This window comes from Phallusia mammillata, chromosome 7, assembly GCF_965637545.1.
Source record: "Phallusia mammillata chromosome 7, kaPhaMamm4.hap1.1, whole genome shotgun sequence".
Lineage (NCBI taxonomy): Eukaryota > Metazoa > Chordata > Ascidiacea > Phlebobranchia > Ascidiidae > Phallusia > Phallusia mammillata.
The window spans coordinates 23262942-23332118 of NC_137258.1; the positions used below are offsets into that span (position 1 = coordinate 23262942).

At 35.3% G+C, this 69177-nt stretch overlaps 7 protein-coding genes, 1 long non-coding RNA gene and 1 pseudogene across 12 annotated transcripts in view; 6 read left to right on the forward strand and 3 right to left on the reverse strand.

Annotated features, from left to right (window-relative positions):
- Positions 1-226: 226 nt before the first annotated feature.
- Positions 227-1089, forward strand: LOC145238042 (uncharacterized). The gene is made up of 3 exons (XR_013862069.1): positions 227-328; positions 386-576; positions 978-1089. It is a non-coding gene; the product is annotated as an uncharacterized LOC145238042 (long non-coding RNA).
- A 78-nt stretch (positions 1090-1167) lies between these two features.
- LOC145238039 (uncharacterized) lies at positions 1168-3425 on the forward strand. Its single transcript, XM_080101077.1, has 9 exons — positions 1168-1352; positions 1512-1732; positions 2004-2171; positions 2273-2450; positions 2546-2660; positions 2734-2911; positions 3042-3126; positions 3185-3222; positions 3354-3425. The coding sequence occupies exons 3-9, from the start codon at positions 2010-2012 to the stop codon at positions 3423-3425; spliced, it is 828 nt and encodes a 275-aa protein (XP_079957203.1). The 5' UTR covers positions 1168-1352; positions 1512-1732; positions 2004-2009.
- LOC145238038 (tyrosine-protein phosphatase 69D-like) lies at positions 3266-6627 on the forward strand. The gene is made up of 11 exons (XM_080101076.1): positions 3266-3491; positions 3747-3890; positions 4029-4189; positions 4462-4597; positions 4683-4786; positions 4885-4991; positions 5075-5142; positions 5248-5367; positions 5424-5762; positions 5828-5963; positions 6201-6627. Exons 1-9 carry the CDS (start codon positions 3429-3431, stop codon positions 5604-5606), a joined length of 1086 nt encoding a protein of 361 aa, XP_079957202.1. The 5' UTR covers positions 3266-3428; the 3' UTR covers positions 5607-5762; positions 5828-5963; positions 6201-6627.
- Positions 6628-7226: 599 nt separating this feature from the next.
- On the forward strand, positions 7227-24819 carry LOC145238036 (uncharacterized). The gene is made up of 41 exons (XM_080101071.1): positions 7227-8789; positions 8856-8927; positions 9006-9176; positions 9800-10072; positions 11078-11183; positions 11250-11440; positions 11817-11928; positions 11991-12184; positions 12248-12359; positions 12417-12595; positions 12661-12772; positions 13125-13315; positions 13530-13641; positions 13723-13916; positions 14057-14171; positions 14562-14746; positions 14881-14992; positions 15088-15284; positions 15507-15794; positions 16388-16579; positions 16716-16841; positions 16900-17120; positions 17251-17415; positions 17580-17784; positions 17850-17943; positions 19460-19533; positions 19697-19809; positions 19967-20063; positions 20127-20200; positions 20395-20529; positions 20927-21070; positions 21281-21429; positions 21698-21833; positions 22056-22159; positions 22224-22330; positions 22539-22582; positions 22664-22783; positions 23080-23205; positions 23410-23549; positions 23854-23989; positions 24384-24819. Exons 1-41 carry the CDS (start codon positions 8528-8530, stop codon positions 24456-24458), a joined length of 5955 nt encoding a protein of 1984 aa, XP_079957197.1. The 5' UTR covers positions 7227-8527; the 3' UTR covers positions 24459-24819.
- An 897-nt stretch (positions 24820-25716) lies between these two features.
- LOC145238040 (leukocyte surface antigen CD53-like) lies at positions 25717-35005 on the reverse strand. Of its 2 annotated transcripts, none has more exons than XM_080101079.1 (5): positions 34699-35005; positions 27964-28105; positions 27705-27866; positions 27152-27295; positions 25717-26786 (listed from the first exon to the last, which is right to left on the reverse strand). In XM_080101079.1, the coding sequence occupies exons 1-5, from the start codon at positions 34869-34871 to the stop codon at positions 26682-26684; spliced, it is 726 nt and encodes a 241-aa protein (XP_079957205.1). In that variant the 5' UTR covers positions 34872-35005; the 3' UTR covers positions 25717-26681. The 2 variants fall into 2 exon arrangements, with proteins under 2 accessions (XP_079957205.1, XP_079957204.1); XM_080101078.1 differs by lacking the exon at positions 34699-35005 and adding an exon at positions 28865-29112 and having other exon boundaries at positions 27964-28170.
- Positions 35006-36414: 1409 nt separating this feature from the next.
- LOC145238043 (uncharacterized) lies at positions 36415-47243 on the reverse strand (annotated as a pseudogene). The gene is made up of 28 exons (XR_013862070.1): positions 47090-47243; positions 46626-46781; positions 45550-46291; positions 45343-45486; positions 45210-45280; positions 45091-45140; positions 44755-44873; positions 44620-44693; positions 44463-44512; positions 43667-44399; positions 43332-43398; positions 43180-43268; positions 42682-42791; positions 42394-42490; positions 41784-41966; positions 41266-41406; positions 41017-41106; positions 40817-40923; positions 40678-40744; positions 40092-40253; positions 39798-39882; positions 39425-39570; positions 39151-39234; positions 38569-38688; positions 38232-38348; positions 37687-37845; positions 37059-37156; positions 36415-36844 (listed from the first exon to the last, which is right to left on the reverse strand). The product of XR_013862070.1 is annotated as an uncharacterized LOC145238043 (transcript).
- Positions 47244-47499: 256 nt separating this feature from the next.
- Positions 47500-62416, forward strand: LOC145238044 (uncharacterized). 2 transcript variants are annotated; one of them, XM_080101080.1, is made up of 19 exons: positions 47500-47768; positions 48139-48291; positions 48478-48564; positions 48960-49169; positions 50044-50082; positions 50156-50280; positions 50665-50764; positions 51106-51390; positions 51946-52021; positions 53130-53305; positions 53993-54149; positions 55125-55290; positions 55466-55601; positions 57426-57533; positions 58019-58107; positions 58592-58759; positions 59376-59525; positions 60217-60534; positions 61030-62416. In XM_080101080.1, exons 1-19 carry the CDS (start codon positions 47705-47707, stop codon positions 61192-61194), a joined length of 2772 nt encoding a protein of 923 aa, XP_079957206.1. In that variant the 5' UTR covers positions 47500-47704; the 3' UTR covers positions 61195-62416. The 2 variants fall into 2 exon arrangements, with proteins under 2 accessions (XP_079957206.1, XP_079957208.1); XM_080101082.1 differs by having other exon boundaries at positions 51112-51390.
- A 76-nt stretch (positions 62417-62492) lies between these two features.
- LOC145238045 (uncharacterized) lies at positions 62493-67937 on the forward strand. Of its 2 annotated transcripts, none has more exons than XM_080101083.1 (6): positions 62493-62924; positions 63335-63442; positions 64519-64607; positions 65859-66026; positions 66398-66859; positions 67512-67937. In XM_080101083.1, exons 1-6 carry the CDS (start codon positions 62768-62770, stop codon positions 67737-67739), a joined length of 1212 nt encoding a protein of 403 aa, XP_079957209.1. In that variant the 5' UTR covers positions 62493-62767; the 3' UTR covers positions 67740-67937. The 2 variants fall into 2 exon arrangements, with proteins under 2 accessions (XP_079957209.1, XP_079957210.1); XM_080101084.1 differs by lacking the exon at positions 62493-62924 and adding an exon at positions 62932-62995.
- An 837-nt stretch (positions 67938-68774) lies between these two features.
- The window catches only part of LOC145238599 (galactose-3-O-sulfotransferase 3-like), a 5791-nt gene continuing 5388 nt past the window's right edge, over positions 68775-69177 (reverse strand). The window contains exon 7 of the mRNA XM_080101816.1: positions 68775-69131. Coding sequence (XP_079957942.1) covers positions 68904-69131 — 228 coding nt within the window. The 3' untranslated portion in view covers positions 68775-68903. The remainder of the gene's footprint in view (positions 69132-69177) is intronic.

Below are 69177 nucleotides of genomic sequence, written 5' to 3' on the forward strand. Positions count from 1 at the left end.
TCTGCTCTAAAAATTGTTTGTTTAAATTCCTACATGTTCTTAAACATTTTAGGACTACTATAAGAAACGTAAAAAATCAGTCTTATTGTTTATTCTAGTTTCCTAATTAACCTAGTTTATGTATTAGCCAATATTGTGCCAAAAACAATATTTTTAAACAAAACTTAAACATGATAGATTAAAAAACGATTTGTGATTTTGATTAGATTTGTTTGTTTACAGTAAAATCAACCCTCTCATCTTTATCTATTACTGCATCTTCTACCCAGCAAAAATCGGTAACTTGTACAATAACTGGATACTCACTTCCTGCAGCAAAGTGGTTTAGGTAACAAACTTGAAAACCTAATAAACTCTTACTTTCTGATCGCTGTGCCTAAAACAGAAACTCAGCCCAAGTTACCATGTCAAGTTCCTGAAATGTGTATCAAAGTTCAACAAATGTTGATAGTTTCACTGGTCTATCCATTCTTTACATCCAACCAGGGACACAGGCTGGTGAAGGTGGACAATATGTTTGCAAACCTACAAACTGGAATGGAGGGACAAATATAGACAAGACACTTACACTTTATGGTGAGAAGAGCATATATTTTTTGAGTTCCTCTAAAGGGGATGTATATTTGATTTTACACTGTGTTTTTTGTTTGTTTTTTTCGTTCCTTGAAGTTTGTGCACTTTTGCCATAAAATCTTTGATGGATTTGGATGAAACTTTCACATATGGTAGAAATGATGATACAGATGTACCATTTGTTTCTTTTGACTACTTATTATATTTACCCCACTAGCCTCCCATAATGGGTGAATTTTAAAACAACGTTGGAAACAAATAAAATAGGGTTAGCTTGTAGAATCAGATCACTCTGAACTTTGGGCTAACCTTGAAATAAGTAGTGGGGCACACCACTGCAGTCATTCTACTGTTGTTAGTAAATAATTGGTTTGAAAACATTGAACAAAAGCTTGTTCATTCAGTTGCAGCAAGTATTGATGTTGCTCCCCCTTCACATGTTTTCAAACCCAACACTCAACAACTATTCACTTTCAGTTGTACTGCATATGGTTATGAGATACCTCAGATTGTATGGAAAAGGTAGTTAAAGTTTATTTAGGGGTTTAGTTTTATTTTAAAGAAAAAATGACAATGTTTGTTCAGAAATGGAACTTTAGTAGCTTCGTCAACTTGCAGAAAAATTTACCAAACATTCCAAGCTGTGACAACTTCTCAAAACAAAGTTGTTAGAAAACTTTATATTTCACTAAAAGAATATAGTGAAGCTGGAAAATATACATGTGAAGTTAGCAAAAGTGCTACTGGTCCTGAGCAACTAATTAAGGTTTATATTATTGGTAAGTCCGAAATGATTCATACCAGCAAAATAATCAAATGTAGCTGTATTGGAAGTCATTTTTTTCTGTTTTTTTGTGAATATTTTATGTTTTCTGTTGGTATTTACAACTCTAAATTACTAAAGTGTTTGTTATTTATTGAATTGCTTTTATTTCAAGGTGTTGAGGTTCTTTATGCAAGCAAGAGTTATGAGAGCAAGATTGTTGTGAAATGGAAAGATCTATCCAAATACCAGGGGACATTTAATTACACAATATATGTCATTAACTTGAACACATTGATCATTATTAGAAACACCGTCACACAAACATCAACTCCAAACTTTGAATATGAAACAACTGTTGACAAACTTCCAACTGATACAAACTTCAACATATCTGTATGTGGTTGAATGTGCTTAATTAATACTAACCTCATTAAATGTATGAATGATTTTTTGGTCCAATAAGCTTATTGTTTTGAAATTGTGTTGAGTCACAATATTTTAGCTCTTCTAAAAACTGTGTTTTACAACACTGACTTATTTGTGTTAAAACATAAGCCAGTCTAATGTTTCTACCTAATCTCAGCTTTCAACAATAAAAACTAGTTTTCATGTATTTTCATTAAACTAATCGATTGAGAACTGCATAAATCATGTATGTTTTCAGATTGAAATGCACTTGCAATATATTAAAAAAGAAACAGAAACACATGCTTTAGCAAAAACATCAAGTCTTTACCAGAATGTAACAAGTAAAATGATTCCATCTTCTTCAACTTGTGAAATTCAAATAAACATTCCACAGTCATTGGTAAAGACAATAACTTCTCTGCAAGTAAGTTGTATACTTTCTAAAAAAGTACTTTTTAAGTGACTATGAATCATGTGTAGCTTTTTTGGTCATAAAATTGTAAGATAAACATCTTTGTTTTTCAGGTTTTAATCTATAACCACCACATGGCAAATATAACTGTTAACCTTAAACCTTCCAATTCAACCAAATATGAAATAGCAGCTGGTGATAATGAGAAAATAGATGCTTCATTTAAACTACAAACTTCTGATAGCTCTGAACTTGTTTTTCAAATTGATGGAAATTGCTCAAATGTTGAAGGTAAACAAACGTTTTGATTTCCAAGTTGAATCTTAAATACTCAATTCACTTTTTTAAATTAAACTATTTCTATAGAATATTTTTTATGTTTGTAGAAAGTTTTAACACTACTAATGAACAAAGTCCTAGTGCTACTGTTGGATGGTATGTAGGCTTGGGATGTTTTGTTGTGGTTTTAACATTGTTGGCAGGACTTGTTTATTATTACAGGTCAGATATTTTTTTTCTTAAAACAAGTATGTATTATAAAAAGTTAGTGTTAATTATTTTCATTTGTTTGCAGAAGCAAAATTATTTTAAGAACAAACTTTCTTCCAAAATCTGATAAACAAGATTTTTCCAAACACAAATCAAAGAAAACAAAACTTGTCGACAAAACAAGAATTCCTGCAAAGAATCTTGAAAAATTCTATGTACAGAGTTCACGGAATGAACACAGGTCCATAAGGGAGGAATTCAAAGTTAGTAAGATGTTAAAAATTAATAAATGCAATTTTAAATCATAAGTTAAATGAAATATCTCATTATTTTTTCTATTTGCTAAAAACTTTTTTTAACACATCTCTTTTGCAAAATGATTTATCGTTGCAGAAACTTTATGAAAATGACACCAATGTCAAGGGATTGCCAACAACTTGCAATGAAACACATGAAAATCCACATGAAGTTGTTTCAAGTATGTATTAGCAAATTGTATTAAACTGATAAAGTCATCTTTTTAATTTCTTGTTCAGCTTCTGCAACTACAAGCAAAAGACCTCGAGTAGTTGAGGTAACCAGTGGTTCTATTAATATCTCACTAACAAAGTTATAAATTGAAACAAGCATCTGTTGGTATTATATAGTTAGTTGTTTAATTCAGCGTTTGGTATAGTGTAGGATATAGGAAAAATTATTTCTCAGGAAAGCATCCAGGTTTTAGATAAATGGATTGCCACTGAAAGTCCAACCAACAAAACTATAGGACAATTCTGAAGAATGGTTTGGTATCAAAATGCCAAAGTTATAGTTATGTTGGACCATTTGGACAATCATAGAAAGGTTTGCATTTTTAAACTTTAATTGGGACTAATATATTGAACTGTTGATATTCTAGATACGGACAAAAGTGGTTACAAGAGTTACTTAATACTCAAAGATCATTAAATACAATGTTTGGACACTTGACTCGATAACCCATGTTTTTTTCGGTGTCCTTGCTGCTTACTTAACTAATCAACAATGGAACTGTGATGATAAAGTGACAATGAAAATAAAATCTTGACTCTTGACTCGACTGCAATTTCTTGATTACAGAATCGGTGTGTAGAATATTGGCCCAATATTGGTTGCGTGAAAGAATATGAAACAATCATTGTAAGACTTGATGATGTCACTAATCATGGTTGTTACATCACAAGGAAGTTTAATGTTGAAGATGCACGTGGACAATATTCATCTGTAAGTGAAAGTTTTGCTTAATCTGCAACTAGCAAACTTTTTAGCATGTAAATCTAAATGAATTCCACAAAGCATATAATGCTGTTCAGATAGTTTGTCATAAAGTTGTCAAATTTCATCATTGTTTTTAATTATTAGGAGTTCCGTTCCATTACGCAATTTCAATACATTGGATGGCCAGTTTGCAGCACTCCAGCGACACCAAGTGGAATCCTGCACTTTGTGTCAGATGTGAATGAAAAACTGAAAGATGTTGAATTGTCTAGTAAAACTAAATGTCCTGCTGTTGTGCACACAAAGTAAGAATTTTCCTTGACACTTTTAATACAACAAGTCTAATTTGCTGAAATCATTTACAATGTAAAAATGAAAGGACCAAACCACATATAACCATAATCCATCATATATTAATGTTGGTTTAATATTTGATTTTAATTCAAGCACATACCAAACTTGGATAGCTTTCCTGGTATTTTAATTGTTTCCTAATTTTATTGCATTTTTATCATTGTACTATAACCCTGTGGCAGGCAAAGTAGTACTCATGATATTGTCTATTTTCATACTACAGACCTGAATCTGGTCAAACTGGAACTTTTCTTGCACTTGATTATTTGATCGATGAAATAAACAAAACTGAAGAAGTTGATGTTTATCAAGTTGTTCTCTACATGAGGCAGCAGAGATTCGGAACAGTACAAACTGAGGTGACAAATATTGAACCTATTTAAGGACATTATGTGTTTATGATTTTTTAGTTTTGTGTATAATTGGTTTATATTTCATTTCTAGGAGCAATACATTTTCTTGTACAAAGCCATGACAAAACTGGCAATGTTTGGTGAAACTGATTTGGATTTGCAACAATTCAAATCTGTGATTGACAGTTTAAGCAGGTTTGTCCCGAACAAACATACAAGTTATTTATCATATATTAGTTTTTGTATTCCCTGTCCCCAGTTTAAAAATGCTTAATGTATTTCAAATTTTATAGACTTCCTACAACCAACTTGTTCACAACTCAATTTAATTTACTGCAACAAACTTTGGATGAACCAACAGTTGCCAGTGTGACAATTGAATCTTCACAAACTGTTGCTTGTAAGCTTGTTGTCATTTTTATAATTCTCTCTGCTGACATCAGGTGTCAGTTCTTATATTCTTGTCTTAATTCTATATTTCAGATGAAGCTTTCAACTGCCACATTTATGACAATTTTACAGAAACAACCACAAAAGCCTACAAAGTACCGGTAAAATAATTTGTTAGGGAATAAATTTTATGATGTTTTGTCATGTGTTTTATACCTAACTCTTGGGATATTTTACCTAACACCTTAAATGTATTATTATTTCAGGGTTATGGAAGTGAGAATGATGTTTTAGTCTGCAGTAAAATTTCTGGACAGTTTCAAGATTTCTGGAATTTAATTTTAAACCAAAATGTTAAATTTATTGTAATGCTAGACAGTTTAAAGGTATTTATGCACAATGTGTGTTTGGAAGTATAGACTAACAATACTTGCCATTACAGAATTCCAGTCTGTTACCTAGCAACCAAAACACTTCAAAACAGTTTGGTAATATTTGTGTAACACTTGTGAGTAAAACTGTATCTCAACCTGGACAATATGGAATGGAAAATTTAAATGTGGAGAGTACAGAGAACAGAAACAAAGTCGTGGAAAATTTATATTTGCATTCATCAATGACTTAAAGTTGTGAAATCTCAGATGTACACAAAACTTATCAGTTATGACTCTTGTAATGATGATCATTCTCCATCTGATGTTTCTGGATTTGTTGAGTTTTTGTCATTTATCAAATCACTAAGAGGTGACGAAACTGAAGGAAATGTCTTGGTTTGTTCAAGGTAAGTTTTTGTTTAAATGAGCTTCGCATAATTCAGTTTTACTTTATTTTCTGTTTGTTTTTCAGCAATGGGTTGAATAGGACTGCAATGTTTTGTTGTTTGTTGAATCTCTTCTCACGGTTTCAAGTCGACAAGAAAATTGATGTATTCAGGACAATGAAAGATGTGAAAGAGTCTCTTCCCTGCTTTGCTCCTAATCTGGTAACGACATGTTATTGATGCATATTTGTTTAAAGAAATAATGTTTAATTTGATTCAAAGCCAACAGACAATGGATTTTAGCAACAAATAGTAAATCAAAAATCTTTTGCCCATACCAGAATGCCTATGTAAAAAACTATGTATTAAATTGCAATTTTACCCTTTGCCTTGTGGAACAGAATAAAATAAGCAAACAAGCCACTGGAAAGGGATTGATTGGGCCCTTTGTATTTTTAGGAGACATACAAGGCATGCTACTTGACAATGAACAAAATGGTTGAATCTTTTTCTGTTTACATGAACTAAACAGTTCCATCATGATGGGTTGTCTCGTAGTATGCAAATGGATGTATTTATTTGATTTTTTTAATATAAAACTTTGTATGACACTTATATTTAAATTTTAAAAAGAATATAAACTAGAATGTGATTTTAAGGTTGTGGTTGAAATACTATTGTAAGCTAGCCTTCAAAAAGAGTTAAAAATGGAATACAGAAGAGTGGTAATGTAACATCCTATTTATACCTCTCGTATGTTACTGGATACACTTTAGCACATGGCATATTTTGTGGTGCAGATATTAGGATATGCATTTAAAATATACATTAATAAAATAGAAATTCATAGCTCAATGATATCTTTGTTTGTCACTAATTATTTATATTTATGCTATTTCTGTTATGTACACTTTTTGATTTTACTTGTTTGTTTGTTTCATTTGTCTTCTCAGTAAGCAGGAAGTCTATAAATTTTGAATCATCTTTAAATATATAAAGAAGTTGATACCTTTAATTTAGATCAGCCCAACAGCTTTTTCTTTGCTGAAGGTATGCAAATCAAGTTCTTTGCTTAGGAAACTACAAGTGGCTGAGACAGAATTAGAACCCACAGCTTTGTTTTAATGTAACTTTTACAGCTGCCAGAAATATGGTGGAGAACACATATAGTCTGCTTTGTTTAACATAAAATTACCAAAAGTTACTCTGCCAAAACAGAATTAGTGGCTATTTTGTAAGTTTTTTTATTCTACCAATCATCACAAACAGAAAGTTTCTTCCTCATGTCAGGTAACTGAATAACGCCGGTTGTTATGTTGAACTTGGTTGTTTTGTTGATCTGCTTCTACTAGATCAGTGGTTCCCAACCTTTTTGTAGTCACAGACCCCTTTTATAAATTTTATCGGTCCGCGGACCCCCAACGTAATAGTCTTTTTTCGTTTCCTGCCTTATGCGTTATTATACTTTCGTTTTTTTTTAGGGGGGGGGGAGAATTTTAATCAACCTTCACAGTCCTTTAATCTCAATAAAGTCCTTTACTGTAGCAGTCAATGCACTAAAAGAGATAAATTTTCTAGTGTACAATACTTAAAACAAAGCACAAAGAATTCTATTGTTAATGTGTGTTGTGATGTCACAATGGTAACAATCACAAATTTTCCTGATACAAGGGTTTGATTAACAGTTTGCACTTGCATATAGGATTGTAAAAACGGTTTGGGAACTTAAAAATATTGTATTGTTGTTAATGCTACTACAAATGTTTGCCTCCACGGACCCCCTGAAACCGTCTCACGGACCCCTTGGGGGTCCGCGAACCCCAGGTTGGGAACCACTGTACTAAATGATACTTATGCAACTAAGAGTTTATTAGGCTATTAACCACCTAAAACTGTTACTGAATTATAAAAAGTTTATTTAGTTTGTGCATGATATACAAGAGATGATGTTTCCGACCACTGTTACTTCTTCAACAGCTTTATACTTGCGTGAGGACTCCTGCGTTTATGCCTGCAGAAATAACACACCCACTGAAAACTTGTGCAAATGTTGGATGTTGGATCCAATACAAAAGCTTTGTTAAGAATTGTAATATGTTTCAAATATGGCATTTCTGGTCATACATATTGCTTGCCACTAAACAGTTCATTGAAGATAGATAACCTTGTAAATAATGTACAGAGGTTTGGTTAATTGCAGGTAATGTAGTTGTGGTTAAACAGTCTGTTGAACTTTACATTTACACAAATTTAATAAAATAAATGGTGTCATAATTGCTTTGTTTTCACTATTATGGTCGGTTTAAAAAGGAGCATAACTTTTTGACTATCTGCAATATTCAAAATTCCTAATATTCTTTTAAATTTTGATTCATGTCGTGCGGGTTTAAGTTTTAGAATACAATTGTGATGTAACAAGCTGAAACATATCCTGCACAATGTTTACAGCTTGTAGGTGTTTCCTTATGTGGGCGTGCAGACTCATAAACAGCAACAAATATGTTGTGTTATTTTAAGTTCAGGAAAGAACTAAATTCAATACACAGTGTGTAAGGAAATTGAACACATGCAGTGGTAAATGTTGCTTAGTGTTTATAGCAGTGGCTGGGTGTAAACTGCTAAAGCCAAATGTATTGGGGTTTTGCAGTTTGTTTATTGTTTATCTGCAATGTGTGTGGTGAGTATGCATGTAAAAAATAAACTTAAGCTATAGCAAACTTTGCTTTGTGTTTTTGAATTTGCAGTCCCTGAAACCATATTTGTTAAAAACATGAGTTTATGCCATAATGGTGAACACAAATTTATTTGTTGTTGAGTATATGAGAAGTAAAAAAAAAATGTTTGCATTACATTTTTGGTCATTTTTAGATGGAGTCACATGTCAGGGTCGATATTTTCGATTGTTTGGAACAATAGAAAGTTTTATCAAAGCTCAAACTGCTTGTCAGAATGATGGTGGAGAACTTGCAAGCATTCCTGATCAACAAACACAAGATCAACTTGTTAAACAAGCTAATGAATATAATGGATGGTTTGGATCAGAAATTCGTGAGAAGAAAAAAATAGTTATTTCTCTTGTATGTCAGTCCCATCAGTAGTATTATTTTGTCACAGTTGCTTACACTGGAGGTCGCAAAGTGGACGATAGATTTCAGTGGCCGAATGGAACAGTTTATTCATACAAGCGTGAGTTGTGCATTTAGTTATATTTGTAGTGTGTTTAGACAATTTTTTTTACTTGTTTGGGGCAAAAATGTCTTATAGTTTCAAGTGGGTCATGGACCAACAATGGGTATAATGCATGGGGATCTAATCAACCAAGTAATAATGGAGATTGTACGATGTTTCATGGAACAAGAAGTGGATCAAATTATGTTTGGACATGGTACAGTGCACAATGTACTTTGGAACGTTACTACATTTGTTCCTATACAGGTAAAAGAAATGTCCATTGGAACATAAACTGCATGGAGTTTGGTTTCTGTTTACAAATTTAATTATTGAAAAAATTGCACCCAGCTTGAAGCTTTCGTTTCTGTTTATAATAAACGGTTTAAGTGAAATCAAATAAACAAGATCTTAAAATGTAGCTGATCAATTTTGAAACATCAATAACATTGGTTTCTTTAAAATTGTATGTTTTTATATTTAAAAATACAAAATACAAGCTGTACTTTGCAACACACAAAAAATGGTAAATTAATATGCCAGATTAACAAGTATTTAGTAATAATAAGCAAGTATCAGCAACACAAACAGTTTTGGCTAAGCAATACTTAAACTAATAGTTTTTTTTATATTAACATAATAATTATCTACTTTTTATTATTAGCACTTCAATGTTGTTTAAAATATGTGACACTATTTTTGCATTAACCAAACAATAATATTTTTGGTTATTTTACTGCAATTGCTCTTCATGTAAAAAGTTCGAATGTACAATGTCATTGGTTTATTAGATTAGGTTATCCACATGTGCATTGTTTTATAGATTAAATATTTATTAAAAGATTGATGAGCAGATTTTTATTTAGTCTTTCACAATGTGTTTGTTTTAGAAACCCGAAAACTCTCACTTGACCAATCGGAATACAGTGTTGTTGCTGGTCAAACATTTAATGTAGTGATTTCAGTAACAAGTCAATCAATACACACAGTTGACATTTCCTACATTTTTAATGGAGTGACAACTTCACTTGGAACATCAATAACAAACTACAGTTCAACTCAAACCCCCACCATGCCTGCAAGGGACACAACAATTACTGTTAATGTCAAAGGTTTCACAGTTCCATCTTGTCCGCTAAGTGTCACAAGCCAAGTTAAACAAGGTAAGGTTTGACATAAATGCCAAAACATGTTGCCTTGTGGTTTAAAAATGGTTTGTTTAAATTCCCACTCAGTTGTGAGGATCATGTTTTATGTGAAAATCAAGAAATCACAGTTTTTACACAAAAATAAAGCTTTAATGTAAATGAAAAGGTCAATTGGTGGTTGTGTTTTTTTGCTAGTCATGTGTGTTTATGAAGCACATGTGTTGCGTTATTGAACTTGGCTCAATGAATCACAGCAGAACTGAGCAGACATGCAGTATAGATCAGGGGTGGGCAACTTCTCCAGTCGGCGGGCCTAAATGGGGGAAAATGAAGTACTTGGCGGGCCAGATTCCTGAATCGATACATTAATCGCGTATTTATCCAGTGATTTAAAACGGATTCTTGACCACCTAAACCTAAACCAAATACAATCAAGAACGTCACAGTTACAATACAGTCCAAACAATCTAACTAATATAACATAAAATTATTCAACACAGGAAATTTAATGCATACACCACAGACTTACATACTGCTGAAACACTAACTAGGCTACACGTGTGGAAACAAAGGAAACCGTGAAAGCAGGCCACACACATGGAGGGCAGTTATGTCGTAACAATGGACGTATGGTGCAATGGTAACAACGGCGGGAAAGTCTTTTGCTATTGGGGAACGGTACTGTCCGTTACAACTATAATTTGACGCAGTAAGCAAGTAGTGGGGGATTGTGGCAGACTGTTGCCTCGGGCCACATTATCATGTAAGACCTGAAACTGTCTGCGGGCCGCTCAAAAAAAAAAAAAAAAAGGCCGTATGTTGCCCACCCCTGGTATAGATCAAGCAAATTATTTTCAAAGGAACATTAATCCCTGGAGCACATAAATAATTTATAGGGCAAAAATTTTGATTCAATGATATATTTAAAACAAACCAGCCATTATTTTCAACTGCTTTTGTAAATACTTTAAATAGCTTCTGTGCCACAACTTTATTGTATTGTTTGTTTACATTTTACAGTCAAATCAACCCTCACCTCCTCATCTATTGTTGCATCTTCTACCCAGAGAAAATCGGTATCTTGTACAATAACTGGGTACTCACTTCCTACAGCCAGGTGGTTCAGGTAAGAACCGTAACTTACCTCTTAAAAATTCTGCGTTCCTAACTAAAATACCTAACTACTTTACAGAAATTCTGCTCAAGTTTCTACATCGAGTTCCAGCAATGTGTATCAAAGTTCAACTAACACAAATGGTTTCACTGTTCGATCCACTCTTTACATCCAACCAGGGATACAGGCTGGTGAAGGTGGACAATATGTTTGCAAACCTACAAACTGGAATGGAGGGGGGAATATAGACAAGACACTTACACTTTATGGTAAGGAAAGGTTTTCTCATTGACAATTTAAAAAAAATCTTGTGAACATTACCTTAACATGTTGTGCAGCTTTTATGGTATTTATTTAAACACTTCTCACACATGTTTTTTTTGAAAAACCTACCCGAGTACTAATTAAATCACTGATTATTTGAAAATAGCATTTTTTGTCACCATATTAAAAAAAAAAAATTTTTTTTGCAAATAAAATTGACGATGCAAATACATTTACAAGAAACAAAATCAGTTAGAAATGCATACATGTTGCAAAATGGCACTTTTATTTTTATCGAAGTCTGTTCATGAAACCACAGTGCAGCACATCAATAAACAACAAAGTGTAGTCTCAACATTAAATAATTGCACCATGTTTTAGTTCCAGCAAACATTGCTGTGACGCCAACTTCACATGTTTTCATATCCAACGCCCAACAAGTATTCACATGCACTTCATATGGTTATCCAATTCCTCAGATTTCATGGAAAAGGTGACAAAACTTGATTCATGTTCAGTATAATTTTCAAGAAGGTTTAATGTCCTTTGCTCTAGGAGTGAAAGTTTAGTGGCCTCATCTACTGGCAGAAACATTTACCAAGTATCCCAAATTGTTACAACTTCTCAAAATAAAGCTGTAAGAAAACTTTATGTTTCACTTGAAGATTATAGTGAAGCTGGAAAATATACATGTGAAGTTGCAAGCAATGCTGTTGGACCAAGCAAACAAACACATATAAAAGTTTTAGGTAAGTTTACATTAAAGACTTCATCTTATTTGAAGATGCAATTAGTTTTCTTTTTACATTTAGCTTCAGTAAATATTACGACATCTCCAACATCCCATGGTTTCAAATTGGAAAAACAACAAGTATTTATTTGTCTATTAGTGGGTTACCCACAACTTGACATAACTTGGAAAAGGTAAAACTAAACTAGTTTTACAGCAATGTAATAAGATAAAAGGTTCATACTTTGCAGAAATGGAAGTGAAGTAAGTTTAAGTTCTACTGACAATATTTATCAGACTTTGCAAGAATTTGTAGAAGTTCAAATTGTGAGAAAACTTTATGTCACACTGAAACATATCAGTGAGGCAGGACAATACAAATGTGAATCTACAAGTGAAACTAACCTGGCTAGTAATGTTCAGGTTCAAGGTATGATTCTTTCGGCAATAACTAAAATGTTTGATTATTACCAAGTCTATAACTATCACTTGCAGTTGCTGCAAATGTGTCAACGGCACCAGCTGAACATGTTGTTGAATTTGGAGTTCAACAAATTTTTACTTGTACTTCATATGGTTTTCCAATACCTCAAATTACCTGGAAAAAGTAAGTTGATACATTAACATGCCTTGGTTTCACTGCTTACTAAAACATTGTACTTCATCAATAAGCAGATTCTTAACTCATTGCTACTTAAAAACAATGTTTCTCAGTTAAACAAAATGTGTGCTTGTGTACAATTTTAAAAGTAACTAGCTCTAAAAGTTTAAAAAAATTATCATTAATACCAAATGATGCACATTGTTTTGACCTGTTTGGCCTTATCAGTGCAGCTGGTGACAAAACCTTTACCATATCTACCAGCAAAAGTTGTAATTGTAGATATAATAATAAGAATAATCACTGTTTATTGTAAATGTAACAGATTGGTTGATTGCTGCATATTCGATCTGTTTAGGGGGACAAAGAATGTTGCATTAACAAACAGCAACATTTATCAAACATCTGAAGAAACAGAAACATTACTAAACAAGGTTGTAAGAAAACTTTATGTTACACTTGATGATTATGGTGAAGCTGGCAAATATACATGTGAAGTGACAAGCATCATTGCTGGATCGGCCAAGTCATCTGATGTTCAAGTTCAAGGTGGGATGTTTAGCATTTTGGAACACTTTGATTTTTTGTGAAATTCTTTTGTTTGACATTTATAAATATGTTAAAACGTGCCAATTATCAACATGTTAATACAAATGTACCTGGAATGATAAAAATACAATAATCTTGTTTATGTGTGTATGTTTTTTTAATTTGCTGAATAACCTTATATTGAAGTACAATCAAACTCTTTCTTATGTCCCAGTTGATTCAAGTCTTACTGCTTTACCCACTACAAAAGTTGTGACATTTGGAGTTCAACATATATTTACTTGCACAACTTATGGTTACCCTAGACCTGCAACATTATGGTCAAGGTAAATGTTTGAAGACTTGTGTGCATTTTTTAGTTTCAAAATCAAAAATTTTTGGATTCATAGCAATCTAAATGTGTTTAGAAATGGAACTCGAGTTGTCGAAATGTCGAGCTACAATATTTACCAGCAACGGACTGATCTTTCATACACTGAAAACAAAATAGTTTGGACTTTATATTTCACCCTCCAACATATAAGTGAAGCAGGGGTTTACAAATGTGAAGTTAAAAAAACAAAAGCTGGTCTAGGCAAACAAGTTGATGTACAAGTCCAAGGTGGGTTTAAGTGCTGCATAAAAAAAATGAAACACATATTTTTTTAACACAACTTTTCTGCAAAACAATGTGAAAAGTTATAACACTTATCCTTATGCTTTACTTATAAAATGCGGATGCAATGTTGTTTTGCATTCTAGTTGCTGCAAACATTTCTATTTCTCATCAAAGCATTTTATTGACAAATTTACATAAAACACTATCAGTTGAATGTGTTTCTTATGGTTTTCCTCCTTCTTCAGTTGCATGGTTCAGGTAAATAAATACTGCTTATTACATAAAAAAAACTTGAAATGTAAGTTTATTGTCATGGTAAGCTAACAAGTCAATACTTTATATTTTCTAACTTGTATTTAAAAGTAAATCATGTAATGCAATAAATCAGGGGGTGCACCGCGTTTTTGCTACAACGGTCCCTTTTACAGATCTTATTTCACTAACAGTCGTCAATTACCTGCTTGTTTTCGGTTTAAAATTAAAAACAGGAGCAGGCTGTGTACCTCTGCTATAAACAAAGCAATACTTAAAAGCAATGCAATTATTGAAAATCAGTGCTGTTTATTTGGCTGCAAATGTTTTTATATTTAGCTAAATTTAAAATATGTATTCATATTTAGCTAAATTGCATAACAATGCATTGTTTAGGAACGGAATCAAAATAGGAAACATGACATTAACAGCTATTTATCAAACCATCATCAAGCAAGGAGTTTACAAAACAACATCTCTACTCACTCTGACATATTCAAGCATTTCCCAAACTGGTCAATATACATGTGTTGCATATAATCTTCCAGAAATGCAAGTCAACAAAACATTAGAAGTTGAAGGTAAACATTTGAATTCCTCAAACAGAACCCCATGTTTTCTTACGACTTGGTTGACTTATTACAACATTTCATTATCAGGACCTCTTAAATGAAATTTACTCCTATTTTCCATCTAATAATAAGACACTTTGCAGTTGCAGTCAATATATCACTTAGCAACAACCAAGTGACAATTGAAGATGGGCAAAGTAATGATATAAGTTGCACTTCATTTGGTTTCCCAACACCACAAGTATACTGGATAAGGTGGTGTATTTTATAGTTGTAAAATGTTAATTTGGTTGTAGATTATTGCTTATCTAATATGGTTCATTACAACACAAGTCTTTTATCCTTCACAGGGAGTTGTCAAATATTTCTCTAAACAACACAGAAAACATGTACCAAACAATCTCCAAGCCTTTTCCATATAAAACTGTGTCTACACTGACTATAGGGTCTGCCAAACTTTCTGATATTGGTGAATATGTTTGCCATGCAAGTAATATTGTGGAAAATGGAACCCTGAAAACAGTTCAAAGTGCTCTGCAGGTTGATGGTAATTACCCAATAACTTTTAGAACTTACACAATATAATTTAGTGAATTCTTATATGCCTTTGGACTTACAAATACTGTATGTGTAACAAGCATTTTACTTCTTATTTTGAAAATTACACAGTTGTTTTTACCATGTAGTTATGTTTGAAAAATTAAAATATGCAATGATATGATTGACCTGTGCTTACAGAATTACCATGTTCTTACTGTATTTTTGGCAGTTGGACCAATTTACAAGAGTTTTACTCAACCTAGAGATTTCAGTCAGTCACAGACATTCACTTGCACATTTGTTGGAAAACCTCGACCCATTGGACACTGGAAAATCAATGGGCAAACTTTAAATGAAACATCCCCAGCACATATATCATCTATTAGTAATGGAGACCAACTTATTTTAAAACTGCTGCTCAAAAACTCGCTTATATTTGGTGGGAATTCTCTAACCGAGTGCTGGGCAACTAATGTTTTTGGTAAAACAAAATCGGCACAGATTCAGTTCAATATGGGTAAGTAACCTATCAGGGATGATGTTTTATGCTCTTTTTGGATACTTCATATGGGTCCCCTTCCCTGAACAGGACATGTTTTGATTTTACTCAATTTGTTTGTGGTTAAAGTGGCCTGTTAGAATAAATTGTATGTTCCTTTTAAGTTATCTTACCTTTAATTGTATGCATCAGTAATTTTATTTTATGCATCAGTGATTTAATTTTATGCGTGATTGATTTTGCCATGTGGCAGTTTGCCACGATGACCTTGTTAGTGTTTAGTAGGTGAGCTGTTAGGCTGATGTCAACTTGTTATTGAATTGTTTGCTATGTGCTGTACTTGTTTATTAACTATGTTCTTTATTCTATTTGCATAAGATTGTGTTGAACTTGAATTGTGATTAAATATAAGGGTTTCTGTTGATCCAAAGAAAAGACTGTTTAACATGACCCTTCTAGTTTAAGTTTCCCAACCATTTACCAATAGTGCTTGTATGACTATAACAACCTTTTTTAAATCAAACATTGTTTGTTATTGTGACTACAATTTTTTTACACAGAGTTTACAGATTAAAAGTTTGAGGTTTACAATTTCATTTTTTTAAACTTAGATCTACAAGAAGAGAATGGCCAGTATTATGTTGCATACAACACAAAAAGAAACTACTCACTATCATTTGAGCAGTGCACAGAAAAAGGAGGATATTTATTGTCAGAATCATTGCTTCACAAATTAACTTCCCAAAACAACTCTTGGTTGTTCTTTCAAAATGGAGTTTGGGTAAAACATACAGAAAACCAAAGTGAGTTAGATTGTTTGTAAAATACAAACAGGTATTGTAAAAAAATAGTGTTTTGATTTGCTTTATGGCTGTGTTTCAACTATTACTGTTTTTACTTGTTTTCTGGTCCTATTTTTCATCATGTTTTTGTTTTCAGCCATGGAGAATTACAATAATCAAGATATGTTCAATGAAACTTTGTTGTGCAGTGTTATTGTTGCTGGAGGTGAAATTAATAAAACAGATTGTGATGAAAGTTATCCATCAATATGTTTATTTTCAGGTATGCTATATTGTGTGTGTTTTCAAGTCTTGTTAGTATCAGTTTCAATGAATTGTAGGTGTTGAAATTCTTGATACAAGCAAGTGTTATGACAACAAGGTTGTTGTAAAATGGAAAGATCAATTGAAGTACAATGGAACATTTAATTACACAATATCTGTTGTTGATTCAAACACATCGGTCAATATTAGCAAGACTGTCAGACAAACATCAACAACAAACTTTGAATATGAAACAACTGTTGACAAACTTCCAACTGATACAAACTACATGGTTTCGGTAAGGTTTGTTATTTCACCAATCCAAATTTTATTTAAATCCTGGCAGATTTTATTGACCAGCAGAAGAGAAATATATATGTGAAGATAGAAATTTACAATGTTTATGTTACAGTACCTTTTGTTTTCAGGTGAGAATGTTTCCAAACTACTCAAGAATTCTACTTGAAAGCCAAACAGCAAAGACTGTCAGTCTATTTTCAAACATAAAGTCTGAGATGAAATTGGTTTCTCGGATTTGCAACATCAACATAACAATGTCTCAAAAAGCTTTAAACAAGATTAATATGGTCAAGGTAAATGAAAATTTCTTTTTAAAACATTTAAACAATGTCAATTGTAAATGCATAAAAAAAATTGAGTCAAGTGTTTTGAAATAATATTTGGCTGTTTAATGCCAAACCTGGAATAAATTGCCAAACATAACTAATAGAAATAATGTTTTGTGCACTTGTTGCAGATAAATATTACAAAATACGGTGAAAACGTAACAACGTCGCAAATCAATTTGGAGCCTCGTACGTCACTGACGTATAACGTCACAATAGAGGAACTGGAATACGCAAACGCGACATTTGAGCCAATCACAGATGAGTGTGACAACGTGGTTTTTAATATCAAGGGACATTGCGATAAACCAAAAACAGAAACTCAGGGAGGAGAACGTAAACTAGATTGTTTATTACATTTATTGTGTGTTGTACCTTATCTTACGTATTGTTTATTGCAGCAATACCACCAAGTTCAACAATTGGAGGAATTGTTGGTGCAATAGTTGTAGTTTTGTTGCTTGCCGGATTGCTGGGTGTAGCGGCTTTCAAAAGGTAAATTTGCTTATTTCTAGAACTGTGTGAGGTTGACTTACGAAATGCAGTCCAATTAGCAACTGCTAACGCTTTTAAAATCCTTTTTTATGCAGATATTGTGAAATAGCTTGAAAGATTTGCTTAAATGTTTTGCAGCAATAAGTATGCAGATATTGTTTTGTTTTCATTTTGTTTTAAAACGCTGAGGCAAAGCCTAGTTTAGTATTTTCCGGGAGGAGGCGTTTTTGTTAGAGCTGCCATTTCCTTTGTGAGCAAACCGGTTTAATATTAACTGTATACAACAACACGTGTGTATATCTACATGTAGGCTATGTGACAAATATAAACAATGTAAATCAGTGGGCTTAGCTGCATTTGACGTAAAGTTTGTCAGACAGGCAACCCATGGCTTCCTTCAAGTATTTATATCTGCGCCTATGTTTGGCGCAACAAATTCAAACCGCAACAATGGCCATTTACAAGTGACAATGGCATTTATTATGTTATGGAATACAGCATTTGTTTTAATTGTCACATAAATTCTAAAAAGGCCATTCCAAAATACGCAAATTGTACCTAACAATGCACCGTTTAGAGCCGTGAAATTTATGGAGTTTTAATAAAATGCGCATATATTTTAAATCGGTTATTTTCCTGGACTAGAATAATGAAAAATAGAGGATCCACTTAAAAATATTGAAATAAATTGCGTATTTTGCGGTATATTAAAATTGATTGAAAGCATTTGTTGCGTTTATATCATGCCTAAGAATTTCATAGTGCATTGCTAGTCGTAGCATATTTTAGAATAGCCTAATCTAAGTGCTGCAAATCCCACAAAGCAGGAAACAAGGTTTCAGTTTACAATCCTCTATTATTTGTCCGGTTGCAAAGCCACGATATATTTGAAAGGCATTATTGAGTAAACTATTTTTTACGGCCACTATTTTTTGATGGTTAACCAGGGAGTCGAACCGCTTGTCATATGGGTTCAGGTTCGGTTCGGGTTCACTTGGTTTTATTTTTAAGGGTTCGGGTTCGGTTCCGGTTTTTAAAAATGTATATTTTCGGGTACGGGTTTTGTTCCGGTTCGGACAAATTATCCGGTCCGAACCGGTTTGCGGTTTTTAAACCGGTTCAAATTTTTTTCGTTTCAATTTAATTCTACCCATCACATACCTGGCCTTATCAAACTCCAAAATAATTTTGCCCGTGCAGTGTTATTTTTGACACGCCCTATAAGTGTTATGTCGCGTATTCTTCAGTGCGCTGTTTTTTTTAAAAAATCGCTAAGTATAAAACAGATTTTTTTAATGGTTCGGTTCCGGTTCGGGTCCAACACCAAACAAAATATGGGGTTCAACTCCGGTTCGGGTTTTTAGAAATTCGTAATTAGCGGTTCGGGTTCGGTTCGCGTTTAAAGAAATTAACCGCTCAAACCGGTTCGCGGGTTCGGGTTCAGTTCCGGTTCGACTCCCTGTGGTTAACCACTAGATTATTTTCACGGTTGTTTTCTTTGAAACTGATTTTGCAGACATCGAATTCATAGCTGGTATGTTGCGAGACAAAATCAAGTCAGGATTATTGATTCTCCTGTTAAAGTTCAAGGTAGGATTTTTTCCAGAAGAAACAAATTTTTTGAAAAACTATCGCAATGTACGGCTTTGTTCGCGCGGCTGTACTTACATCGACCAACAAACATTTTTTACGAGAAGTGGATATTGGCTCTAAGTCGTTAGAATTAAAATAATAACTGAGCACGTGTTTGCAGAAGCCTCTTTTAAAGCACCAATAGAAGAACATCCGATTTTGGAGTATGAATTGGAAGATTTATTCACAAAGAGCTTCGAATCATCGCATGCCACTCTAACTCTACAATTTAACGTAAGAAACGAACCAAGATAGGGTATAAGTACTGATACTCTATTAGCAGTTTGATCGCTCACTCGTTGTTATAATATGGATTACCTGCCAGTAGTGAGGTTTAAATCTAGTTGGTCTCGCATACAACCTTAACATGATCAAGCATTTTTCGTTGTAGAGAATCAAAGAGGTGACAAAGGATTTTGTTTCTGCTACGCGTGAAGGAAAAAACAGCGAAAACGCGAAGAAAAATCGATACAAGAACATCTTGCCATGTAATGCAACCAAATAGTTCATAATTGCCTTTGATACTTAAAACTAACTAAAATCCCGTTCAGATGACCACAACAGAGTGATTTTGCCGAGTTCTAGTCAAAATGCAAACGGTTATATTAATGCATCGGAAATTAAAGTAGGTTTATTTTGTGATGTTCCAGTTTAAATAAAAATTTCTGAGTAGTAACACTTGTCGAGCAACTTTTGTCAAAACCTAATTCTACCAACAAGGCTTAAGTTTTTTTTTCTTCCATCAATTTAACTTCGTGGATAAGATGCATGCAAAATCACAATGTTTTTTTTAAATCTAACTTCCACTGTGTATTCCAGGGTTATGGGAAAAGTGGTAAGTGGATCGCCACTCAGGGACCAACTGCGAACACTGTCAACGATCTGTGGAGGATGGTTTGGGAGAAACAAGTTAAAGTTATTGTTATGTTAGCGAACGTGGTCGAAAACGGCAAGGTGAGAGTTTATGTTTGTCCACCAAGGGCAATGACATCTTTAATTACAAGGTCCTCTCGCAACTTCGAACACGAAACAAGCCTTCTTAGTCGCTTAATCGTTCACTCATAACTGGTGCTTTATTAGACATTGGATTCTATTTCTAGTTCCCTGTGACATTAGATTGCTCGGAGTTGCAGTTTACACAGGAAGTATTAAGCCCATATATAGCTTTGTTATAACTCATGAGCTACTAGCAACACACAAACTTGTGTTTCACTTCAGCTGTTGATTTTCAAATCAAATAGAGAATTTGTTATTTTGTACAAAACCGTTGAATTTTTCGCAAAGATTTGTGCTAACCACTCGACCATCAATTTGTTCAATTTACGAAGAATAAAAACTTTATTTTTTTCAGAACAAATGTGAACGATATTGGCCCAAACCAGGATGCAGTCAGGAATATGGAACAATGAAAGTGTTCTTTAATGACGTCACGGAGTATGGTTCTTACGTCAAAAGGAGTTTGAGCATCGAGGATCTCACAGATGAATATACGTCGGTGAGAAAAAATAAAAACGCTTTCCTTTCGACTGGTTTCGTTTGCAAATTCAAGTTGTTGAAAAGTGAAATAATCTTGTTGGCAAAAGTTTCGCTACATTTTACGAACAATTAGGGGCCATTGTTAAGCTTTGTGTATATTCGGTCTACATCAGTTTGCTGTAATTTTGAATTAAACTGTCTGCATTACCAAAATACTTGATGCTCGTAGGAACGACGTGAAATTATCCAGTTCCATTTCACGGCATGGCCAGATCACGGCGTACCAGCGACATCTAGTGGCTTGTTGCGACTTTGCATGGAAGTTCGAAACATGATCGTTGAGGACAAAATAACGTCGCCGATAGTTGTACACTGCAGGTATATACTGACATAAAGCTGCGACAAACTGTTCGGGGCAAAAACTCAGATTTAAGCAAAACTCGCCTTGGTATCAGTAAAAATTTTTGCTGCACAAAAATTGCTGTTATCCGCAAGTCCGTTAAATGCATGTTCAGTTTAATCGTACCCCAATTCTTACTGGAGCGAAAATGCCTTTAAATAAAGCTTGGCAAATTTAACATGTAAATTTTGATGGTCTTCTGTTTAGCAATGTTAAATAAACCGAGCTTGAGCGTTCGTTGTTTAGTGCTGGAGCTGGTAGAACTGGGACGTTTATCGGACTCGACTACTTGATCGATGAAATGAATAAGACAAATCAAGTTGATGTTTATCACGTGGTCTACCACATGAGGCAGCAGAGAATGGAGATGGTTCAAACTGCTGTAAGTGTGAAATTAAACTGATACTTCTGGTCATATAGTATGAGATGCTTGACCCAAATGCAGACACGGAAAAACTGATTTTGAAGGTTTCTTCTTTTAAATCTTGTGAAAAACCGTTAATCGGTTTGATAGATTAGTTGGGGCTTTTCGGCAAACAGCAAGAACGCGAAGACATGACCAGGTTATACCTTATTACATTTTATTTACTCTTAAATTTTCCAGAAACAATATATTTTTCTGCACAAACTGTTGGCTGAGGTCGCAATATTTGGAAACACTGATCATTCTGTCGAGAAGTTTGATTTAATTTCGGACGAAATTGCGACGTAAGTATTTCACGGGTTAGACTGGGACATTTTTTTCATCGATTGAAAATGAAACGTCATGCAGGACTCCTGTCAACAACGAATCTGTTCAGGAATTCGGAAAACTTCGTCATCTAAACAATGTTTCCAAGTTTTCACCTATTACCATCGCAAGCACCAACACTGTCACATGTAGGTTATCATGAACTACAGTCATAATTAAAAAAATTAACGATGTTTTAACGCTACTGCCAATCCCACGTGGTAAAATCATTCTTCAAGCCTTTTTTCTCATATGTTGTCAGTTATAAAGTAACGAAAATGCTGCCCAAACGAAACTTGAAGTGAAATAAAACGTACAGTGTTAATTTACCAACATACTTTTCTGTTGTTTGTACAGATCACATATCCACTGTTGACATAGATTGGGGCTTCACTGTTGAGGTATGAAGATGGATTTTGTACAAGTTTAAATTAAACAATCTTTAATACTTTCACGTCGAAAAAATGTGTTTTTTTTCGCAGGGTTACAACCAGCAAGACAAGATAATTGTTTGCAAAGAAAAAACTGACCAGGCTGAAAACTTCTGGAAACTTGTTGCCGAGAGAAAACCTGCTGTAATTGTGACTTTGGATGAACCTGAGGTATTTGTGAGTTTTTTTTATCCCTGTGTTGTAGAATGCAACTTTATTAATGCAATTAATGCAAAAAAAACGCTAGAAATGCAATAAATGCAAAAAAACGCAAGCATTAGATACTAGCAATACATTAGCTTGCTTGATTTGCTATGTCGCAATACAACGTTGTATCTTTAGAATATAGTCGAAAAGGCAGAAAGAAAATATTTAAAATACGACTTAGGGAAAACAAAAGCGTTTTTTCCCGAAAAAATTAAACATTTTTTAGTCGTACTTTAATTTGAAAAAAAATCCGTTTACAGGACCCAAGCGCATGGCCGAATGAACCAAACGCTGCAAGTTCCTTTGGAAACATTGCGGTCACCTTGACCTTGGAATCGGCAGAGAGAAAGACTTACTCCATTGAAACTGTGTATAACGATGAAACTGTAAGAGGGTTTTGTGAAGTGCCTTTTTTCTGAATTATTATCCATATTATAGCACTGTCGTACAGTCACAGAGCCTGCAATACCTACGCTTCGCTATGATGTTATCAAGCACAAAATATGTGAAATCAACTATAAACTGCAACATGTAGCAGAGTTGCTAAAAAAATAGCTAAAAAAACGGTTATATGAATTTGTACTTTCCAGATTGATGTTCAACATTTGGCTTTCACACAGTGGAATGATAACCACACACTGATTGATGTAAAACAGCTCGTGGATTTATTTCAGTTGATTAACTCGATAAGGAGTGGGGAAAGAGTTCGAGATATATTGTTGTTCGATAAGTTAGTTTGAACCTAAAGTACCTATTTTCTGTGGCATCTGAACGCTTAATAAACAATTTATCATGTGTACAACAAAATTACACCTGGAAACTCTTACGCCAATGTAAACGTATCGGGTTCGGAATTGTAAAAAATTCTAATTCCACATTGAAACTTAAATTCTAACCAACAAAAATTAGTTACGTTGTGTATTAACTTGATTACCGATTATTATTGACTAGAATGAAGCTATGTGATATTACAGCACAATTCGAGGCACTGTGATTAAAATGAACTTAACTGATAAATGAAATTGATTTTCCAGAAACGAGCTTACCAGGAGCGGAGTATTCTGCTCCGCGTGGAATCTCGTATCTCGGTACAACGTTGAGAAGAAGGTCGATGTGTTCAGAGCTGTAAAGGATGTAAAGGACACTCTTCCTAATCTGCAGATTAACATTGTAAGTGCAACACGCATTTAACAACAGGAAAAAAGTAAATCCCGAATATTTGTGTTTCTTTACCAGTGTTCTTCAATCTTATTTAGTTTTCAGTCAACTTTTTTCCTGAACATAACCATTTCCAGGCTGGTTGAAAAATAGAATAAATTAAATAGTATAGATTTGAAAATATTTTCATAGCACATTTTATAGTAACTCATAAATAACATTCAATTTTAAAGAAATAATTTCAAGGATTTGTGAAATTAGCCATTAATATCAAGGGCAATGTGGCAGTGATGCGTTTTCTGCAGACAAGCGCACTGTTTGCAGCTTACTTTTCACCCATCAGTCGTAATACACTCAAATAAAACGAACGGCGAAGGCTGTTACCTTAACTTTTCTCTTGTTGCAGGAGAATTATCAGGATTGTTATTTGTGTATGAAGGAATACATGGCGTCTTGCTCGATATACGCAAACTTCTCATGAAAACTTTTTACCAACATTTCATTGCCTGGGAAATTGCTAGTTGTTAAACTCTTCTCATTCTCATTTCTATGTATCTTTGTTTACAACATAGATATCCTAAACTGCAAATCAAATTCAGGTTTCCAAAAACAAATAATACTGCATATCAACCTGTTTTGTAAATCTAGTGTATATTTTAGGGATTTAAATTAATTGTGTTACTGTCATGTACGATTTACTGTTATAAAAGTTGTATAACAACGAACTGACACGTAACTTAGTGTTTATAAGCAGATTCATCAAATGATTTCTGTATTATCTTGTTTATTTCTTGCACTTAGGCTACAAGAATTACTGTGTACAATAAAATTCGTCAACATTACTGTGTTGTTGGTTGGTTTTGCAAAAGGCTAACGGTATTACGTAGTTTGTCGCAAGCAGACTTGATATAGGCTAAAAATAGCCTTAACACAACATGGTGCAAATTTCACTTTATTTACCCACCACCTGCTGCTGGTAGGTAGGCTGTAATCGTAAAGCAGTAAGATTGTGATGTGTCCGTCTTTATATTTCTTTCAAATTGTTGCAAAGAGTTACAAAACAATGTCGGCCATACCAAGTTGAGCTCAGCTACAAATAATGTAAACACCAAAATTAAAAAAAAGTGTTGTTTTAACAAAATGTATGTGAAACAGGCCATTTTATTTACACCATCCAACCACCGTTTATTTGAAAATCTAACTCAACACAAACCTTATTCTAATTCTCGCTTATTGTCTGTGACGTCACTGACAAGGAATTCTTGCGTTTTCTAATCTGCAAGGCATTCGATGCCCGAAGGAATTTCGCGTTTTTGTTTGCTTGCCTCGTATGTATGTGTTGTGCAGGCTGACTTAAAAGTACAGTTTGTTTTGTAGCTACTTGCTGGCTGTGATACTCAAAATGTGCTGAAAGATTCTGAAGTGTTCTTACCTTGAAGCTAGACACAGGTAGTTTTTTTGTACTTGATTACATTGAACAAATGTAGTTGTTGTTCTATAGGTTATATATGTAGACATTTATTATTATATGTACGAGACACAGGCTTGACATGAAGGCTCCACTTCTAGTTTAAACCTATCTGCTGTGGAACCATCTATGTGACAAAAAATGTTGTTTGTTAGGCTGTGTATTGCTAAATTTTTCGATTAAAATGTTTTCCTGCACTACTTTCCCCATTTACCTTGCGTACTCTGTATAACTTTTAAATTCAAGCTACTCAAAATATTAAAAGGGTTGCTCAAAATATTAAAATTTCTGTAGTTGTGATCAACACGCAAAAAATCATCAACGAAATACAAAATGTTGCACAAATTTAAAGCACAGCGATAGTTGACATGACTTAGTTCCAGTTTATGAGCAATATAGTTTGTGTACAAATGTTCGTTTTGCAAACATTTCACTCAAATACTACACTACACTAGATGGTCGCTAGGCAATGTCATTCAACTTTTGAACTTCCTGTAGTCCTTGACTGGTTGACGAAAATGTCGTCAGCAAACTCTTGTGCGAGATTTTCTGATTTCAAACAATAGATCAGAGTTGCAACTCGAGCTAGAGTTTAAAAAATACTAGATTTGAACCATAGTTTGAACACAAGCGGACACGTTGGCATGGCAATAGTTGCAAGAGGCCATAACCCCAAAGTTTTGAAAACACGCATTTTTGAACGCGTAAATCGATGTTTTAAACCAGGGGTCGGCAACCTTTTTTGCACTGCGGACCGGTTTTGAAAGTGAAATTTTATCGCGGACCGGTCTTCAAAAAACTACAAATATTTAGCAATGAAAACGCTTAAATTAGTTTATCTTCCCCGGGATACATAGGCAAAATGTTTTGTCGCATTTTACCTGAAAAAATTATACGGCCCGGTAACGAACTCCTCGCGGACCGGTACCGGGCCGCGGACCGGCGGTTGCCGACCACTGTTTTAAACAACTTGTAGAGTCACATTTTAGCTCCTAGCCCATTAAAAGTTGTTGGAGACGTCAGGCTACGCACAGGACTTGTAGTAATTTGTTGTGTACGTTGTGAATGTCTGTTATTCTCCGTTTTGGTAACTACACGTAGCGGCTCCGGGATTTAATTTAGGTTTAAAACTCCATCGGTTAAACCTCTTCTTTTGGAAAGAGTTTGCGATATCACGTGACATCTGGTTTTGCTCGTGCTGACGTCACAATTATGAACGTGATGCCGATCGTGACGTCACGAATAGTGCATGCTGCTCTTCATTCGTCGGAATTTGTCGCTGGCGTATTCGACGAATTGAAACTCGAAAGTTCCCTTGGCTGCCACGAACACCGCTGCGACCTGAAATGAAAAGCAAACTGTTAAGATATTCCACCGTTAAGGTTGGCATCCTTTTTATACGTTAAAATTAACTTGTTTTGTCATAATGGTAAAAACTTCGCGTGTCTACATTTTTGTGTGCATTAGGGGTTTTTGTCAGCTGATTAGAACACGTTTTTTTCTTAACAGAATGTATATTAAAAACAGGTTTAAAGTATGTTTTATGTACAGTCTTGGATATTTAGACATGCATTAAAACCAATTTAGCTCATTTTACTTTCTTGGTCATAAAACTAATTTTCTGTTTTAAAATTCAATTGAATTTTGATCACTGTGATAGAATAGTCGATTTTTTTAGTTGCTTAAAAAATTCTTAAATTCCCCACCTGTCCAAGTACCGACATTCCCCAGATGATGAAATAACTAATAAAAATTGCTGTCAAGCAGGGTAACCTAAACCCGCCGCACGGTGGCACCAAATAGCCGGCCGAGGTCCAATCGGCAGGGCCGTTCACACCGCAGCACTGCATCTGAAATAGAAGGAAGGTCTTTAAATACTCAGCCCAACAAAGCCTTGTCACCTATAAAATCGAATTGTATTTTTTTGTGGATATATATTTTATTTTCCTTTTTTTGTTGTGTTGAAACATTGTCCTAATCTGGCTCAACAGGTTTTTTTCTTCCGAATCAGTTTATGTTTTTGTATTAAATTTTGCTATTGTACGTAAAAATGTCCTAATTTACATAATAATTGTACTTTAACGACAGAAATCAGTCCCGAAAACTTGGCAAAATAAAATTGTGTAGTTGAATCGAAGCGGACATGTCTTATTGGCAAGACAAGTTAAAAAACAACACTGAAAGTTTGACCAACTAATGTAAAATTTTACACAGTAGACTAGAGAGTTGGCTCATACAAAAAAGGAAAACATTCCTTACAGCACTCTGTGTTTCGTTCCATGCAGTAAAGACGATGTTGTCATTCATAGTTTGCCGTATACTTTCTATAAGTTGTGTCTCTATTCGGTTGTAGACGAGCACGTACAACAACACTGTGAATGTGGTTGTTGCTACAAACAGAATGCAGCTACAAATAGTTATCTGCAACAACAATGAATTATACATTAACATTTATTGCTATTGTTGCCATAACAAATATTAAACTTTTAAATGTTTCCATAGACATTATACAACTTACCGCGATGAACAGCGACCTTTTGCGGACGGATAATCCCGAATTAAGAAAAAGTGACGGAGAGGCACAGAATATCACCCATGACACTGGCATTGTGACGTAATTAACGAGGATGTATGCACTGCCATCTTGTGGAATATACGGTATGAGAAAAGATATTTTGTATGTTTCAACGTAGGTGAAATAGATGGGCGGCCAGACGACGTATAACTGCAAAATAAAAAAGTATTGCTTTATAAATGTATTACATTTAGGCCACTATCATAGTTTCTTTTAATTCATTGTATGTCTGGCCACGCACATGCTCACTTAGTATACTGTGGACAACTGTGAGCAACATTAGATGTACATGCTGTGGCTACACACATGTATCTAAGCAAACACACAAATTTCTTGGTTGCACTAAGGACCACTATGAGCAACACTAGATGTACATGTTGTGCCTACACACCATTTTATGCGCAACATAGATTTCCATGTATCTGAGCATTCATACAAGCGTTTTGATTACACTGAGGGCCACTGCAAACAACATTAGATTTACACGCTGTGAACACACACAAGTTTATGCGCAGCATAGATCTCATTTAGCCCGTTAATATATCATTTGTCAGCAAACATTGCCTTACCGAGTTACGTAATTTTGTCACACCCAGTAAAATTTGTTGCAGCTAAATTAGAATCGTAACGCTTTAAACTTAAAAGAACCGAAATGATTATAATTAACTGTAAACTTATTAAGACTGGTGATTTCAACTGTTCAATCTTAATAGGTTTTAACACACCGATATTGCCATTGCGTTGGTTCAATGTTGTGTTTACAGCAAGTACAATACCATAGAAACCAATTAGTATTACATTTATTCAATACGAAACTGGCTTATTCAGCAACAAAGCCACCTACCGCAAATAGAATGGATATAATGACGCAACCGAAGACAGTACATAAATTCTTTAGTTTCATATTGTCCATTCCCTCATCACAATGGCAGGTAGAATTGTGAACAATGGCCGGATTCTATTACTTCAATAGATGTTTTCCTTTGTCTGACAAGGAAGTAGCACAGAACGTAAGGTTACAGCCAAACCCTACATTAAAAGTGTCTACGTTTTTGCAGTTGTATAAGCCTGCAAAATGTTAAACACAAGGTTCTTGTTACAGTAGTACTTACTAATCGGAACAGGCACAATCAGGTTATTTTTCTAATGTTAAATTTTCAATGTATTTTCAAAGCAGGGATTTCTGATAATCTCTAATTATTTTTATGCTCAGTTAGTACAGAATACCGCGTGTTTAACTTCTTAAACGACATAAACATAAAAACAAGTAGGTAAATCCATATTAAGCAACTCGTACACTATCTAACAAATAAAACCATCTGCCAATGACAACGTATTGCAAACTAACTAAAGTACTGTAACCTAACCCTTTATTTCCTATACTTCTGCCCTATTAAACCATCATGTTCCGTAATAACAAACTCACAACACTGTCCAAGCGTCCGAATACAGCTAGGCGCCTTCCCACGAGGAAACTGGAGTCCGTACAAACCCAACAATAGCTGACCCCCTTTCTCTTCTACCCGCCTTGTTGTATCACTTTTATATCCCGTACCGTATCGTCCCATTTAAGCAGATTGTGAACATAAAAGGCTATTCAGGGTGATGAATGTGTTACCTGTCGAAACTAGTGAACATTTCCACTTTCATGTTTTGTTGTTGTTAAGTCTCTAATGTCACTTTCAATCTTATGTAAGCTTGAAAATAAAGTGGGTTCCCCAACTAGCTTCTGCAGTCAACCATACTAAGGTTTAACAAATGTTCAAAAAAAGTTCTATGCCAGACATTTAGTAGCATTTTTGTGAACTAACAAAACATTACAAGTAAGTTTAAAAAATGCTGTTGGTCACTGCGTATAACCTAATAAATTTAACAGTTTTCCATCGTTTGTGTCTGCTGCCTTTTTTTCGCACTTTACAACCTCCCGCCTTGCGCAGCTATTTCAAGCTTGGTGATTTTAGAAAGATTTTAGATCAAATGTGCTGCCCAACGTCTTTCAACAGGCGAACTGTGTCCAACACTCCATTTACAATCAAACTTGACGAAGAAATCTTAGATTGCTTGACAAGTGTCACCATTTTGACTTTCATTTAAACTTACAACCTGATAGGATCAATAAACTAAGGTCCCTAAGGCACTCAAGCGACTTGCTGGTGGTCCAATATTATACAACAACCCAGTTTTATGACCGAACGGGGCGACTGACCTTTTATTTTTTACTATTTTACCTATGTAAACGCAAAAAAAAATTCCCAGAGTGTTCAAAACGTCCACATATCACAGTGCGTCGCGTCTTTCAGCGCTGAGTTGTAGAAGTGAAACCACAAACTGGTCCGCTTTATTGACCCAAGCTGCGTTTCTTCGTCACGCCTTTATGTCAATATACGCGAACGCGAGCGCTTTAATTCGAAAAGTTTGTGTTGACCGGTTTTGCGTGAAGCAAGGCATTTATTTTAACTAGCTTAAAACGTTGATTACTTAAAACTCCAAACTTTTCGACAAAACTATTTTACATCTTTACTAAAATGCACGATTTTAATATTAGTTAAATACATGGACTTGAGCTTTACTGCCAAAGCAGCTTTACTACCATCAAAATTGTGTAATGAAACATAGTCATTATATTGAGCCAACGTTTTGACAAAAAATGTCATCATCAGTGAAAATCAAATTTTGTTCATAGTAAAGTTGAATACATGATTTTGAATATAGTATCGTAAAAAACGACGATTTTTACCTCGCTTGTCTTTTGTAATTGCTACTCTGCTTGACACTAAAGTTCAATTAGTTATGCGGCCTTTGTTTAAATTCTGATATCTTTCCTCCAACCTCCGTAGCACTGAGCTGTCACTGAATAAAACATACGCATAGGAATATCAAAAAACTTGTACAATAAAAAATTAGACACACACACACACACACACACACACACGTAGCTTTCAACAAACACAACAGCTCAACACATCCACACCCATTTTCTCGTTTGTACGATTCTTACATTCCGTGGTATGAGATTACCAATGTAAACAGGGGCCTTCTTTGTTTATGAGGTTATACAATAGTGCGCCTTACGACTTGTGGCCAGAGCAAAAACAATTAAATTTTCATGCTGTTTAAACCGTTTCTTATCTTTCAGGGATCTCCTATCGCAGGTCATACTAAGGCGTTTTTTTTTATCTCGAAACGCTTGTCTTGCATACTATTTTTATTCTTTTCTTAGCATAGAAACTTAAAATGCTGTACTTTATAAAAACTTTGTGCAACAAGATACCATTATCTTGATGAAGGCGTCTCGTATGGGACGTCGAAACGCCCTTGTTTATTATAAAACTGCTGGAAGAGCAATACTCGTTTATACATTGTACCTGGCAGCAATTGGCCCATATTGAAATGCCGGTTTGTATTGCGAAAATAATTTCATTATTTTTTCGTCTTCAGTTTATTTGCTTTGAATCAAATGCTCGTCTGGAATTTCCGACAAATCTTCCCAAGATAAGTTTAAATTCACAACTCTACTCTTTCCAAGATGTTCGTAAAGTCTGTTGCGTGTAAAGCAGTAGTTCTCAAATCGGCTCCAACGAGGTTTTTACCGTTGAACAATATGCATGTAAACTCGAGTAGCCTGACAACTAAAATCTTTACCCTATTTTAAGTCATACCCCTTTTTTATTTGGAGAAATGCAATACTTAGTTTGTAAAATCAGCTTTAAGTTACTAAAAACAAAATTGTCAGTGGTGTACAATAACGTGGACATTATATCACGCTGACTTTCGACAAAAACAACTGTCATCACCAGTGAAATAGTGCACAACCAAAACGTTTTATTCTACATCGCTGGCAATTTCGTTTTTGTGAAGCTGTTCTGGTAAACTTACCTCTTGTCAACTCAAGTGCGTGTCCTGTGTACCTTATCTCTCGGCTGGTTTAACATATGAAGCGCAGAATTGAATGTTATGTGTTGAGTTTATTTTGCTTGGTGAAAGAAAACGTAACAGCACCATTCCGCTAAAACATTCACCAAGCCGGAAATAGCTGCGCAACGTTGAAACTTTATGTGGCGTACGCGCTATTTAACGTCTCAACGTTGCGCAGCTATCTTAGGCAAGGTGAATATTTTAGTGCGATTGTGTTACAGTCAAACTTCGGTACTATGCCACCCTTTGGGACCGAGAGAAAGTGGCATAGTATCGACGGTGGCATAATACCGAGGGTCGGTTGTAAAAATAGCCTTGTGACGTGACAATGTACTGTAGTGCCACGTTGTGTTGTACGATTGTAATTTATTACGGTATATAGTATAAGGTACAGTATACAGTATAATGCATTACAAAAATCGGATAGATCGTGCATAGAACAAACAAGATCTGTTAGTTTTGTCGTGACACAAGCACGGAACAGCGTTTACATAACCGTGAAACCTCTTATCATGACCACGTTTGTTTACTCAACGATTTGTTTTTCATTTTTTTTTCTGTTTTATCATGAGCTCAAACCGAAAATTGTCAGAAGGCCCAACTTTTAATCCGCAACCAGACCGTTAATACAGTAATGCTGTCCTCTCATGTGTCATAGTATCAAGGGTAAGGGGTGACATAGTAAATATATTTTCTATTGAATTTAGTTGGTAACGATCAAAAGTGGTATAGTAGCGAGGGTGGCATAGTATCGAAGTTTGACTGTACTACGATTTTTTCACCAAAGCGAACTCAACACAACTTCAATCTAGAACTGTTTCAACTGCAGCCATTTACATACAAGTTCCAAAAAAACGATACTAAAATTCTTCGTGACGTATCTTTACGGTTGACTCAACGCGATGGACCGTTTCGCTTGAGTGCACGCGCTCAATGTGCCCCTAAAACCGCGGGTGTGGCTAAGCGTGACGAAAAAAAACATTCCTTCACATAGAGTGGCGACGGCAACGCGATGCTAAAACTGAATTTTCTCTGTCGCTTATTCAGATTTTAGAATAAACTTAACAGATTTGTAGCCATGGAAACAGTTTTTAAGTAACAGTTTTAGTTTTAATAAAGAAATTTTGGTTAAACTGAGGTCAATTCCAACCAAACTACAAAGGTTTAAAGGCTTTCTCATGGAGGCATCAAGTCATAGCAGAAGTGCAAGTCATGGTAAGAAGTTTGAACTTTAGCTTTACGCAATACAGAATAAAGTATTATTATGTCACAAATCGAGATGTTCATTTGTAAAGTTGTGACCCTTGGTCGTAAGTTAAAGTTGCTTATATTGTATAATCGTATCAGTACACATATAAATTACAGTACAGGCCAATGGAAGGCGTTGTAACCAATAGACGCTTTAGGGCCGATCCCAGTATAAATGTATGTTCATCTTAGCTAGCACACATATACATTCGTTTTCAGAGGTATCAACAGACAATAGCTTCCAAAAGCATTGATCTAAACCAGTGTTTCTTAACCTTTTTTGCGCTCGTACCCTTTAAGCTTTTATAAAATTTTCTCGTACCCCCTGCCTAAAATGGCCGACGGAAGTAAATAAAATTGTAACAATTAAACTCAGTGTATCTATAACTTGGGTGTTGAATGCATGCAAGAAAACAGTATTGTAAGTAGTACAAAACTAACCCGTTCTAGAAACTGTATGTAATAAAGTAGCTTGTTAAGCATTATTCACAAATATACCTAAATAACATATAATTTCACCCTGCATGTCGTACCCCCTGCTTTGATGCTTCGTACCCCCAAGGGGTACACGTACCCCTGGTTAAGAACCCTTGATCTAAACTTACACGTGTGTGTATTCTGTAAATATGTGTGTATTGCGCTTATGTAACCGCGAACGGCATATCTGCTGAATTTGACACCAACAAATGTAATACCCACAATTTCCTGGCTGTAAAGCCACCAGTGTCACCTGATGCTATAAGGCTGTACGTGACATGGTTTAAGTTCCTTTGTATTCTACCTTCACAAATGGGATTGGTTTGTTTCAGTCAATTGCGCTTCAATTTAGCATAAAGCTGTTGCGCTGTATGGTTCTAAATAAAGTAGATTTCTTGTCTGCTAAACAAGTTTCGGAAATGGAGTATTGCTGAATTTTTAAAAATCCGTTACAAACCTCATAAAAACTGTTCAAAAATTGTGCCCTCCATAACGTTTTAACGTTACGCACAGAGTTGTAAACGGACCCGAGATTGGAGCCCGAACCCGAAAGTACAAGCCTGAAACCCGGCCCGAACCTGTAAGGCCCGAATCAGACCCGTTTTTTTAAGAAACCTAAGCCCGAACCTGGCCCGAACCTGGCCCGAACCTGGCCCGAATCCGACCCGAACCTGGCCCGAATCCGGCTCGAACCCGACCCGAATCCGGCTCGAACCCGACCCGAACCTGGCCCGAACCTGACCCGAACCTGGCCCGAACCCGACCCGAACCTGGCCCGAACCCGACCCGAACCTGGCCCGAACCTGGCCCGAACCTGGCCCGAACCCGACCCGAACCTGGCCCGAATCCGGCCCGAATCCGGCTCGAACCCGACCCGAACCTGGCCCGAACCCGACCCGAACCTGGCCCGAACCTGGCCCGAACCCGACCCGAACCTGGCCCGAAAAGCCCGGCCTGACTAACAACTCTGGTTGCGCAGCTATTTCCAGATTGGTGATTGTTTTAACGTATTTTATTATTATTTAAACATCCTTAGGTTCGTCATCCATGAGAACTCGGCGACCCGGTAAAGTTTGCGCGTTGATCTTCATCGGAGTCGGCACAGCAATCCTTATTCCTTCCTTCGTCTTTATCATCAGCTTCAGAAGAGAAGACATCCTTGTGTTAGTTGGGATTATAACAGCAAGTTTCGCGGGGTGCTGCATTCTCATCGGATTGATCCTCTGTTTCGTCACAATCTATGTCAAGAAAAGAGTAAAACAACGACACAATCGAAGGAGGAGCGAGGAGGAAACGAGAGAAGAGAGGAATGCGGGATTTGGGACAGGGAGCCGCGAACCTCCACAATCTACCACAATCCGAGCTGAAGTTTCGGGTGGCGCTTGCACGGAGGTGGATGGTGGAAATTTCAACGTTTCTCGCGTTCGCTCGTTTCGTCCTCCAGAGGAAGTGATCCTGGAACTCCAGAAGGGAAATGACCCTCCTCCATCATATGAAGAAGTTGTGAGACAAACTGATGAAACTTGATGTGACTGCACCACCTCGAGAAACAATAAAGTCACCAGAACAAGGCAATGCAGTCCTTATTAGAGTCTGGACCAAGTTTAACTTCCTTTTATTTGTAACCCCATCTCCTCGTGATTTCTCCCCTTTTTAGGGAGTGGAGGAAATTTAACTTAACTTTCCTATGATTTATAACCCTTCCTCTAGATTTCTAACCCTGGTGTAATGAATAATGATACGCCAGGGCTATGAAAAGCGTTGTAACGAATCAAGCCGTCTCAATTTCCCCTGTGGCAAGGTATGCGGAATAAAAATATAAATTTAGTGTGGTGAGATTCGAACTCACGATAAAAACGTATCCACAACCTTGACAAACATTTTATTTCCATTGCTAAAATCAATTATTTAAAGTTTATTACTTACGTAATGTGAAAATCTAAAAGCACCATCAAGGTTTAACGCTACATGACAGAAGCATTTCATTTTTTGTGTTTATTACCTGAATTCCAATGTACACTACTGTGCTATTTAAGTTCAATCAAAAATTTGTTTCTTCGATGGTTTAAATTTGAAATACTGGGTTTGGAGGTCAACGCAATTTCGTTTGTTTTTATCTAGCTTACTTTTGTGCCAATATAGTCATCCCTTTTTTAAATGCCAAATCGCGTTTGTTACATTGTTGTATTAACCCTTTATTTATTGCAAACAAAATATTCTTCTTCTTAGTGGTTTTTAACCCCCTTTTCTTCCGTTTATCCCGTTCGAAGTCAACATTGCTTTAAACCAGAATCTAAAAAAATGTACACCCTCCCTAAGCATGTTTTACCCTTCAATTTACCTGATGGGAGTAAAATGCTTAGGACTCACTGATGTAAACGGGGTCGTTAAACAATACGTGTTTGCTGGTAAAGGATTACCGAATTAGTCTGTTTAAATCCAAACTTCTCGACTTTTAAACATTGCCATGTTTCCCAATATTTGTTTTTTGACAAATTGATTCCCGTCCACAAACCCAAAGTATTGAGTTCGGACGAACCTTTGTTACTTTCGATACTTTGTTACTGATGATTTTAACATTTTTTTTAACTTTTGTTACTGAAGATGTCTAACAGTTTTGTACGATTTTGTGAAATACATATGCAACTTTGAATTTGTGTTTTACGAAAAAAACTTTTTACCACAAACTGCACGCAACACATATTGTTGTTGACATTTAATTTATTTCAACAACTACAATAAATTCTTTTCAAAAAAAAAAAAATTATTCAGAACTTTGAAAATAAAAACTCTGGTGTAAAAAAATAATAAAGTCCGTAAAAATAAATAAGAAATTCTCTATCAATTCAATAAAGAAGGATCAATTAATATCAAAGTGAAAAACAGATGAAAAACATAAAACAAACTATTTCTATCGGTACGTCGTTGAAATGGCCTTGAAGTTGTCCATTAAAACACACACACTCGTTCTCGTTTGGTTTCTTCGATAACTTGGAACGCTTTCTTCGGTTTTCCGACCACTGAACCTGAACTTCCGGAGGCAAACTGCCGGACATCGACCTTCCCCTCATCGGACGTGTGCGGCAGTGGTTTCACGCACGGGGAACTCCCTAACATATCGCTTCGATCGAGAAGTTGTTGAAGCTCAGAATCGCTGATTATGTTTCCGCTAACATCGGGTTTGCTGGAAACAAAAGTCAGATTTGCGACTTCTATTGTCTTTTGAACAGCTACTAAAGAGCAAACATTTTCATAAAGCCGAGTAAAGACATTTTTATCTCCATATTTTTTTATGGCCATAATAACCAACGTTTTATCGCAACTAACGTTTAACGTTGCGCAGCTACTTCCAAAATGGTGATTGTTCAGTGCCATGAAAGGTGGATATAGTCACTTACCATTGTGCTTGATTGCTTTCCAGCAGATGTAGAAGTTGAGTTGGGTTGATGCTTTTCAAGTTGTGGAGTTCCTGACTTAATTCTCCTTTGAACTTGTTCTGAACAGAAAACGTAAATTCGTGAGGTCAGATGGAATTTTAGGGGTCAACGAGAGGGCAACTATCTTAAAGTGCCTTCTTACTGTACTAACTGATGTTTAGGGATGGATTTTACAAGTTCTAAGCTTGGAAAATAATCAAAATATATGGTACAAGTAGGATAATTGCATAAGCCAAGCCTATTATCTTTAGCGCAAAAAACTGGTTTGTCGTATAGTTCGATTGATTGCATTAAAAAGCTTGGCTAATTGGATATTATATTTACTCCATTGTATCTTTGTATGCTGCATGTTGAGATGTTAAAAAAGAATGTAACCTTCTCTTGATTATAAGCAGCATGTTGTGATGTTAAGATATTATTGTAGGTACGCTAATTGTATCCAATTAATCACAAAGCATACAATACGGTAAAAAGACTTTTAAAGCTCCTGCTGCTTTTGAATGAGCAAATACAATATGCAGTTAGCCAGATTCGTCCATATGAACTTGTGTATCAGATAGAAACATAAAAACAACCTTATAAATCTTACTTCATGTATAATCATCTTCTCAAGCATTCTCTTCCTTGCAGCTCTTTCCATGATCTGCTGATCAATTGTGGAAGCCGTCACTAATCTGTAAACCACGACAGGTTTCTCCTGTCCGATGCGATGACACCGATCTTGTGCTTGGATGTCATTCTGCGGGTTCTGAAACCCAATACAGTACAACTATTGTAAATGCTGTCAATTGTTTTCCGCAGTATGTCGGGTTCAGTTTTAAAACAGTTGAAATAGGCAAGTAATGCCCAAGTTTTTTCTACTCATGCACCCTTTAAGAATTTCGTAAAGTTATAGAGAATATAACACTGAATTAGACTAAAAGCAGGCTCACAAGGACAACAAAAACCCTTTTTTACTTCGTTGTGCAGTATTCGAATGATTTTTGCTTTGGCTTGATGACGTACAAATATAATCTAGTTTGCCTTCACTCAAAAGTATCAAAAAATTCGAATAGAGCCATGCAGGTATTCATGAAGTATTAGAATGCAGAAAGCATGTACTCGACCCCATGCCTGGTCCATATAACTTCTTACCCAGTCTGAGTCATATATAATAACAGTGTCTGCTCCTGTCAAGTTGATTCCGATCCCTCCTGCTCTGGTGGAGAGGAGGAAGATAAAGATCGTCGGGTCACTGTTAAACTTGTCAATCTGGAAGAAAAAACATCATTTTGTTAAGAATCAAGAAGCTAGAATCCAATGGCATAGTTATCATTGGCCTTTGTAACATCAGACCAGAGATAAACAACACATTTGTAGCAGGTTATTTTGCTTCATGCAGCCGAGTCTCTGCCTCTTACTTTGCTATGTTTGTTTATACATGTTGCAAAGCACAACCTTAGAACTTTAAATGAAATGAAATACAACTCACATATTCCACACGATCCTGGCATTTTGTTTTTCCATCAAATCGCACAAACTTGAACTGACGAAGTTCACAATAATCTTCAATTATGTCAAGCATGGTTGTCATCTGACTAAACAATAACACCTACAACAAAATTCATAGTTTAATAACACAAGCATATGATGATATTAAAGTCACTGAGGAGTTCTGATTGTAAAAAAATGAGGCATTTACCAATTTTATACTGGAACCTTAGCTCTGTTATCATAGTACGCCAGGCCTATTAAAGGCATGATACCAAACCAAACCGGTCTCCCATGCATTCCCATAATTCTGTCCCATAAGGCACAGATTAGAAAAATCTAGCCCGGGGTGAGATTCGAAGCCACGACAGGAGTCTTTCCGGGAGTCGCGCTCTACTAACTGAGCTACACAGGCTCAGTGGTGAAGCCACTGAAAGTCCAATCACAAGCACTGTCACCTGCCTTGTATGCTGCACATGTCACAAAGTGTCAAAACCCCATAAAACAATGGCCATTAGTGCCAAGTACTTGGGTGCCAGTGCAGTGCAGATCAATCCGTAAGTTTACAGAGAAACAATGTTACCTTGTGTCCCCTCAGTTTCAATTGTGGCAACATCTTGTCCAGCAACATCATTTTACCACAACTTGTTACTAGTTCATCATCAATCTACAAAACAAACGATTCCGGTTAAGCTCGAACTATATTTTGCAAAGCTGTTTCAACAATGTTCAAATAACGATAGGCTACAGTTTGGGATTCAGTATGCAATAAAAAGGAATTCCAATTAACTAGACAAATATGTATCTGGGCATCACAGCATGATTCTATCATTGTTTGCATTTGTTGTTAGCTTCACCTTTAAATCCATTGTATTAGCATCATAAGGGTGATGAAGCAGATAAGGATGATTACAACATTTTCTCAATAACATCATCATATTGCTCAGTGTAACATTTACAGCAAAATCTTCCACATTCAACCCATACTTCTGCTTCAAACAACCTGAAATCGAATTGTGTGACAATTTCAGTTGGTTACTTTATCTATTAAATAAGGCAGTTTGATTTCAAAAAAGTACTGTAGTTGGAGAGATTGTACATCGTAAATACATGTCATTGTATATCTTTCAATAATTGCTGTTGTCATCAAAATTGCAATAGCAATATATTTTTAATCTAGTAGCAGCTAGTGGTCCGAAGTTGAGTGATTATTAATAATTTCGATCTTACTTCTGGTGTTTCTTGTTGTTTTTTCTTCCTGGGAGTTGGAAGCAATAAGATCTGGATCTGCTACTCCAGGCGTTACATCATAATACTAAAAACAACAACAAAATTCATTGCACTAGCCTTTAAATAAAAGTTGACTTAACTGTGCAGAAACAAGTATGTCTGTTTTTAAAAATACACTGTGGCTGTAAAATACATTAATAAAACAGTGGTTTTTTTGTAATTTAGACATATGCAAATGTTCTGACTTTAAGAGTAAAATTTCTCACTGCTGAAAAATGTGTTCGATCTTTCTACCTCTTGATCTTTGATGAGTTGAATGATCGATTTATCCACAACAGCTCTGTAATATTGATCTTGCAATGGAGCAAGCGGAGCCATCACCAGCATTTCACGCTTGGGTGGGATCTTTATGTCAACGTCAGCTTTTATACGTCGCAGTAGAAATGGTGTAAGTACCTAATATGCAACACATTGTCATAAATCCAAGTACCCTGTTTCCAATTTGAAAGATAGATTTGTGCAAACAGATTATTTGAACAATATTACCGACCTGCCTTTTACTTATAGATTACCATAGAAAAACACCAAGAAAAAAAAATATACAGTTAACCTCCGTTAAGATGTTTTCGGTTAATCCGAATAATCTTCACCTAATTCGAAAAAAAACTTGAGGTACAAATGATTCGTAATGTGGTACAGCCTGAACTAATCGACATTTGTTAATCTAGATCTGGGCAAACATTTTGGTTCAAACGGGTCTGGATATTCAAGGTTTACAGTAACTTTTTTTGACAAATTGGTTGAACATAAGTTTTAAGTTAAGTAGTCTCCAGTGATTTTTGTTCTGTTAACAACTAAAAAAAGATTTGATTATAATCACCTGATGAAGCATGGACAAAATTTTGTCATCATTTTTCAGCAAATCCATATCAAACCAGCTTTGAAACCTAAATTAAAATCCAGTTTAAAAGTTGAACACAAGCAAAATTGCTGATCAAGCTGGAATAAATGTAACTTACGATTTGACGTCGTCAAATACTTCCGGGAACAAAAAGTTTAAAAGAGACCACAATTCTGTCAAGTTGTTTTGAAGTGGAGTCCCAGTTAGCATAACTTTGCCTTTCGTCTGTAAACACCAACGAGTATAAAATATTTACCCCTATTTGTTAAATTAAACAAAATATTTTCACTTCTTTAGTACTTAACTTGATATACTTACAGAAATAACTTTAATATCTTTTAATGTTTTGCAGTTGAGGTTCTTCACTCTGTGACCTTCGTCCAATACCAGATATGACCAGCGGTAAGTCTAAATTATAGAAGTTGTGTAAGTTAATCATGTAGAGGTGTCACCAAACTATGTCATATGCGCCATTTTATCCGGCCCCCAAAGGTACTTAAATTTGTTTAGTAAAATGTTACCTGTAACCACTGAGATTTATTCCATCTGGATTGAAGTTCAACTTACCCGCAAAACAGGTAGATCTCTCATTAAAATCTCATATGAGGTGATCACCACAAGTTGAGTTTGGATTTTTGTTTGCTCGATTAAACACTCAACCAAGTGAACTCTCTCCAATGCACTTCCATAGTACAGTAGGACAGACACCTTTAAATAAAAAACTTGAGTTACTGGATTTTAAGGGTTTTTACTTAATACAAGCTGCTTAAACAACTGTTTCATGGAAAGTGGCTGCAATAAACATATATTTTTATAGTATAGTGTTTTTTTACATTTGATCCACTTTTAACCAACAACTTTGGGTTTAAATCCTTATAAAACCACATACTAAAAGTAAAATCATGGAGTACATAAAAAATATGTATTGAAAGTAACAAACAATTTGGATCTATATCCTTATGAAATACCACTCAACACACATATTGGGAAAGAAGCTTGTGTTTTTGAGATGTTCTAAAAATAAAATATCTTACACATTCCCAACAAAAAAGGGCGTAACAGAATGTTTAAATACAAGCTTTCACCTGTGGAGCAAATCTTTTGAACTCTGAGAGCCAGTTATTGATGGTTGTAGTCGGGGCACAAACTAAAAATGGTCCGTTCACTTTCATCTGTATGAGTTTGCAGATCAATGCAATACACTGTATTGTTTTGCCCAGACCCATTTCGTCAGCAAGAATGCCACTTTCGCCATTTTCATACAAAATCTAAACACACAGAACAGAGGCTAAAGTTATAACATTTTACTTTGGGCCTAACAGTTCAATTAAGTTGATTGAAAAAATAACAGACTTTGGGTAAAACAGTGGTTACCAACCCAAGCAGTTTGCTAATGCAAGAATTTTAAAAGATCATTATGCTTAAATCTAAATAGAATTATTGTATGTAGGGTTCTACAGACAGGTATTTTCAAAAACAGCCATAATCTATAAAACGGTTCGAAACCAACTAAAATGTTTTTGGAATGCCTTTTTACAGCATATTTACTTTAGTGCAGTTATTGAATATAGATGGGTACTAGTTTGCAGTTTTAAATTATCTATCGTTTGCTACTGGCCTGAGTTAGCCCCAAAACTGAGTTTTCTTATGGTGTGTAATATCAACTAGGGTTTATTTTGCATTTCTAGCAAATACCTTGAGCCACTGATATCCAACTATTTGATATTCCCTCAGGATTCCACCAATCAGCAACTTGGGTTGAGATGGATCTACAAGTTCTCCTTGGATATATCTAAAAAGAATCAAAATCTCTTTACAGAAGAATCGTTGTGTTACATTGACAGAACATACACTTGTCCTAAATGGTAATGACCTTTACATTGTATATTATGGTTTAATGCAAATCCTGTTTTATTGTATAAGCTGCCAACCTAAATGATTGCATAATAAAATTTTAAAGGTTTTAAAATAAATTTATTTAACCTGTTTCCATTCAGATTAGTGACCAGATTCTGATAAGACCTCACATTGGGTTGATGGAATCTCTTCTCCAGTAAAGCCTCAACATTAATTTCTGAACCGAGTTCACCTTCCTGTACATAAAACATTAGTTTTCAACATGTGGTATACCAGAGCTTTTTTGGTGGTACATGAGTGGGTTTCTGTCATTCTCAATTAAAGTCAGACCAAGAATTGCAACTAAACTTGACCGAACTGATCAGCCCTGGTTTTAGACAAAACTCAGGTCTTAGGTGTCTTTTGGAATTGCTAACCTTGCCGGTTTTAAAAATATGCTAGCCTAGACAAACGAATTGGCTTATCTCTTTCCCATTCTACCCATTTAAATAGGGTTTAGGTGGTACTTGATGATGATAAAAGTTGTCAGGTGGTACGCGATAAAAACATAAGGTTGAAAACCACTGGTCTAAAACTTTGTTGTTTCATATTGCAGCATATTTGCAAAAAAATTGTCAAAACAACCTCTTCATTAACTTGCTCCTCATTGGATTTTTCTGTTGTTTTTTCTTCGAGTGTTTTGGAACACTCTTTCTCTGGAACTTCATATTCATCTGCAATTAAACAATAAGTTGTAAGGAAAACAATAGACTTTGACCACAAAAAGTGTATCCAACCATCTGATTTCTTCATTATTTTCTGCTTCATCCTCTGTGAAGGCTTTACCTTTTTCACTCGTTTTTCCTTAAAACACAAAGTCAACTAAATAATATATGTTGGGTTGTCATACAAGCATACATTGGACATGTTTGGAATAAATACAGGCAAGAATTTCTTGTGAAAGTCGTTTGTTTAAAAATTCGACGGTCTTTTTTTTTAAGCTACCTTGGATTTTAAAACAGTAAGGACCTCTGTGTTAAATTCTACAAACGGCAGACCAGTTTTGTAATATACACATTTTTACCTGTTACGAATTTTGAAAGTCAATTTTACAAGATAAGTGCTGACTGACCTGACTAGCGTCTGATTCTTCATCACTTGACTCAACTTCCTGATACGAAATCTTACTCCTAACACGAGATGACCTTCTAGTAGGTTCAGCAGGTATCTCTATCTCAACTCCATCACTACTGCTAGTTTCCATGTTGCAGTCATCCATCATTCTCAGTGGGAGAGGTAACTGTCGGGGTGATTTTCACCGGAGGCTGGGAGACTTGCAATGATTTATTTGAAGCGGTTCTTTCACCACATCAGATTCTACTTCAGTCCTCTCTAGTGGATTCGCTTCAGGCTCATAAGTTGTTACTTCTGTAGGTTTAACTGAAGATGTTTCTTCTGCATTTTGCCAATCTCTGTCTTTTGCTTTTTCTGTAAGAAGACTTGCAGAATGGTTTTCTTCTGGGATATTGTTTGTTGGGTTTTCTTTTGAACTTTCTTTATCTTTTTTCATTGAGCTGTGAATAGATTTTTTCTTATGTTTACCTGTTTTTGTGTGTGGTTTAACCTTTGGTGTTTTTAGAATGTTAGTTTTTCGTGTCTTGCATGGTGGTGACATTACTTGCTTTGATTTAGTTGTAAGTTCAAGTTTTTCTTTTTCTCGTTTTTCAGCCTCAAGTCGGGAAGCTACCTCTTTTGCTTCAGCGAACAACTTTTCATTGACGGTTTTTGTTGCTAGTATTGTCTTTTCCAAAGCGTTTTTAATATTTTGCAATCCTGTTTGACCCTTCATTTTTTCTGGACAGCCTCTGCAATGACGAATATATAGGATGTTTTTCAAAAAAGAAACAAAATAATGAATGAAAAAATACCTGTGCATGTTTTCTTGAACAATTTCATTTGTAGTTATAGAAGATGGACCCTGAAATTTTTAAGCTCATAAACTTTCCAAAATAGTTATAATGCTAATTACCATTTTAAAGAAAATTTAAGCAATAAGTCCAATTAAATTAGACACAAATATCTTACTGTTGGTTTCACTTGGCTAACTTCTGTTGACGAAACATCCACACAGCTTCTTCGAGTACTGATGTGCCTTGTTCCTAAATTTAATGGTAATTGTTTAATGTTTTTTGCACATCAGTAATTTAAAACAAAATTTACCAAAGAGTGATAAAGCGATTTTGTTTGCTTTTCTCTTTCTCTTAATATTTTCAATCTTTGTAATGTTTTCAAAGTTGATTTGGCCTTCTTCATTTTCATTAGCCTTTTTTTGATTGTCCCTGAAATCATTTTAAAAACACAAAACCTAAAATGGTTCCTCATTCAATATTATGTCCAGATCCAAAGGTTAATTGCATACAAGTTAATGACATATTTTGTTTAAATGCATGGGGGGGGGGGGGACTACTGATTTAACAGTGTTGGTTATTTGCACAAAAAAACACTTGAAAAATTAGAAGTACGATTAACCAAGTTTATCTGTTCAACAACAGTTACCTTACTGTTTTCTTGTTACTCGTGTTTTCGGCTTGTGGAAAAGCAGAGGTCTAAAACGCAAAACCTTTTGTTAGTTGATAATTTGTCATACAGAAGGCAGATCATACAAAAGTTCCAACCTGTGGGTTTTCACATTTGACCAAGTTTTTACATGAATCCGACGCACTTTGTTTAACCTGCTTGCGCTTTGCTGTAAAACAATAATTCTTTAATATATATTTCACTACCATTTTTTAACTAATGTATGTTTACCAGGTGTTAAAGGTCTGTGTGCTTTGAGCTGTGTTTTGTTTCTACTTCTTAGTGATTCCCTAGCCTCATCTCGACCAGTACACACATCAAGATGTTTGTTAATTGACTTTAAACTGTACTTGCGATCACAAATAGGACAGCACACTAAAAATAGTGGTTAAGCATGTGACAAAACTTGTTTGAAACAGCAAAATTTGTTTAACTTACCTTTCTCACTGCATGTCTTGCTATTTAAGTCATTATCCTGAGAACTATGATAATTTCCTGCTGACATAATGGAAACAGGATAACTGCCTTCTGAGTCACGTTTTTCGCTTTTCACGCTAATCTGTAAACCCACATTTGTCTCATTGTCTTCCAATGGAAAGCTATTATTCTCATCAACAGCTTCTTCTCTCGCTTTTGTTTCATCATGAATTACATTATCAGGAGTTGAATCAGGACTGGATTCGACATTTTCATTGTAAGGTGATAATGTCATTGTGACATCAGTAACTGATTCAGGTTTCATTTGATTGTCAAAATTGTTTAAGGGTGGTTTACAATCTTCTGAATTGGTTATAACACCTCTGCGTTTTGAAAGGTTTCTTCTATAATCCTCTTCGCTTACCACTTGGTCTTGTTGTTCAGTGATGTAGTTTGCCTCCTGAAACTCGTTACCATCATTGCTGACTTCTTCTATTGTGTCAGCAGATTTTATCGAAGAAACTATATCAGAACCACTTGAAAAGTGTTCTATTTTTACATTTTCTACAGGTTCTAACAAATTGTTCATTAGCCCTGTTTCACTGTCGGCAGTAAAATTAAGATTGTCAGTGATAGTTGTGTTTTTTGGATCATCATTATCTGTGACATTCATTTCAACCACTTTCGAAGCCAAATTCCGCACCACAGACATTACAACAGTTTCTGTATTATCGACAAGAGGTACTGATTTGTGATGTTTCGTCTAAAAAACAAGAAACATAAATAATATACAAGTAGCACAAACACAAAGCTGTGAAGTTTATGGAGCTCCTTTGGCAATTGCACTTTTATTTTGATGTTTGAATGTCCTATACAGGTTACCTTCATTAGGGTAAATAACACTGAATGCGCGTAGAACAGTGCACAATAAACAAAGGAAAAAAGAATTAAACGCAAGCCGTGCTGTCAAAAACATCGGAATAAAACTACAATTGCCAGAAGAGCTCTATGAACTTGATATTATGCCTGGCAGCAACAGCTGTGAAGCCTTGTTGTATAGACAATAGATAGTAATTATCCAAGTACCAAGAAATCACCTTCTTGTGCTTCTTATTTGATGATGGTGTCTTGAATCGTTTTTTCTGCTTCTCCTCAATTATAGTTAGCAGTGAGCTTGCGTAAAAGTTGCTTCGTGTAAGTAAGTTCCATAAGTGCATAAATCGGTCCAAGTAAGCTGATTGCCCAACTTGTCTCTACCAAAAACACGATGAACATTTACAGACACTGCCATTGGACTGCACAGAATATCTTTATACAGTTACAAATTACACAATACAATTTCGTGCTAATATGTATATTAGTGTCAATTGATCTCAAGTGAAAGCATATATTTTAAGAAGGCATGTAACATTGATGCTTATTATGGTAATGGAAACGCTTAAATTGTTTCATCACTATAGTATACGCTTTATGCCACTTTACCGGTAACTTTCTATTAAGTAACTTTGCCCAAAATGTAATTTAAACTCGGACAGCCTAGGGACGTTGTCCCGTTATTTACCTGTTTTTGTGCTTTCCATTCAATCCACTCCATATCGCTGTCCATCGTTACTCTATTAATGTTTAAATTGTAGAAGTACTTTCAAAAACGTCGTAAGCTCGCGAAGCAACTCAACCACTAATTTGTTTTGCCGCCTTTTTGCTGCGTCACGTGCGTAAACATCTGACGTAATATTCACATCGATTCAGTTTCTGTCAATTGAAGCCAGTTGTTATTCGCTTGAAAAACGTCTTTCAAAGGGTAAAGCCGGTAAAGCTTGCAATTATATTTGATGTGCTGTATTATGTGTGATTGTGGATACGAATGTATTATGGCTCGTGGAGATTTGAGCAGTTTCAAGTTTCGTATTTTCAACACTTTTGTCCGTGTGTGAAAAATGCTGTTTTAAGTTGTCACTTTTGAAACTTGTTTGTTTTGGTTTTCAAGCAGTGAACGTGTTTCCGGTTTTGAAGCGTTGAACGTGTTTCAGGTTTTCAAGCAAATGCAAACGAAACTAGTTAAAATTTTTGCGTACTGTGATGAATTAGCGTGAATTTAGGTCAATTATTGGTTCTACATGTTTCACTGTGAATTGTAATTGCATCCGGAAACATTCCTGCTTATAGTTAAGCTTATATGATGGCGTTGGACGTGGAAAAAATCAAAGAGCTCAGGGAGGAGTTGTCTGGAGTTTCCCCAGGTAACTTTTGGTTTGTTTCTAGATTATGGGAGATACACAAAAACACTTGATACAATTTTTCAATTATCAGGTTAATAGTTGAAGCATTTTCATAAATGTACATGCAAAGCCGAATATTGGAATTCTTATATTTATGTCAAATAAACAAAAACACATTTTCAAATTGTTATTTTCTTAAAAAAAGATTCTAGTTTTGTTAACTTTTGAAGTTAAATCAACGTGACCATGTTTGTTTTGAAAATGCTTAAAAGAGAGCCAATTTGAATTTTATGTAACTGTGATTAATAACTAAATGAACAGAAACTATTTAAACCACAACATAGTGATGTTGTTGACTTTAAACAGCTGGTAACATTTGTTTATTTTTCAGATAATATTCCATGTGATCCAAGGGATTACAACCGAATAATGCATGACGACAAATATGCAAACTGTTTTCTGTTGTGGAGGCAAGGAAATGTTGAACTTGCTTACAGCCTTGCTCTGGTTGTTTTAAAGTGGAGAAAGGAAAAAGAAATATATGGTAACATGTCAAAAATGATAAACAAAGGTTTTTGCAGAGGCTCCAGAGCCATGCAGAATAATGTGGAATAAACATAAAACTGCGGTGCTATTGTCAATGTTTAACATGCTGTTTACATAAATACTGACATTTGCTACAGATTAGTGCACTAGATTTTAATTAAATTTTCCTTTATTGCTGTTATAGATCTAAAAGCTGATGACTTTTCTGATGAAATTATAATGCGCGGGATTATCTACACCCATGGTAAAGCAAAGGATGGATCATTACTTGGTTAGTTGTAATAAATCATGTTGTAAAAGCTTATTCTGTGGCCAAATTACATTAACTTTTATGTCAGTATTGCTATGGTGGGGGTATATTGCTCAAATGGGGCCATTTTTTGGCAGCTTTTGTTGTGTTTTTGAGACTGGGTTCGTGAAATATTTGTTTTAAACATTTTTATATATTCTGGCATGAGTTTGTTATTAAAAAAGGCAAATTATAGTTTTGAAGAAAAAATAGGGTGTGCTTTGATGAGGGTTTTGGCAGTATGTATATGATAATTTGACCTAGCAACTCTGTTAGGTATCGTACTTAGTTACTCCTTAAAAAAAGCAAGAGGTACACAGAGTGTAAGATTTTATAATGTAACAGCTGTTTATTTGTCTTATTGCTTTGCATTGCAGTTTATTTTGTAACACGACAACAAACAAAGGACATAAAAGCACAGGTTCAAAGGTTACTAACAATGTGGCTTGAGCGAATCCAACAAGCATATCCAGGGCAATCCATCACATTTCTTCTCGATGTCAGCAAGTCGTCACTTGCTAATGTTGACCTGGGGGGCATCAAATTTATGCTCGAATGTTTTACAACCAACTTTCCTGGGATGTTAGGTTTGTTCAGTTTACTATAAAGTAAATATAGTGTACATTGCCAACCCCTGACATGCATGCAAAGGTTGTCATGCATGCCAATTGGTTTTCAACTTCCTTTATAAGTATGGTTTAAAATAATTGAAGGTTTAACATTGCTAGTGTTTAGTCTGTAATTAAATGGATAAAAATGCAGCTTTCTAATAGAAATAGGTTTTTTTCTTTTTGATTGACAGTAAATCTGACAAAAATGTTGGACACAATTATTACACACACAAATGTTGCCATAGCAGCTCACATGCTACTACATATTTTTGGTTTTAATCTTAAATGTTAGCAATCCTTACCCCAGACATACACCAGTATTTGTTGTACGTGTGCATGACTAATTTAAACACATATGCATGATGTTAAACAAGTGGCCATATACATAAGTATGTCATTTAATTCATTCAGTTACTGTTGGTGTTCCGTAAATTGCCTTTACTTCACTTGTGTTTTCATGCCAATATTTACAAATGTTTTATGCCAAACTTTTTAAGAATTGTAATTAAATAAGAATAACATCAGAAATAGTATAACTTAAGAGATTAATTACACTGTAGGAAATTAATGTAAAACAACAAATAATAGTTTTATTTGTTCTGAAGCAGTGATTCTCAAACACGACTCTTAGGGCTGCATGCAGCTCCCAACTACTTATTTTGCGGCTCGCACCAGACCTCAGAAAACCATCAAAAATTGCTATTTTTGCTTTCAAGGTAGTAATCTTTAGTGATTTTCGGAGGTCTCATTTTTTTGCGGCTCCTACCACACTTAAAAACTACCATTTAGCCCCGACAACTAAAAAGTTTGACTCTGTTCTGAAGTTTTAACGTACATTGTATTATTACAGAAAAAATTATCATTCTTGAAATGCCATGGATTATGAATGGTAAGTGTTAAATTAGCCATATATACTCTAGTTCGAATCAAAGACTTCACTTCCTAACAATATTCTATTACAGCAATATGGAAGGTGGTTAAACAATGGATGACCGAAAACCAGCGGAAGAAGACTGTGTTTTCTTCATTCAAAGATTTAAAACAATACATTGACCCTGATCAACTTCATCCTTATATGGGAGGCACTGTAAGTTGAACCTATTCATAACTTGCATTTTACTAGAAATATTTTTCATTTTCCGCAATTTTTTAAGTTCTTCTATAGAAACTAATTGCTTAATAATGTAAAGTTTTATTTGTGTTGCATTGCATTCAATTTGTTTGTGTGCATATCTACATCATAACCCCTCAATTTAACAATGACAGATAAATCCACAGTGTATCTTGCCCAAAGTAAAATCAAAAGCCCATTTCCATGCCTTGTATGCTGTACATGTCAGCTTTGTAGTAGGGGATCACCAGTTTGATCAATAATCAGCTAAACGCCGTTAGTAGGCCTGGCATACTATGCTTGCATTGTGACAATTGCATAAAAACATTGAATATGTTTTGTTTTTGTAAACATTTTTAGGATAACTGGGAATATTCCTATCCACCTTTTGCTGATGATATTCCTGATGTAAAACAACAATATCCAAATCCCAATGGCTCGATGTTTGAAGAGTGTGAAGGTGATTTGATGTAATCTTTATTGTCATCTACTTTATAGCTTAACAAATGTGGATTGCACATTTTTTACAATTTAAAACCAATGCTTTACACACATTTTTTACAATTTAACATTTTTTACAATTTAAAACCAATGCTTTACACATGAAAAACTCAAACCATTTCTAAAAGGGGTAAATTCTCCAAAAAGTGGTGGCCCAAAATTGTAAGATTGAGGCTGTTTCTTTGTAGTGTATAACTTTTTATTTACATGACATAACACTTTGATTGACATTTAATGATTCTTGGTAAGAAGTGTGCAATGTCATAATGATTCAGCATTTATTTCTCATTATTTTGCAAGGAACAGACAACTTTGAGGAAACAGTGGCTGAAGAGGAATTTGTGGTTGACGACCTTGAAATTACGGCGACCTCTCAAATCCCTGTTCCTCAGGACTCATCCAGTGTAATAATGGATGATCCGCAAGTAACAGTCTGCCCCGATTCGGAGCGTGCGTCACACCCCTCTGAATCTGTATCTGCGTTATATAATGGTGATAATATGACACAAGACAACATGGTTACTGAAGCAAAAGCTTTGGCACGAGAAACAACACCAAGAATTGTTTTAAGCGAGGCCAAAGAAGGTAAAGAACATGAATAAAAAATAATGTGATCACTGAATGTATGATTTCTATAGGTATCCTTTCCTCAATGGGGCACTTAATGATAAGCTGCGTACAATACGCACCGTTAGATCTCATCAGTGCAGCTGGTGACAAGAGATTGTCTATATGAGCTAATGTACTCCAGTTTGCAGACTCAATGATTTCATTAATTTTTGTTTTTGTAAGTTTTTTTCGACATGTTTAGTCAAAAAATAGTGTTTTAAACTTATGCTGACTTACACACTTGACAGATGGGTGTCTGGAATTAATCTCTGAAAGTTTTGACCTTGGTTAACCCTGCAATTTACTTAAACTTTTAAAAATTGTGAAGATTTTTATTTCATTTTTAATGTGTTTTTTTACAGCTAAATATTATAGCATATTGATAAACTTGTATTACATATTTGTGTGCTTTCTGTTTGAATAAATATTGAAAAAGTATTGTTTTGCTTTTTACCTGAATAAATGTTGGAAAGTTATTGTTTTTCTTTCAGTCTGAATAAACATTTACTTTAGCTGACTTATTTGTTGCAGAAACAGTCAACCGGGTTTCACAACAGAAAGTTGACACAGAAAATGAAATCAAGCTGGGAAATCTCCTTTCAATGAAGTGAGTTATCAATAAAGATTTAAACCCAACATCAGGCTTATAGGATTATGTTCTGATCCCAATAGGTTTATGCAGATCATATTTGATTACACACCAGCTGGACCAGTTGCCAAAACACATAGATAAAACACTATAGTTTTTTAAAAAAACTGTCTTGGTGATGTACTCTTTTTGTTTAGACAAATTATTTCTTTTATTCAAATATCTTTACAGCTTAAATAAACCAGCATAAATTAAACACTTTAACCTGACATTTCCTGTCTACTCTCAAAGTGCCTTTTTACTAGAGATGTACCGAATATTCGGTTTGCTGAATTTATTCGGCTGAATCAGCCACTTTTGCAAAGATTCGGTTTCTGCCGACTAATTTGTTGCGATTCGGCCGAAACCGAATCTTTTATGAACACACATTTGAAGCGATAAGCGTGTCTTTCCTGCTTAGTACCAACGAAAATCCTGTCAGTTATTATATTTTTTATCACATTATCGTTTTCCCCACTGCAGACAACTAAATAGTAATTCATTGCCGGGTTGGAAATTATACTTGAGGCAATGTTAAACCCCACAGAACTGAAATAAGGACGAAACACAACCATTCTGCACTAATTGCCTAGTAGATAAACTTATGTTTTCATGTCAAACGCGTACCGTACGACTTCGCGTGACGTCATAAATGATTCGTTTGGTTTCGGCCGAATTTATTCGGCAAAACCGCCGAATATTCAGTTTCGGCCGAATCGAAATTTTGCCGATTCGGTACATCACTACTTTTACTACCCGTTCATATGCCACAAAGCAAATACTGGAACAAATAGGAATATCACTGATGATGGCATGAACATTTGCCGAAACGTTGGATTAATAAAGCATGTTGCTTTTAAGTCTATTTGGGCCATTATTTTCCTCATTAAATAGAAATAGTTTATTGAATTTATTTGAAATAAGCTATAGTGTATGTACAATAGCAATATGTGCCAAGCCACTTTTGTAGTTTGAAGTGGCAATGGGTATGAATATATGTCTTTTGTTCTGTTGTGATCTGATGATAAACTGATGGTATTTTATTGGCTATTAATATAACAACCATAATATAATCAAAACATTTCAGCCCGATATCAGAAGTGGTATTCAGTGATGAAAAGAAAGATAAAGTTTCTGGTCGGTACCAATCCACAATCAATCTGACAAGTTTGACAAGTGATGATGTCTGTGTGGCCTTCAAAGTAAAGACAACATCACCTGAACGATATCATGTAAAACCTAGTTCAGGAAAAATCAATGCAGGTATTGTCATCAAATTTTTGTGTTGTTTTGTGCGTAGTATGTTATAATGTGTTTGTAACTAATGTCTTTGGTCCCTAATGTTGTGGTAAGGCTTAACAGCATAATATGTCATGATGATAATAAGAGTAGTTCCTCAAAATGTAATATGATGACCAATAATGATGATAATACTTGGCGTCAGTTTTTTTTTAAAGGTTTGGTTTGGGTGACTGCTAAGTAGTTTTAAGAGACCGCAAGTGCTTCATTTAAATACCTAAAAATAGCCATATTTGCTTAAACGAATTATTTATTAGGCTACTGGCAAATTTTGGGAAACCGCTGGAGAAATTTGGGGGACCGTTTCGGTCCCCAAAAACACCTTAAAAAAACACTGCTTGGCGTTATTGCAATTTTATTTTAAATTACTCATAAGCTGTGTTTTTGTTATTAAGCCAATTGACAAATGAGCTTTTAACCCAAGAAGTGTACACAATAAACCTTGGTTAATCTGGTCTCATTTGGACTAAAAAATTAGTCCATTTGATTCTAAGATGTGGATTACCCAATGTCGGTTAGTTAAAGCCTTACCACATTACAAATCAGTTGTACCTTAAGTTTTGTCCGAATTAGGCGAAGATCTGGATTGACCGAATATGTTTAAATTTAGGTTTAGTATATAATATAAAACTATCAAGATCGTTTTTCCAGATGGTTCAATGACCATTCGAATCAGTTTGGCTCCTGGAAGTGAAGAAAAAGTTTCAAAGGATCGATTTTTGATCCTTTACCAAACTATAGAAAAAGATGAGGACATCGCTAGTTTCTGGCGAGAACACACAAGCAAAGATTCAAGAAACGAATACAGGTTAAGATTCTTTTTGAATATGACACTGAACATGCTTTTATGATTAAAATATATTTGTTCTATATAAGATGGCTAACTGATTTAAATCTGGAAATAACTTTTAACTTGTGATACAGGTTAACTAATAATATGTATTACCGATTTCTTTTGAAATTACAGTTCAAAAAGTGTTAAATTTATGGGATTTCCAACAAAATGTTAATATTGTGTTGGCACACACACATATATATATATATATATATTCCATTGAGGATGTGCTTCAATGCTAATGTTTGGGTTATAAAAAATTCAGAAAAATGACAAGTACTTTCCTAGAAATTTCTGTTGTCATCCTGTCATTTTCTGAAAATATTGATTTTTAAACAAAGAAATAATAATTTCACTTCCTTTGGTATTTTTTATGAAGTGTAGTGTTGCTGGTTGTTAATCATTTCTCAGTTATAGGGCTTAACATAGTTCTGGTTAAGTTAAATAATGTGTTGATATGATATGTTTGTAAATTTGTTTGTAATGTGATTGTTAATCCTAACAGCACTATTTGTCAAGAAAATTGCCCAGTTAATCTCGTAACTGGGTTTAATTTCTTAAATGAAACATGGCAAATTGATTATAAGAGTAACTGGTTTAACCTGTATCTTTTGCATATTACTGTCAGTTTTTGCACACCTGTACTAAAGATAGACTGATATGATTTTTTAGGCCTATACTAATTATGTTATGTGGACCAATAGCTGACATTGTATTTGCAGTATAGGTCCTAAATTTGTACGTTTTCAATGGCAAAACTCCAACATTGTTTAAAATGTGACTGTTAGGTGATTTTTTTAAGTTTTAGCTGAAAAGTCGTGCTTAGTTATAGTTAAAACAACTTAACCGTGTAAAAATTGTGCTAACGAAACACCAGAGCATCAAAGCTTTTGACATTGATCTGCCTTGAAATTATCACTAATCTGTACAACTTCTTTTGTTTTGTAGACTCCGAGTGAAATTCAACTCAACGTCTTTATCCAGTGAACCAAACATGGTGGTTCCCCAAGCTGTCAATAATAATAATTTAATTCATAAATCCATTGGAAAAAGTGATTCCTCTCATGACCAACTTTTCAAACTTTCAAAAGAAGTTTCTTCATTAAGACGCCAGGTTCATTTTAAATCCAAAAACTGCTAAGCACTAAATTGATAAACCTCAAAAATCAAAACAATACATGCTTACTTTGATTTAAATTTTACCTAGAATTAAAAAAAGAAAAAAAAACCTTGCATGAGATTTGCACTCTTAACCTAATGACTGTAATTTTGACCGATGACATTTGTAGGTGCAAGCCTCAGATGAAAATGTCAACTGGTTGCGATCGAAGCTTCAAATCTCTCTTTTCGCCCAGGGATTGCTCCTTCTTCTGCTCTTATTTGCTCTTCACAAACTATCAGCAATCAGCTCCGCAATTGAAATAGGTCTGTTGCACAATGGGGAAAGTACCCAGAATTCCGCTTGCCACGCTCAGTCAAATTCACCAGGTTAAGGAATGGTTTAGGAAATTCACTTTGGCTTTGAATATTTCATTTTTGTCAATGAAATATGGTGCAAAATGGGCAAAAATAGTTGATGTAGCAAAACAATTGCATTGCTTACCATTTAAAGGCAACATTTGTTGCACATTCCATGCTGTTTAAATGTTGCATTGTCACATTACCAGTCCGATGAGTTAATGTTACTAAAATGCAAGTTTGTGAAGTCCCACGCTTTAACATGCAGTCAGAGTAGTTTTTTCACATACTGTATAGTCAGTCATATCTTTTTAGACTCCGACTTGGGTGATTTTTGTTAAAAACTGCAGTAAATTATGCCAGGTGAACATAAAGTCTTTGTTTTGAGTTTTAAACAATTAAAATTGAATTGAAAGCTTTTTAACTGCCTCTACAACCTTGCTACAGCACATTTAATTGCACATAAGTGTTCTGGCAGCAACAAAATAGTGTTGTTTATTCTAAAGCTTAAACAACCCTTAAATTGAAAGCTGGTTGTGGTAAAAAAATGGTTCTGATTGAATGTTTGTTTGTTTTTAGTATTAATGTCCAGTTGGATCATTTTGTGGTGTATACATGTAAGCATTCCACTTTTTCTTCCTTGAAAGGGTAAATTTCCATAATTACTGTGCACATTTTGTGTAAGCTACCTTTATGTATGTTTCATATAGTTTTGTTGATAATCTGCAAAAATAACCTTACTTATAATGCCACAAAAACCTAATCCAGAAAATCATCAAATGGCATAAGCTATTGCTGCCAGGCATAATATCGAGTTTATAGAGCTCTTCTCACATTCAGTGTTATTTACCCTGATGAAGACGACCTGTATAGGACGTTGAAATGTCAGAATACCTTACTTTTGCCAGAATAGCTCTATAAACTTGATTAAAACCTCAGTTTTAGTCTAAAAAGTCTGGTTTAATGACTAACTAATTTTCCAAGCTTTTTATGCTATTATACAGAATATGCGATTAACCTGGATCTTAATAAGTGATAGGCAACAGTTGAAGATCTCTATTCATTAAAACAGATTGTCAATGAACTGGCCATAATTATTGGCTTTGCCACAAAGATATCATACACTTTTATTTAAGCCCATTATTCTTTTGGCAGCATTTTACTTCCTTGCAATTGAATTTTGACATGTGGCAGTCCGGTTTATTGTTTTTACATTTGTTATGTCCCATATGTGTTGTGCTTGTTGCAACCACCGTGATTATACACTTCATAAATTAACAGTATGCAGCAAAAATATATTCCTCATTTTTACTGAATGGTGAAGCTATTTTAACCTTTTACTTCAGTTTTAATGTGCCATAACTTTAGCCCAGTGGCATGTTACTCCGATTTTCGCTTTTGTACTAGATTTTATCAGATTGAGATTCATTTTATAGTGATTCCATTTTCTGAAATGTGCAATTAGTTTTTCACCAACAAATAAAAACAGTTTTTGCTTCCAATCTCTACTCAAATCAATTTATGCCCAATATGGGTACGAAAGTTTCCAGTCAAAACACTTTTCTTTAGTTTTCAAGCTTGCCCACTAATAAAAAAAAACAAATCTTTATTGCACATATATGGTTTAATTGCATAATATTACTATGCATGATATCAGTATCAATGTAAAACATAAACAGAATATTCACTATTTGTGACGACAACGAAGGTGCTTTCATTTAGTAGGTGGGTTTTATTGCATCTTTTTACTGCCCCTTGTAATGGTTTAGAATTTCTTGTTTTTTCTTTTAGTGTGGAGACTTGTTACCATGCCAACCTGGTTGTTCACATCTGATTTTTCCTACCTTCGTGGACTACCCACTGATCGACCACTAATTATTGCTCATAGAGGCAGTTCAGGTATCAAATATTCTTTATTTTTGTACTTTTAGTCTAGTACAGTGGTTTTTAACCTTTAGCCGTGACCCCTGTGGGGGCCGTTTTCGATTTTACTTTCGATAAACAAAAAACAATGCAAAAAACGTTTATTGGCAAACAAAGTTAGATTTGGTTACTGAAATTGGCCACACGATGAAAAGGTTGAAACCCACTGTTACCCACAATTTCACAATTACTGCTTTCTGTTTTGGTTGAAATTTGCTTAAATGCATTGTTAGGTTTTGGTATTACACACTTAACTTGTGGTAAAAATACATATTGCATAATATCAAAACCAAAAAGTGTAGTAAATGTAACAAAAAACACTAAAAAAAGCTAAAAGCGAAACATTGTTTTCCTTGGTTATCAGTCAACAACACCAAATATATTTGAATGACCTAAATAATGTCATCAACTCTTACATGATTTTTACCAAAACTACCATGTAACACTTGGAATCTTCACAGGCATGCTGCCAGAACACACAGTAGCAGCTTACCAACTTGCTGTACAACAAGGTGCTGACATCATTGAATGTGACCTTGCTATTACTAAGGTCAGTGTGATAACCATGTGTTCACATGACTCCCAATGTAATTTGCCAATACTGTCGCTACCCGCTGACAAATCATAGTGGTAACCAACGTAATGCAAAACTAGTAATGAGGCTTTTATGTTGTGAACTAGAAAAGAAATCAACTTTAGGTACCTTTTCGTCATATGTGTAAATTTGAGAAAAGTACAAATTGTGTCTAATAAACTTAACGGTAGACGTAAAAATAAAATACATAGAGTAAACCTCAGTTAGACCGGACCAGTTGGGACCAAAAAAGTTGTCCGGATTAGATGAAGATTCGAAATAATCGATGTCAATTGGTTCAAGTCTTACCACATTACAAATCATTTGTGCCTTAAGTTTTGTCCGAATTAGGCGAAGATCCGGATTAACCGAGGTTTACTCTATTAAATAAATAAATGATTAAAAGTTTTAAAAGCTTTCTGAATTAAACATTAATTTAATTTTAGGTGTTTTATTTCAGGATTTAAAATTGATTTGTTCGCACGATGCGTTTCTGAGTCCGACCACCGATGTCAAAAGTCGTCCGGAATTTCGAAACAAGTTGACAACACGAACTATAGCTGGAGTCAATTACACGGATTATTTTACTGTGGATTTTACACTACAAGAAATTATGCGTCTAAGAAAGGTGAGGCAGTTTAAATCCTAAATAAATGCCTTCAATGTTTAAACAATGCCTTAATGTGTTGCTCACAATGAGTCCGCCGTCGAGCTGTCTGTTTTATTGCAAGTCCGTTGAATCATTTCAAGTCATGGGGTTCTGGTGACTTTAAATTGTTCAACCCTTTAGGTTCCGTTAGGTTAAAGCAATGTCGCTCAAGTTTCTAGTTAAACGAAACACAAGGTGGTTGCGCTAACCCAGTGGTTCCCAACCAGGGGGGGGGGGGATTTTGAAATTTGTAGGGGTGAATTTGTGTCACAATATTAATCTCTCACTGGTTGTCTGTGCTATGTGTTATTGCTGCATTTGCCATATATGAGGTAAGAAAAAGAAAGTTCTCGTATAATCGAGAAAAGACAAAAAAAGACAGAGCTTCGCACTTGTTTACGAATTATTGTGCAAACGATATTTTAGCAAACTAAATTTGGAGGGGGGAATTAGATTTGAATATCGACTGAAGGGGTGCACTGGACCAAAAAGGTACTCGGCCATGTTGGCGATTAATTGCTGTTGTTTGACCATGCATGCACAACAGTTCCTTTCATCATTGTCAAGTTTGAAATAAAATCCTATTTTTTGGTAGATTCAGCGTTTTTCCTTCCGTGATCAATCCTACAACGGCTGGTTTCCCATGGCAACCTTCGACGATTACGTCAGCATTGCAAAGAATCAATCGAACACGCGAACGATTGGAATTTACCCCGAAACGAAAAATACAAAGTTTTATAACCAGGTAAGGTCAACAAAATAGGTTAAAAATACTGTGTCATGTGACAAGCCACGGTTTAAGGTGAAATAAGGAAATTAGGGGAAAATTTGGGGCGATTTTAGGCTTGTCGAAAATATAGGCAGTGGTGGAATTCACATTTTTTGTCAGCCGGTTCTGTCACAAAGTCATATTTTTCAGTCGGTTCTGTTACAAAAGTCCATTGACAGTAACCAGTAATGCTAACCGGTTCGCTGATCTCATAAAATCACGTGAGACAGTTCTATGGAACCGGTGCGAACCCACCCCTGAATATAGGGTGCATCAAAAATTTACGTAAAGTTTTGTTGTGAGATTTTCATGCAACAACAGAAACATGGCGATGCTACCTATTAAGTAAGCTGAAATGCAATGCTAATAAGTAAAAACGCGTTTAAAGTGCAAAAATGTCTGATGTAGTGTATAGATACCGTACAAGCCACCAAAACACGGTTTGTCAACTCAATATTGTACTGTGGGGCTTTTTGTCATACATTTTGAGACGCCGTGTCATTTTCTAAAATAATTTGAAAGCAAAAAGTTTGAATCGAAAAACTAACTGATGAAAAAAGTGAATTGGAAACTTTGTTAAGAGGCAATAGCGTGTGTCAAAATACAACCACGATCCAAATGTCAAAAAAAGTTGTCAACAATTAAACGTACTCGATAATTTTCGCAGATAATCAGAAAACGAGGACAAACCACATCCATGGAAGAGCTCCTTCTCGCTTCACTGCACAAGCATGGTTACGTCACAAAGGACGCTCCTTGCCTGATACAATCCTTCTCCTTATCCAGTCTCCAATATATGTCGCCTGAAACCGACCTTCCGCTCATCCTACTTACCCACGATACCTTTTCGGATGAGCAGCTGGTCAACATTTCTCGAATTTGTTACGGAATCGGGGTCGACAAGAAATTGATTGTTGAGTTGAAGGAAAATAAAATATGGAAAAGGCTTCCCTTGGTACAACGGGCTCATAATGTTGGTTTAAAGGCAAGTTTTTCTGAAGTTGTAAGGTTGTCGGTTCGAATCCCAAGCCGGTTTGTGGATTATTTTTGGTAAGGTTGTGTGATCCAAAGCAAAAAAATGTTTGTACTTTAGTAAAAATTGCAGTCCTTGTTATAAGGTATCACGGAAAATTAATGGAAAAAATGGTTTATTTAGCTGTTTTTACCAGGGTTGTATGCTGGTTTAACCCATATAGTATTTAAATATATTTCCTGATAAGGCTCGAAAACAATTTACGGAATAAACCAATAGGCAGATAGGCCCGCATATAGATCTACGGAATATATGGTGGTGTGTAATTAATCAGTACATGCCCTGTATGCATATACATATTCCTGTAAAGTAAGTGAAAATACTTTGCATGCATCTGATTTGGAAATCTCAAGGTTTGTGTTTTTAAGTCCAATCCCGCTTGACTTACAACTCTATTTTTGCTTGAAAAATGACCATTCAAATATAAAACGTCTTTTTCATTCTCAGGTGCACGGCTTTACCTATCGCAACGAGTACATGTATTTGGCTTGGGACTATGGTGAAGACCCTTACATGGAATACAAACAATTCATTGGCATGGGAATAGATGGCCTCTTTACTGATTTTGCTTTATCGCTCTCAAATTATATGCATCATGAAATGAAACCGTAAATACGGTTAACCACAATTTTTTTCAGGCTTTTTCGAAGATTTAATTTTCCCTTATAAGTTTACTTTTCTTTTTCCAAAATAATTCCAGAAAAAAACAACGTTGCATAGACAAAGTGTTGGTTGCTTACTGCTGGCTTTGTCAACAAAATAGTGCTAACAGTTCTGTACTAAACATATGTTGTTGTTTTTTTTCTTTTAAAAAAGTTTAAAACTTATGCATCCTAATATGTCAGATTTAACCCCTTATTTTAAGCCCATTGTAACTTAAAGTTTAGGCTTTTAATGCATTTCTGTACGTTGCTTGTAGGTGCTGGGTGCTTAGCAGTCCTTTTTAAGTCTCATCAGACTGTTGCGACGTACTTTCGTATTCCTGTTGCTACTTAGTAATGTAAAGTCATTTTTAACAAATGAAATTGCATTACAATTCTTCATTCAGTTATTGTCACCAAAGCTCATGACTTCGGCTAAAACAGACCGTCATGGAACGAATAATTGAACTGCTTGGTGCAAGCGGTCTGCTCGGTTCTGCGCGATTATATATGTTCTCATTGTGGTTCCCAAAGGTCTCTTGATTATCAAAAATTTAATGACTTACGTATTTAAAAAAATCGAAGATCGGAAACCGCTACTCAAGTGCGTCACAGTCAGTAACTGTAAGTCTACTTGATTGCTTGCTTTATTCAAGTTTATATTTATACATCAATGTACGTTCTTGCATTGTTGAAACTGTGTCAGTGTATAGTATTACGGTTCTAATCAAATGTACCAAATTACTACACATCCGTTTATTTAGCGGCTTTTATGTGCGTCGTACTTTACTAGTTCCTTCCCTTCCTAGCATCCTAGATAAAATCAATTAGGAGTGTTTCGTTTGCGTGGTTTTGTTTCAATGCGTGTGAAAACAAGTTTTCTCCAGAATGTCGTTTTCTCGTCAAAACAGATTTTTAACGTCAGCATTCACTAATGCGGGAAAATTTTTCCCCAATGAGGAGGTTTAAAACCTTTTGGAAGAAAATCTATTTTTTTGCAGGTGATCTTTTGCAAAAATTCAGCACGTTTTGTTTGTTATATTTTTACCCTCTGTGGGCGGGCAATGAATGCTCACAACGATTCGAGCTGCCTGTTGTATTGCAATTTCGTTTTTAGCGGCTTTTATAGTTCTCCCATCGTACATGAATTTGTTTAATATGGCGCTATCTCAAAATACTTTGCAGTACCGGGGGTTTGAAATTGTCTTTTTTTACGTTTTCTCTGAACCATGAAGGGCCACTTTTGGTAAATCCAGGAGGACCGCAAAGAAGAAACCCTTCTGTATCAAATGAACGAACTTACTTAAAGTAATATTATCACAAAATACCGTTTGAATAGCGGTCTTTCTTTTCCAACCTTTTTAACCGTGTTTCCGTTCATTAGCAACAGATGGTTACACAAAATCCACGACCAAACAATATTTTCAGACTCTCAAGAGCTGTTAAGCTGAACAATGGTAACCCTGTAACCCTAACAGCTGATGCAAACACCATCAGTTACACACCCAGAAAACTGATAACATACATTATAACTTAGTGGTACAATGTTTAAGCTGTCCAAACTGCACAGCAAACATTATTTGTTGGCTCCCAATGTTTGTGACGTGTGCATTCTGCAAACCAACAGTCAAAAGGTCGGCCATATTGACTTGCGCCCTTTTTTCTCGGACCGCTTGTGCCCATTCGAAGGCCATAAACACAGTTAAGTAAATTTTGCATTGCACTCTGTGGTTCTTATGTGTTGCTTGTTGTTGCTGCCTCCAACATGAAATGTAAGTTTGAACAGGTTTAGTATGGTTGATAAAATAATCAAATTTATATTGTAGCCTATGCTTAAGCTTGTGCATTGTAGACACCCACAATAGCAAAACTTTTACCAATTGTTGTTTATGTTATTATTATTACTAAAAAATGCTAGTGTTCTAGCCTTTATTGTTTTTGACTGAGTCACTTTATGTTCATATCGCAGTGCGAATGTGTTTTAATTCAAATTTTACGTAGGCAATGTTTGAAAGTTGTTTATGTTTACAAAAATAATCCTGTTGCATATATTCATGTACTTTTCACATTTGTAATTTTACGTTACAAACAGTTTCTGCCTTTTATTGCAGGTTTGTTTTATCTTTTCTCGGTTTTCGCCGTCGTATATTCCGCTGATCGAGTGTTTGATGGATTGCCAACGGACAGACCCCTCATAATTGCTCATCGTGGGAGCTCGGGTAAAAAATAATTCCATAAGTTTTGCAAATTAGGTTAAACAAAGCACTAAGATAGTCAAGTTCTCGAAGAATAGCAAACTTTATTATTACTACTTAACAACTCAGTTACAATACTACCCTAAGTAAAATGTGAAGTTTTTGTTTCAAAAATCTGCTTATCACACAACAAATATATTTTTTCCGCATCGTATTGTGGTTTAAAGCTGCTCTAGTATTGCGCATGTTTCGTACATAGGGTGCGCTAGATATTTTAAAGCTTTTAAGTAGGCTAAGCATGAGATGCATCAAACCGGCTTTTGAAAATTCGGAAAATCAAAAAAAAACTTGAAAAAGAACGTGTGTTTTAATGCAAGTAAGTTGTCGGACTACAAAACACATTTTATTGTAAAAAAACTGTGCAAAACTCAAAATTTGCTGGAAACATTGTACTGTGTATTTAAAAACATATCTGTGTTTCGTAGGGATAGCCCATTTTCGAACTATCCATTCCTCCCCATAAGACGAAAAACAAATATAACATAAAAAATTATAGCAATTTGAAATAGACCTTATAATTAGGGATGTCCATTTCAGAATCCTTTACAACCGGTTCCTAATGTGAACCGGGTCCAAATTATAATGGGCATAATAATGTAACATTTTCAATGTAAAATTTATTTTACTGTTTTTATTAAATTCCTCCCCTGAAGTCACAAAATTCCTCCCTAGGGAGGAATTCCTCCCCGGTTGGGAACCACTGGCCTATATTAAATGTATGACGTTTAATTTGGTTGTGAAACTTTATGCCAAAGGTTTTCAGCCTGGAATAAATATTAAAACTTTACGGGTTGAATGAAACTTTTGTTTTTGCGATCGGTTTATTAAAAAAGGTCGTCGGTTTTGGTATCAAGATATTGTAGTTTTAAACAAACTTAGTAGAACAGTTTATATGAGCTCTATGGCACAGTTAACTTAATAATCAACGTACCGCGTTTTTAATTTCAAACTGGTGTAAAGCAACTGTGTAAATATTTACTTAACTCTGCAATTATGCCGAACCCGTGCAGCTCGTTCAATTTGCGTCAGTTTATTTGTAGGAATGCGACCCGAACACACAGTTGCTGCTTACGAACTAGCAATTGAACAAGGAGCTGACATCATCGAATGTGACGTCTCCCTCACCAAGGTAACCGGTGACGTAATTTACGAATGGTTATTGAAATTGTCAAAAAAGTTTTTTTTTGTTAAAATGGAGACACAATTTTGAAAGCATTTTTTGACAATGTTATGGCACCGGTGTATTTTTTGCGTAAACATCGCAGGTTAATTATAAAAATTGCAAATCGATTTTTTTTCATCGCACCGATTTTCTTATTTTCCGGTGCCAAATTCCGACAACCGGATTCGAACCCGGTCGATAATAGGCATTGTGACGTCACTAACACAGGATCGCGATGTCCCGAAATAGTTTAATCCTCGGCCTGACCTTAAGTCACGTGATGTGTCAACGGTGTCGCCATGACGACTGCAAAACAAGTTTTCCAATGACGGTCGTTAATGCACGTGATTGACAGATTAGCTTGTTGTGAAATTCGGCAAACTTTTTCTTGTGGCCAAAACTTAAATAGGAAACCGGGTAATTGGGTCATTGCAGTGTGTACAGGCTGATGGTGCCCGTTCTACAAAAATGCGCATATAACCGAACCGCAAATTACGATTTTCTAAAAACCCGAACCGGAGTTGAACCCCATATTTTGTTTGGCGTTGGACCCGAACCGGAACTGAACCAGCAAAACATGAACAGCTGTTTTATATTTTATGATTTAATTTCAAAACAACGCATTAAACAATACGCAAGATAACACTACAGGGCGTGTCAAAAATAACAGTGCACAGTCAAAATTCTTTTGGAGTTTAATAAGGCCAGGTAGATGATGGGTAGAATTAAATTAAAAAGAATAAGAGTTTGAGCCGGTTTAAAAACCGCAAACCAGTTCAAACCGGATAATTTGCCCAAACCGGAACAAAAGCCGAACCCGAAAACAAACACTTTCAAAAACCGGAACCGAACCCGAACCCTTTAAAACAAAACCAAGTGAACCCGAACCGAACCTGAACCTATATGACAAGCGGTTCGACTCCCTGGATTCCTCCACCCAATATTCGTGAACCTTCAAGAGGCTAAGTGACTGGTTTGGGGTTAATTGCAAATACATTTTAAACCTTTTTAGCTGCTCAAAATACTCTTTTGCGCAGGTTTATATTGACCGCTTGTTGAATTTTAATTTGGAGGCTGATACAAAAACATTGTAAACAGTTTCTTTCATCTTATTTTAATAACATAGCCTGAGCATGTAGGAACAGTACTGCAAGCTAACAGCTGTCGAATTAAATACTCACTGATTGTTTTGTTTTTTCACCTTTTTGCCTTGGTCAGGACTTGCAGTTGGTTTGCACACACGATGTTACAATCAATTCCACCACAAACGTCCACGAACATAGAGAATTCGACGACAGAATTCAAACTTACGTTGTTGAAGGAAGAAGTGTGACGGATTATTTCACGATTGACTTTACATTGGATGAACTGAAAACTTTACGAAAGGTAAACGTCATTCTTTGCGAAATTATCTACAATTTGTGCCTATCTATACTTTGGTATCTATTGGCAAACAAATCTACCATTGAGATCATCAGATTTTATCCCAGCTTTCTGACAGAACCCAACGTGCATCTTAATTAGAAACATGTTTAAGTGCTTCCAGTGCAAAACTGATAACAATGGCGTATGAGTATAGTTGAAATCATTAGTACTTGCTTTTTCCACGTTTGCATGTAGGAGCACAGTTACATTTCTTTGGCTTTCTTGCGAATCGAGTTTAAAACTTTATTCCTAGGACTTGTACCTCGGTCAAAATATTCAAAAATACCTTATACGCGGGAATTTTTGTTTGTCTCACAAATGTCACTTAACAGGTTCAACAAAACTCACGCCGCGACCAGTCCTACAACGGGGAATTTCCCCTAGCAAGTTTTGACGATTACGTAGCGGTTGCCAAGGGCAGCGACAGGACTGTAGGGATTTACCCTGAGACGAAGAGTCCGCCTTTTGTGAATGGGATTCTACAGAGCCGCAATCACACGACAACGTTTGAAGATATTCTCCTAGAAGCTTTGGCCAAACACGGATACACAAGCCCAACTTCGCCCTGTTTCTTGCAGTCTTTTCACCCACCAAGTTTACAATACATGGCACCTAAGACCCCCTTGCCTTTGATTTACTTAACTGGCACAAGCCTGACTGATAATATACTATCAGAAGTTGCCACGTACTGCTACGGGATTGGTCCAACTAAGAACGCTATAGTGAGAGTGGTGAATGATAACATTGTGGAGGAAACTGATTTTGTTGCAAGGATACACGCTCATGGCTTAAAGGTACGTACTAAGCGTTGAAATACTAGTTTAAACTGGTTTAGTGTTTATTTTCATGTTCAATTAGCGCGGGTAACACCTGAAGATTTTAACGAGTCCGCCATCGAAGTATTTTACTGCTTTTTTCTCTTTAATTGTTTTTCTCTGTAAAAATGTTTTACTAAGGTATAAGAACTCACATCAAAAAACTTTTCCAAAAACCGATAGATTTAAAAGCGTGAGCGCCTGACCTACATACAGACATAAAAATCCTGATCGGGTTCGTGTCCTGGGTTCGAACCCCGTGAAAAACAAATTCTTTTTGTACAAATTCTGATGGTTAGGGTTGGGATGAGGTTATAACCAGAATAGCAATAAAACCAATCTTACAAATGTAATTCCTTACATAATTTCACCTATTTTCTCTGTGGAGTTCCTATGTTAGTATACTCTAAGCTATAGCTCCACAAAGAGGTCCAGGCAGGGTTAGAACCAACAACCTCAAGTGTTGAGCTAACTCGCTCAGTTTCATTAGCAATGGAATTAATTTCTTTAACAGTTGCAACCTGCAGGTCTGTAATTGAAATGGCCCGAAACATTTGTACCACAATTTTAAAACTGTTTTCTGTGTGGCTGGTAACAGCAGAAAATTAACCACATACTATAATGTCTTCAGGTCCACCCTTACACATTTCGCAACGAATACAACTACCTGGCATGGGATTACGGCGCAGATCCGTATAAGGAATACGAAAGGTTCGTTAAAATCGGAGTGGACGGTTTCTTCACTGATTTTCCGTGGTCACTTTCAAATTACATGGAACTGACAACCGGTGGTTCCCCTCACGTGCGACCGTCTTTTTATGTTTTACTTTTGGCTATAGTCAGCTGTGCGCTTGTTTAATCAACTAGTTTCGTTTGTTATTTGACGTACACATTCCCCCACAGGAGCTCGCTCCTTTTCCTGCTTGAAAGCTCTGTGAATTTCTTTTTAAATATTTTTAAGGTAATTACATTAAGTAAAGTAGCTGGGCTCTTTTGTTTATTGCATCTGAAAAATCCATAGAATTGCAGTCAAAAATAAACGCTTATATAGACTTTCTTTGGCGTGTGTTGGATATTGAAGAAGGGCTGCTTTCTCTACATTACGATTTTCATTCTTCGAATGTTTTTCGAGAGAAATGTGTTTTACATTCAGTGGAAACCCCAATTAGAACTTGAAGATACAGAACTTGAAGCATTTATTTGATGTAATGGATTTTACATACCTTTGAAAGTTCAAAGTTCAGCGGCAGGTTTTTTTTTCAAGGTTTGGTTTGGGTGACCGCTAAGCAGTTTTAAGAGACCGCAAGTGTTTCATTTAAATACCAAAAAATAGCCATATTTGCTTAAACGAATTATTTATTCGTTTTGGGAAACCGCTGGAGAAATTTGGGGGACCGTTTCGGTTAAAACAAGTCAAAAAAATTGTTTCACTGTACTCACTGTCGAACTTAGAATATAGCAAACGGGTTTGGTTTTGGAGCACAATATAGACCCGGAACAGACAACACCACTACAGCGGCCGGTTCACACGCTGCGTGATTGGTGGAGCTGCGCGAGCCGCAGCACCCAGTCGCCTATTTCGGCATGTAGCTTTTCCAAGTGCGCATGCGCACAAGTGCAAAACGTCATGAAACGTCACGATTCGTCATGAAACTGGAGCTGCAGTTCCACCATAGATAACATATTAATGCCAAAATTTTTTTGAAAAAATGAAAAAAATGCCGATCAAGGCGGAAATTATACTTATAAAAATTATACTTAGGAATAAAAAAATAAGTATCATGAAAGTTATCTGTATTGTTGTGGCAGGAATATTAAGTGAAAATATCTAGGGGGTGCTGCAGCTCCGCAGCACCCTAGCACGAGCCGCCCCTGCCAAACACAATAGTTGAATTCACAAGTCTTTAATTTGGTTTATATCGCGAAAATTAAAATTATGTTTTGGAACAGAAAACTGGATCCTATAATACGAATAACACTAAACACACTGTCTTAATTTTAAAACGACTTGGTTCATAATATCTTATGGCATAAAGCAACCCCCTGAGTTTTCACTCATATATTGTTTGATTAATGGTTTTGCTTGTTCATACGTCTCATCATATTGTTCTTGCCCTGTCGAGTGCTCGGTTTTTACACTCCTTTTCGTCATAGTTCGAAGACGTTGCACATCCCTCGCCATTTTTTCGCGTCCGTAACTATCCACTCGCTGCCAAAGCGTTTTGTTAAAGTGCGCATACAATGCAATGTCCTGTAAAAAATAAGAAAAAACACATTTGTGTGTTGTGTAACTAATT

What these genes read in the sequence shown, in the direction of transcription:
- LOC145238040 (XM_080101079.1), bottom strand. Translation starts at nt 34,871, where the DNA reads ATGAGAATGCAGCACCCCGCGAAACTTGCTGTTATAATCCCAACTAAC. An exon ending in CGAGTTCTCATGGATGACGA is followed by an intron (nt 28,106 to 34,698) that starts ACCTAAGGATGT and finishes ATCTTTTCTCAT; the next exon opens with ACCGTATATTCCACAAGATG. An exon ending in AAAGGTCGCTGTTCATCGCG is followed by an intron (nt 27,867 to 27,963) that starts GTAAGTTGTATA and finishes TTGTTGTTGCAG; the next exon opens with ATAACTATTTGTAGCTGCAT.
- LOC145238039 (XM_080101077.1), top strand. Translation starts at nt 2,010, where the DNA reads ATGCACTTGCAATATATTAAAAAAGAAACAGAAACACATGCTTTAGCA. An exon ending in GGACTTGTTTATTATTACAG is followed by an intron (nt 2,661 to 2,733) that starts GTCAGATATTTT and finishes ATTTGTTTGCAG; the next exon opens with AAGCAAAATTATTTTAAGAA. An exon ending in TCCACATGAAGTTGTTTCAA is followed by an intron (nt 3,127 to 3,184) that starts GTATGTATTAGC and finishes TTTCTTGTTCAG; the next exon opens with CTTCTGCAACTACAAGCAAA.
- LOC145238045 (XM_080101083.1), top strand. Translation starts at nt 62,768, where the DNA reads ATGTTTAAGCTGTCCAAACTGCACAGCAAACATTATTTGTTGGCTCCC. An exon ending in ATTCGAAGGCCATAAACACA is followed by an intron (nt 62,925 to 63,334) that starts GTTAAGTAAATT and finishes CTTTTATTGCAG; the next exon opens with GTTTGTTTTATCTTTTCTCG. An exon ending in AACTGAAAACTTTACGAAAG is followed by an intron (nt 66,027 to 66,397) that starts GTAAACGTCATT and finishes GTCACTTAACAG; the next exon opens with GTTCAACAAAACTCACGCCG.
- LOC145238036 (XM_080101071.1), top strand. Translation starts at nt 8,528, where the DNA reads ATGGTGAACACAAATTTATTTGTTGTTGAGTATATGAGAAGTAAAAAA. An exon ending in AAAACATACAGAAAACCAAA is followed by an intron (nt 16,580 to 16,715) that starts GTGAGTTAGATT and finishes TTTTGTTTTCAG; the next exon opens with CCATGGAGAATTACAATAAT. An exon ending in AGAAACTCAGGGAGGAGAAC is followed by an intron (nt 17,785 to 17,849) that starts GTAAACTAGATT and finishes TGTTTATTGCAG; the next exon opens with CAATACCACCAAGTTCAACA.
- LOC145238044 (XM_080101080.1), top strand. Translation starts at nt 47,705, where the DNA reads ATGATGGCGTTGGACGTGGAAAAAATCAAAGAGCTCAGGGAGGAGTTG. An exon ending in TTTCTTCATTAAGACGCCAG is followed by an intron (nt 55,291 to 55,465) that starts GTTCATTTTAAA and finishes TGACATTTGTAG; the next exon opens with GTGCAAGCCTCAGATGAAAA. An exon ending in GTGACCTTGCTATTACTAAG is followed by an intron (nt 58,108 to 58,591) that starts GTCAGTGTGATA and finishes GTTTTATTTCAG; the next exon opens with GATTTAAAATTGATTTGTTC.
- LOC145238038 (XM_080101076.1), top strand. Translation starts at nt 3,429, where the DNA reads ATGGTTTGGTATCAAAATGCCAAAGTTATAGTTATGTTGGACCATTTG. An exon ending in ATTTGGACAATCATAGAAAG is followed by an intron (nt 3,492 to 3,746) that starts GTTTGCATTTTT and finishes TCTTGATTACAG; the next exon opens with AATCGGTGTGTAGAATATTG. An exon ending in ATCTTCACAAACTGTTGCTT is followed by an intron (nt 4,992 to 5,074) that starts GTAAGCTTGTTG and finishes TCTATATTTCAG; the next exon opens with ATGAAGCTTTCAACTGCCAC.